General features: G+C 31.3%; 1 long non-coding RNA gene across 2 annotated transcripts; it reads left to right on the forward strand.

The window, feature by feature from the left end:
- Positions 1 to 54,778: 54,778 nt before the first annotated feature.
- On the forward strand, positions 54,779 to 59,280 carry LOC140058691 (uncharacterized). Of its 2 annotated transcripts, none has more exons than XR_011847037.1 (6): positions 54,779 to 55,081; positions 55,892 to 55,953; positions 56,510 to 56,593; positions 57,150 to 57,235; positions 57,802 to 57,882; positions 58,489 to 59,280. It is a non-coding gene; the product is annotated as an uncharacterized lncRNA (long non-coding RNA). The 2 variants fall into 2 exon arrangements; XR_011847038.1 differs by having other exon boundaries at positions 56,510 to 56,589.
- Positions 59,281 to 72,089: the final 12,809 nt, after the last annotated feature.

The raw sequence follows: 72,089 nt of genomic DNA on the forward strand, positions 1-72,089 counted from the left end.
ATGCTCAAAATGGTCTCAAACGTTTTTAAAACGATATTAAGCTATTTTATGCTCTTTGATGTTTTTGTGTAACCAAGTTTTTTCGAAAATCACAAAATTGTCTAAAACGTCTCCGAATGCGATTTGAAGCTCTTCTGTACACTTTGATGTTTTGTGTGAAAAAGTTTTCTCGAAATGCTAAAAATGGTCTAAAACGTTTTCCAATACCATATTAAGCTATTTTGTGCAATTTGATGTTTTTGTGTAACCAAGTTTTTTCGAAAATCACAAAATGGTCTAAAACGTCTCCAAATGCGATTTGAAGATATTCTGAGCACTTTGGTGTTTTTATGTTAAAAAGTTTTTTGGAAAATCACAAAATGGTCTAAAACGACTCCAAATGCGATTTGAAGCTATCCTGTACACTTTGATGTTTTGTGTGAAAAAGTTTTGTCGAAATGCTCAAAATGATCTAAAACGTTTTTAAAACGATATTAAGCTATTTTGTGCTCTTTGATGTTTTTGTGTATCCAAGTTTCATCGAAATGAACAAAATGGTCTAAAACGTCTCCAAATGCGATTTGAAGGTATTCTGAGCACTTTGGTGTTTTTGTGTGAAAAGTTTTAACGAAATGCTCAAAATGGTCTAAAACGGTTTCTAATGTGATTTTAACCACTTTGATGTTTTTGTGTAACCAAGTTCTTTTCGAAAATCACAAAATGGTCTAAAACGTCTCCAAATGCTATTTGAAGCTTTTCTAAGCACTTTGGTGTTTTTATGTTAAAAAGTTTTTTCGAAAATCACAAAATGGTCTAAAACGTCTCCAAATGCGATTTGAAGCTCTTCTGTACACTTTGATGTTTTGTGTGAAAAAGTTTTGTCGAAATGCTCAAAATGGTCTAAAACGTTTTTAAATACGATATTAAGCTGTTTTGTGCACTTTGATGATTTGTGTGAAAAGTTTTAACGAAATGTTCAAAATAGTCTAAAACGGTTTCTAATGTGATTTTAAGCACTTTGATGTTTTTGTGTAACCAAGTTTTTTCGGAAATCACAAAATGGTCTAAAACGTCTCAAAATGCGATTTGAAGCTTTTCTAAGCACTTTGGTGTTTTTATGTTAACAAGTTTTTTCGAAAATCACAAAATGGTCTAAAACGTCTCAAAATGCGATTGAAGGTATTCTGAGCACTTTGGTGTTTTTGTGTGAAAAGTTTTAACGAAATGCTCAAAATGGTCTAAAACGGTTCTAATGTGATTTTAAGCACTTTGATGTTTTTGTATAACCAAGTTTCATCGAAATGCTCAAAATGATGTAAAACGTTTTTAAAACGATATTAAGCTATTTTGTGCTCTTTGATGTTTTTGTGTAACCAAGTTTTTTCGAAAATCACAAAATGGTCTAAAACGTCTCCAAATGCGATTTGAAGCTTTTCTAAGCACTTTGGTGTTTTTATGTTAAGTTTTTTCGAAAATCACAAAATGGTCTAAAACGTCTCAAAATGCGATTTGAAGGTATTCTGAGCACTTTGGTGTTTTTGTGTGAAAAGTTTTAACGAAATGCTCAAAATGGTCTAAAACGGTTTCTAATGTGATTTTAACCACTTTGATGTTTTTGTGTAACCAAGTTTTTTCGAAAATCACAAAATGGTCTAAAACGTCTCCAAATGCGATTTGAAGCTTTTCTAAGCACTTTGGTGTTTTTATGTTAACAAGTTTTTTCGAAAATCACAAAATGGTCTAAAACGTCTCAAATAGCGATTTGAAGCTATTCTGTACACTTTGATGTTTTGTGTGAAAAAAGTTTTGTCGAAATGCTCAAAATGGTCTAAAACGTTTTTAAAACGATATTAAGCTATTTTGTGCTCTTTGATGTTTTTGTGTAACCAAGTTTTATCGAAATGAACAAAATGGTCTAAAACGTCTCCAAATGCGATTTGAAGCTTTTCCAAGCACTTTGCTGTTTTTATGTTAACAAGTTTTTTCGAAAATCACAAAATGGTCTAAAACGTCTCCAAATGCGATTTGAAGATATTCTGAGCACTTTGGTGTTTTTATGTTAAAAAGTTTTTTCGAAAATCACAAAATGGTCTAAAACGTCTCCAAATGCGATTTGAAGCTATTCTATACACTTTGATGTTTTGTGTTAAAAAGTTTTGTCGAAATGCTCAAAATGGTTTAAAACGTTTTTAAAACGATATTAAGCTATTTTGTGCTCTTTGATGTTTTTGTGTAACCAAGTTTCATCGAAATGAACAAAATGGTCTAAAACGTCTCCAAATGCGATTTGAAGCTTTTCCAAGCACTTTGCTGTTTTTATGTTAACAAGTTTTTTCGAAAATCACAAAATTGTCTAAAACGTCTCAAAATGCGATTTGAAGGTATTCTGAGCACTTTGGTGTTTTTGTGTGAAAAGTTTTAACGAAAAGCTCAAAATGGTCTAAAACGGTTCTAATGTGATTTTAAGCACTTTGATGTTTTTGTACAACCAAGTTTCATCGAAATGCTCAAAATGGTCTAAAACGTTTTTAAAACGATATTAAGCTATTTTGTGCTCTTTGATGTTTTTGTGTAACCAAGTTTTTTCGAAAATCACAAAATGGTCTAAAACGTCTCCAAATGCGATTTGAAGCTTTTCTAAGCACTTTGGTGTTTTTATGTTAACAAGTTTTTTCGAAAATCACAAAATGGTCTAAAACGTCTCAAAATGCGATTTGAAGGTATTCTGAGCACTTTGGTGTTTTTGTGTGAAAAGTTTTAACGAAATGCTCAAAATGGTCTAAAACGGTTTCTAATGTGATTTTAACCACTTTGATGTTTTTGTGTAACCAAGTTCTTTTCGAAAATCACAAAATGGTCTAAAACGTCTCCAAATGCGATTTGAAGCTTTTCTAAGCACTTTGGTGTTTTTATGTTAACAAGTTTTTTCGAAAATCACAAAATGGTCTAAAACGTCTCAAAATGCGATTTGAAGGTATTCTGAGCACTTTGGTGTTTTTGTGTGAAAAGTTTTAACGAAATGCTCAAAATGGTCTAAAACGGTTTCTAATGTGATTTTAACAACTTTGATGTTTTTGTGTAACCAAGTTTTTTCGAAAATCACAAAATGGTCTAAAACGTTTCCAAATGCGATTTGAAGCTTTTCTAAGCACTTTGGTGTTTTTATGTTAACAAGTTTTTTCGAAAATCACAAAATGGTCTAAAACGTCTCCAAATGCGATTTGAAGATATTCTGAGCACTTTGGTGTTTTTCTGTTAAAAAGTATTTTCGAAAATCACAAAATGGTCTAAAACGTCTCCAAATGCAATTTGAAGCTATTCTGTACACTTTGATGTTTTGTGTGAAAAAGTTTTGTCAAAATGCTCAAAATGGTCTAAAACGTTTTTAAAACGATATTAAGCTATTTTGTGCTCTTTGATGTTTTTGTATAACCAAGTTTTTTCGAAAATCACAAAATGGTCTAAAACGTCTCCAAATGCGATTTGAAGCTTTTCTAAACACTTTGGTGTTTTTATGTTAACAAGTTTTTTCGAAAATCACAAAATGGTCTAAAACGTCTCCAAATCCGATTTGAAGCTATTCTGTACACTTTGATGTTTTGTGTGAAAAAGTTTTGTCGAAATGCTCAAAATGGTCTAAAACGTTTTTAAAACGATATTAAGCTATTTTGTGCTCTTTGATGTTTTTGTGTAACCAAGTTTCATCGATATGAACAAAATGGTCTAAAACGTCTCAAAATGCGATTTGAAGGTATTCTGAGCACTTTGGTGCTTTTGGGTGAAAAGTTTTAACGAAATGCTCAAAATGGTCTAAAACGGTTTCTAATGTGATTTTAAGCACTTTGAAGTATTTGTAAAAACAAGTTTCATCGAAATGCACAAAATAGTCTAAAACGTCTCCAAATGCGATTTGAAGCTTTTCTAAGCACTTTGGTGTTTTTATGTTAACAAGTTTTTTCGAAAATCACAAAATGGTCTAAAACGTCTCCAAATGCGATTTGAAGATATTCTGAGCACTTTGGTGTTTTTATGTTAAAAAGTATTTTCGAAAATCACAAAATGGTCTAAAACGTCTCCAAATGCGATTTGAAGCTCTTCTGTACACTTTGATGTTTTGTGTGAAAAAGTTTAGTCGAAATGCTCAAAATGGTCTAAAACGTTTTTAAAACGATATTAAGCTATTTTGTGCTCTTTGATGTTTTTGTGTAACCAAGTTTCATCGAAATGAACAAAATGGTCTAAAACGTCTCCAAATGCGATTTGAAGCTTTTCTAAGCACTTTGGTGTTTTTATGTTAACAAGTTTTTTCGAAAATCACAAAATGGTCTAAAACGTCTCCAAATGCGATTTGAAGATATTCTGAGCACTTTGCTGTTTTTATGTTAACAAGTTTTTTCGAAAATCACAAAATGGTCTAAAACGTCTCAAAATGCTATTTGAAGGTATTCTGAGCACTTTGGTGTTTTTGTGTGAAAAGTTTTAACGAAATGCTCAAAATGGTCTAAAACGGTTCTAATGTGATTTTAAACACTTTGATGTTTTGTGTGAAAAAGTTTTGTCAAAATGCTCAAAATGGTCTAAAACGTTTTTAAAACGATATTAAGCTATTTTGTGCTCTTTGATGTTTTTGTATAACCAAGTTTTTTCGAAAATCACAAAATGGTCTAAAACGTCTCCAAATGCGATTTGAAGATATTCTGAGCACTTTGGTGTTTTTATGTTAAAAAGTTTTTTCGAAAATCACAAAATGGTCTAAAACGTCTCCAAATGCGATTTGAAGATATTCTGAGCACTTTGGTGTTTTTATGTTAAAAAGTTTTTTCGAAAATCACAAAATGGTCTAAAACGTCTCCAAATGCGATTTGAAGCTATTCTATACACTTTGATGTTTTGTGTTAAAAAGTTTTGTCGAAATGCTCAAAATGGTTTAAAACGTTTTTAAAACGATATTAAGCTATTTTGTGCTCTTTGATGTTTTTGTGTAACCAAGTTTCATCGAAATTAACAAAATGGTCTAAAACGTCTCCAAATGCGATTTGAAGCTTTTCCAAGCACTTTGCTGTTTTTATGTTAACAAGTTTTTTCGAAAATCACAAAATTGTCTAAAACGTCTCAAAATGCGATTTGAAGGTATTCTGAGCACTTTGGTGTTTTTGTGTGAAAAGTTTTAACGAAAAGCTCAAAATGGTCTAAAACGGTTCTAATGTGATTTTAAGCACTTTGATGTTTTTGTACAACCAAGTTTCATCGAAATGCTCAAAATGGTCTAAAACGTTTTTAAAACGATATTAAGCTATTTTGTGCTCTTTGATGTTTTTGTGTAACCAAGTTTTTTCGAAAATCACAAAATGGTCTAAAACGTCTCCAAATGCGATTTGAAGCTTTTCTAAGCACTTTGGTGTTTTTATGTTAACAAGTTTTTTCGAAAATCACAAAATGGTCTAAAACGTCTCAAAATGCGATTTGAAGGTATTCTGAGCACTTTGGTGTTTTTGTGTGAAAAGTTTTAACGAAATGCTCAAAATGGTCTAAAACGGTTTCTAATGTGATTTTAACCACTTTGATGTTTTTGTGTAACCAAGTTCTTTTCGAAAATCACAAAATGGTCTAAAACGTCTCCAAATGCGATTTGAAGCTTTTCTAAGCACTTTGGTGTTTTTATGTTAACAAGTTTTTTCGAAAATCACAAAATGGTCTAAAACGTCTCAAAATGCGATTTGAAGGTATTCTGAGCACTTTGGTGTTTTTGTGTGAAAAGTTTTAACGAAATGCTCAAAATGGTCTAAAACGGTTTCTAATGTGATTTTAACCACTTTGATGTTTTTGTGTAACCAAGTTTTTTCGAAAATCACAAAATGGTCTAAAACGTCTCCAAATGCGATTTGAAGCTTTTCTAAGCACTTTGGTGTTTTTATGTTAACAAGTTTTTTCGAAAATCACAAAATGGTCTAAAACGTCTCCAAATGCGATTTGAAGCTATTCTGTACACTTTGATGTTTTGTGTGAAAAGTTTTAACGAAATGCTCAAAATTGTCTAAAACGGTTTCTAATGTGATTTTAAGCACTTTGATGTTTTTGTAAAACCAAGTTTCATCGAAATGCACAAAATGGTCTAAAACGTCTCCAAATGCGATTTGAAGCTTTTCCAAGCACTTTGGTGTTTTTATGTTAACAAGGTTTTTCGAAAATCACAAAATGGTCTAAAACGTCTCGAAATGCGATTTGAAGCTTTTCCAAGCACTTTGCTGTTTTTATGTTAACAAGTTTTTTCGAAAATCACAAAATGGTCTAAAACGTCTCAAAATACGATATTAAGCTGTTTTGTGCACTTTGATGATTTGTGTGAAAAGTTTTAACGAAATGCTCAAAATGGTCTAAAACGGTTTCTAATGTGATTTTAAGCACTTTGATGTTTTTATGTAGCCAAGTTTTTTCGAAAATCACAAAATGGTCAAAAACGTCTCCAAATGCGATTTGAAGCTTTTCTAAGCACTTTGGTTTTTTTATGTTAACAAGTTTTTTCGAAAATCACAAAATGGTCTAAAACGTCTTCAAATGCGATTTGAAGATATTCTGAGCACTTTGGTGTTTTTCTGTTAAAAAGTATTTTCGAAAATCACAAAATGGCCTAAAACGTCTCCAAATGCGATTTGAAGCTATTCTGTACACTTTGATGTTTTGTGTGAAAAAGTTTTGTCAAAATGCTCAAAATGGTCTAAAACGTTTTTAAAACGATATTAAGCTATTTTGTGCTCTTTGATGTGTTTGTATAACCAAGTTTTTTCGAAAATCACAAAATGGTCTAAAACGTCTCCAAATGCGATTTGAAGCTTTTCCAAGCACTTTGCTGTTTTTATGTTAACAATTTTTTTCGAAAATCATAAAATGGTCTAAAACGTCTCCAAATGCGATTTGAAGCTATTCTGTACACTTTGATGTTTTGTGTGAAAAGTTTTGTCGAAATGCTCAAAATGGTCTAAAACGTTTTTAAAACGATATTAAGCTATTTTGTGCTCTTTGATGTTTTTGTGTAACCAAGTTTCATCGAAATGAACAAAATGGTCTAAAACGTCTCCAAATGCGATTTGAAGCTTTTCTAAGCACTTTGGTGTTTTTATGTTAACAAGTTTTTTCGAAAATCACAAAATGGTCTAAAACGTCTCCAAATGCGATTTGAAGATATTCTGAGCACTTTGCTGTTTTTATGTTAACAAGTTTTTTCGAAAATCACAAAATGGTCTAAAACGTCTCAAAATGCTATTTGAAGGTATTCTGAGCACTTTGGTGTTTTTGTGTGAAAAGTTTTAACGAAATGCTCAAAATGGTCTAAAACGGTTCTAATGTGATTTTAAGCACTTTGATGTTTTTGTATAACCAAGTTTCATCGAAATGCTCAAAATGGTCTAAAACGTTTTTAAAACGATATTAAGCTATTTTGTGCTCTTTGATGTTTTTGTGTAACGAAGTTTCATCGAAATGAACAAAATGGTCTAAAACGTCTCCAAATGCGATTTGAAGCTTTTCCAAGCACTTTGCTGTTTTTATGTTAACAAGTTTTTTCGAAAATCACAAAATGGCCTAAAACGTCTCAAAATGCGATTTCAAGGTATTCTGAGCACTTTGGTGTTTTTGTGTGAAAGGTTTTAACGAAATGCTCAAAATGGTCTAAAACGGTTTCTAATGTGATTTTAAGCACTTTGATGTTTTTGTATAACCAAGTTTCATCGAAATGCACAAAATGGTCTAAAACGTCTCCAAATGCGATTTGAAGCTTTTCTAAGCACTTTGCTGTTTTTATGTTAACAAGTTTTTTCGAAAATCACAAAATGGTCTAAAACGTCTCCAAATGCGATTTGAAGATATTCTGAGCACTTTGGTGTTTTTATGTTAAAAAGTTTTTTCGAAAATCACAAAATGGTCTAAAACGTCTCCAAATGCGATTTGAAGATATTCTGAGCACTTTGGTGTTTTTATGTTAAAAAGTTTTTTCGAAAATCACAAAATGGTCTAAAACGTCTCCAAATGCGATTTGAAGCTATTCTGTACACTTTGATGTTTTGTGTGAAAAAGTTTTGTCGAAATGCTCAAAATGGTCTAAAACGTTTTTAAAACGATATTAAGCTATTTTGTGCTCTTTGATGTTTTTCTGTAACCAAGTTTTATCGAAATGAACAAAATGGTCTAAAACGTCTCCAAATGCGATTTGAAGCTTTTCCAAGCACTTTGCTGTTTTTATGTTAACAAGTTTTTTCGAAAATCACAAAATGGTCTAAAACGTCTCAAAATGCGATTTGAAGGTATTCTGAGCACTTTGGTGTTTTTGTGTGAAAAGTTTTAACGAAATGCTCAAAATTGTCTAAAACGGTTTCTAATGTGATTTTAAGCACTTTGATGTTTTTGTAAAACCAAGTTTCATCGAAATGAACAAAATGGTCTAAAATGTCTCCAAATGCGATTTGAAGCTTTTCCAAGCACTTTACTGTTTTTATGTTAACAAGCTTTTTCGAAAATCACAAAATGGTCTAAAACGTCTCCAAATGCGATTTGAAGATATTCTGAGCACTTTGGTGTTTTTATGTTAAAAAGTTTTTTCGAAAATCACAAAATGGTCTAAAACGTCTCCAAATGCGATTTGAAGATATTCTGAGCACTTTGGTGTTTTTATGTTAAAAAGTTTTTTCGAAAATCACAAAATGGTCTAAAACGTCTCCAAATGCGATTTGAAGCTATTCTGTACACTTTGATGTTTTGTGTGAAAAAGTTTTGTCGAAATGCTCAAAATGGTTTAAAACGTTTTTAAAACGATATTAAGTTATTTTGTGCTCTTTGATGTTTTTGTGTAACCAAGTTTCATCGAAATGAACAAAATGGTCTAAAACGTCTCCAAATGCGATTTGAAGCTTTTCCAAGCACTTTGCTGTTTTTATGTTAACAAGTTTTTTCGAAAATCACAAAATGGCCTAAAACGTCTCAAAATGCGATTTGAAGGTATTCTGAGCACTTTGGTGTTTTTGTGTGAAAAGTTTTAACGAAATGCTCAAAATGGTCTAAAACGGTTCTAATGTGATTTTAAGCTATTCTAGACACTTTGATGTTTTGTGTGAAAAAGTTTTCTCGAAATGCTCAAAATGGTCTAAAACGTTTTCCAATACCATATTAAGCTATTTTGTGCAATTTGATGTTTTTGTGTAACCAAGTTTTTTGAAATGCGATTTGAAGATATTCTGAGGACTTTGGTGTTTTTATGTTAAAAAGTTTTTTCGAAAATCACAAAATGGTCTAAAACGTCTCCAAATGCGATTTGAAGATATTCTGAGCACTTTGGTGTTTTTATGTTAAAAAGTTTTTTCGAAAATCACAAAATGGTCTAAAACGTCTCCAAATGCGAGTTGAAGCTATTCTGTACACTTTGATGTTTTGTGTGAAAAAGTTTTGTCGAAATGCTCAAAATGGTCTAAAACGTTTTTAAAACGATATTAAGCTATTTTGTGCTCTTTGATGTTTTTGTGTAACCAAGTTTTTTCGAAAATCACAAAATGGTCTAAAACGTCTCCAAATGCGATTTGAAGCTTTTCTAAGCACTTTGGTGTTTTTATGTTAACAAGTTTTTTCGCAAATCACAAAATGGTCTAAAACGTCTCCAAATGCGATTTGAAGATATTCTGAGCACATTGGTGTTTTTATGTTAAAAAGTTTTTTCGAAAATCACAAAATGGTCTAAAACGTTTCCAAATGCGATTTGAAGCTCTTCTGTACACTTTGATGTTTTGTGTGAAAAAGTTTTGTCGAAATGCTCAAAATGGTCTAAAACGTTTTTAAATACGATATTAAGCTGTTTTGTGCACTTTGATGGTTTGTGTGAAAAGTTTTAACGAAATGCTCAAAATGGTCAAAAACGGTTTCTAATGTGATTTTAAGCACTTTGATGTTTTTGTGTAACCAAGTTTTTTCGAAAATCACAAAATGGTCTAAAACGTCTCCAAATGCGATTTGAAGCTTTTCTAAACACTTTGGTGTTTTTATGTTAACAAGTTTTTTCGAAAATCACAAAATGGTCTAAAACGTCTCCAAATGCGATTTGAAGATATTCTGTACACTTTGATGTTTTGTGTGAAAAAGTTTTCTCGAAATGCTCAAAATGGTCTAAAACGTTTTCCAATACCATATTAAGCTATTTTGTGCAATTTGATGTTTTTATGTAACCAAGTTTTTTGAAATGCGACTTGAAGATATTCTGAGCACTTTGGTGTTTTTATGTTAAAAAGTTTTTTCGAAAATCACAAAATGGTCTAAAACGTCTCCAAATGCGATTTGAAGATATTCTGAGCACTTTGGTGTTTTTATGTTAAAAAGTTTTTTCGAAAATCACAAAATGGTCTAAAACGTCTCCAAATGCGATTTGAAGCTATTCTGTACACTTTGATGTTTTGTGTGAAAAAGTTTTGTCGAAATGCTCAAAATGGTCTAAAACGTTTTTAAAACGATATTAAGCTATTTTGTGCTCTTTGATGTTTTTGTGTAACCAAGTTTTTTCGAAAATCACAAAATGGTCTAAAACGTCTCCAAATGCGATTTGAAGCTTTTCTAAGCACTTTGGTGTTTTTATGTTAACAAGTTTTTTCGAAAATCACAAAATGGTCTAAAACGTCTCAAAATGCGATTTGAAGGTATTCTGAGCACTTTGGTGTTTTTGTGTGAAAAGTTTTAACGAAATGCTCAAAATGGTCTAAAACGGTTTCTAATGTGATTTTAAGCACTTTGATGTTTTTGTGTAACCAAGTTTTTTCGAAAATCACAAAATGGTCTAAAACGTCTCCAAATGCGATTTGAAGCTATTCTGTACACTTTGATGTTTTGTGTGAAAAAAGTTTTGTCGAAATGCTCAAAATGGTCTAAAACGTTTTTAAAACGATATTGAGCTATTTTGTGCTCTTTGATGTTTTTGTGTAACCAAGTTTTATCGAAATGAACAAAATGGTCTAAAACGTCTCCAAATGCGATTTGAAGCTTTTCCAAGCACTTTGCTGTTTTTATGTTAACAGGTTTTTTCGAAAATCACAAAATGGTCTAAAACGTCTCAAAATGCGATTTGAAGGTATTCTGAGCACTTTGGTGTTTTTGTGTGAAAAGTTTTAACGAAATGCTCAAAATTGTCTAAAACGGTTTCTAATGTGATTTTAAGCACTTTGATGTTTTTGTAAAACCAAGTTTCATCGAAATGCACAAAATGGTCTAAAATGTCTCCAAATGCGATTTGAAGCTTTTCCAAGCACTTTGCTGTTTTTATGTTAACAAGCTTTTTCGAAAATCACAAAATGGTCTAAAACGTCTCCAAATGCGATTTGAAGATATTCTGAGCACTTTGGTGTTTTTATGTTAAAAAGTTTTTTCGAAAATCACAAAATGGTCTAAAACGTCTCCAAATGCGATTTGAAGATATTCTGAGCACTTTGGTGTTTTTAAGTTAAAAAGTTTTTTCGAAAATCACAAAATGGTCTAAAACGTCTCCAAATGCGATTTGAAGCTATTCTGTACACTTTGATGTTTTGTGTGAAAAAGTTTTGTCGAAATGCTCAAAATGGTTTAAAACGTTTTTAAAACGATATTAAGCTATTTTGTGCTCTTTGATGTTTTTGTATAACCAAGTTTCATCGAAATGCACAAAATGGTCTAAAACGTCTCCAAATGCGATTTGAAGCTTTTCTAAGCACTTTGCTGTTTTTATGTTAACAAGTTTTTTCGAAAATCACAAAATGGTCTAAAACGTCTCCAAATGCGATTTGAAGATATTCTGAGCACTTTGGTGTTTTTATGTTAAAAAGTTTTTTCGAAAATCACAAAATGGTCTAAAACGTCTCCAAATGCGATTTGAAGATATTCTGAGCACTTTGGTGTTTTTATGTTAAAAAGTTTTTTCGAAAATCACAAAATTGTCTAAAACGTCTCCAAATGCGATTTGAAGCTATTCTGTACCCTTTGATGTTTTGTGTGAAAAAGTTTTGTCGAAATGCTCAAAATGGTCTAAAACGTTTTTAAAACGATATAAAGCTATTTTGTGCTCTTTGATGTTTTTGTGTAACCAAGTTTTTTCGAAAATCACAAAATGGTCTAAAACGTCTCCAAATGCGATTTGAAGCTTTTCTAAGCACTTTGGTGTTTTTATGTTAACAAGTTTTTTCGAAAATCACAAAATGGTCTAAAACGTCTTAAAATGCGATTTGAAGGTATTCTGAGCACTTTGGTGTTTTTGTGTGAAAAGTTTTAACGAAATGCTCAAAATGGTCTAAAACGGTTTCTAATGTGATTTTAACCACTTTGATGTTTTTGTGTAACCAAGTTTTTTCGAAAATCACAAAATGGTCTAAAACGTCTCCAAATGCGATTTGAAGCTTTTCTAAGCACTTTGGTGTTTTTATGTTAACAAGTTTTTTCGAAAATCACAAAATGGTCTAAAACGTCTCCAAATGCGATTTGAAGCTATTCTGTACACTTTGATGTTTTGTGTGAAAAAAGTTTTGTCGAAATGCTCAAAATGGTCTAAAACGTTTTTAAAACGATATTAAGCTATTTTGTGCTCTTTGATGTTTTTGTGTAACCAAGTTTTATCGAAATGAACAAAATGGTCTAAAACGTCTCCAAATGCGATTTGAAGCTTTTCTAAGCACTTTGCTGTTTTTATGTTAACAAGTTTTTTCGAAAATCACAAAATGGTCTAAAACGTCTCCAAATGCGATTTGAAGATATTCTGAGCACTTTGGTGTTTTTATGTTAAAAAGTTTTTTCGAAAATCACAAAATGGTCTAAAACGTCTCCAAATGCGATTTGAAGCTATTCTGTACACTTTGATGTTTTGTGTGAAAAAGTTTTGTCGAAATGCTCAAAATGGTCTAAAACGTTTTTAAAACGATATAAAGCTATTTTGTGCTCTTTGATGTTTTTGTGTAACCAAGTTATTTCGAAAATCACAAAATGGTCTAAAACGTCTCCAAATGCGATTTGAAGCTTTTCTAAGCACTTTGCTGTTTTTATGTTAACAAGTTTTTTCGAAAATCACAAAATGGTCTAAAACGTTTTAAAATGCGATTTGAAGGTATTCTGAGCACTTTGGTGTTTTTGTGTGAAAAGTTTTAACGAAATGCTCAAAATGGTCTAAAACGGTTTCTAATGTGATTTTAACCACTTTGATGTTTTTGTGTAACCAAGTTTTTTCGAAAATCACAAAATGGTCTAAAACGTCTCCAAATGCGATTTGAAGCTTTTCTAAACACTTTGGTGTTTTTATGTTAACAAGTTTTTTCGAAAATCACAAAATGGTCTAAAACGTCTCCAAATGCGATTTGAAGCTATTCTGTACACTTTGATGTTTTGTGTGAAAAAGTTTCTCGAAATGCTCAAAATGGTCTAAAACGTTTTCCAATACCATATTAAGCTATTTTGTGCAATTTGATGTTTTTGTGTAACCAAGTTTTTTGAAATGCGATTTGAAGATATTCTGAGCACTTTGGTGTTTTTATGTTAAAAAGTTTTTTCGAAAATCACAAAATGGTCTAAAACGTCTCCAAATGCGATTTGAAGATATTCTGAGCACTTTGGTGTTTTTATGTTAAAAAGTTTTTTCGAAAATCACAAAATGGTCTAAAACGTCTCCAAATGCGATTTGAAGCTATTCTGTACACTTTGATGTTTTGTGTGAAAAAGTTTTGTCGAAATGCTCAAAATGGTCTAAAACGTTTTTAAAACGATATTAAGCTATTTTGTGCTCTTTGATGTTTTTGTGTAACCAAGTTTTTTCGAAAATCACGAAATGGTCTAAAACGTCTTCAAATGCGATTTGAAGCTTTTCTAAGCACTTTGGTGTTTTTATGTTAACAAGTTTTTTCGCAAATCACAAAATGGTCTAAAACGTCTCCAAATGCGATTTGAAGATATTCTGAGCACATTGGTGTTTTTATGTTAAAAAGTTTTGTCGAAATGCTCAAAATGGTCTAAAACGTTTTTAAAACGATATTAAGCTATTTTGTCCTCTTTGATGTTTTTATGTAACCAAGTTTCATCGAAATGAACAAAATGGTCTAAAACGTCTCCAAATGCGATTTGAAGCTTTTCCAAGCACTTTGCTGTTTTTATGTTAACAAGTTTTTTCGAAAATCACAAAATGGTCTAAAACGTCTCAAAATGCGATTTGAAGGTATTCTGAGCACTTTGGTGTTTTTGTGTGAAAAGTTTTAACGAAATGCTCAAAATGGTCTAAAACGGTTTCTAATGTGATTTTAAGCACTTTGATGTTTTTGTATAACCAAGTTTCATCGAAATTCACAAAATGGTCTAAAACGTCTCCAAATGCGATTTTAAGCTTTTCTAAGCACTTTGGTGTTTTTATGTTAACAAGGTTTTTCGAAAATCACAAAATGGTCTAAAACGTCTCCAAATGCGATTTGAAGATATTCTGAGCACTTTGGTGTTTTTATTTTAACAAGTTTTTTCGAAAATCACAAAATGGTCTAAAACGTCTCAAAATACGATATTAAGCTGTTTTGTGCACTTTGATGATTTGTGTGAAAAGTTTTAACGAAATGCTCAAAATGGTCTAAAACGGTTTCTAATGTGATTTTAAGCACTTTGATGTTTTTATGTAGCCAAGTTTTTTCGAAAATCACAAAATGGTCAAAAACGTCTCCAAATGCGATTTGAAGCTTTTCTAAGCACTTTGGTTTTTTTATGTTAACAAGTTTTTTCGAAAATCACAAAATGGTCTAAAACGTCTTCAAATGCGATTTGAAGATATTCTGAGCACTTTGGTGTTTTTCTGTTAAAAAGTATTTTCGAAAATCACAAAATGGTCTAAAACGTCTCCAAATGCGATTTGAAGCTATTCTGTACACTTTGATGTTTTGTGTGAAAAAGTTTTGTCAAAATGCTCAAAATGGTCTAAAACGTTTTTAAAACGATATTAAGCTATTTTGTGCTCTTTGATGTGTTTGTATAACCAAGTTTTTTCGAAAATCACAAAATGGTCTAAAACGTCTCCAAATGCGATTTGAAGCTTTTCCAAGCACTTTGCTGTTTTTATGTTAACAATTTTTTTCGAAAATCATAAAATGGTCTAAAACGTCTCCAAATGCGATTTGAAGCTATTCTGTACACTTTGATGTTTTGTGTGAAAAGTTTTGTCGAAATGCTCAAAATGGTCTAAAACGTTTTTAAAACGATATTAAGCTATTTTGTGCTCTTTGATGTTTTTGTGTAACCAAGTTTCATCGAAATGAACAAAATGGTCTAAAACGTCTCCAAATGCGATTTGAAGCTTTTCTAAGCACTTTGGTGTTTTTATGTTAACACGTTTTTTCGAAAATCACAAAATGGTCTAAAACGTCTCCAAATGCGATTTGAAGCTTTTCTAAGCACTTTGGTGTTTTTATGTTAACAAGTTTTTTCGAAAATCACAAAATGGTCTAAAACGTCTCAAAATGCGATTTGAAGGTATTCTGAGCACTTTGGTGTTTTTGTGTGAAAAGTTTTAACGAAATGCTCAAAATGGTATAAAACGGTTTCTAATGTGATTTTAACCACTTTGATGTTTTTGTGTAACCAAGTTCTTTTCGAAAATCACAAAATGGTCTAAAACGTCTCCAAATGCGATTTGAAGCTCTTCTGTACACTTTGATGTTTTGTGTGAAAAAGTTTTGTCGAAATGCTCAAAATGGTCTAAAACGTTTTTAAATACGATATTAAGCTGTTTTGTGCACTTTGATGATTTGTGTGAAAAGTTTTAACGAAATGCTCAAAATAGTCTATAACGGTTTCTAATGTGATTTTAAGCACTTTGATGTTTTTGTGTAATCAAGTTTTTTAGGAAATCACAAAATGGTCTAAAACGTCTCCAAATGCGATTTGAAGCTTTTCTAAGCACTTTGGTGTTTTTATGTTAACAAGTTTTTTCGAAAATCACAAAATGGTCTAAAACGTCTCAAAATGCGATTTGAAGGTATTCTGAGCACTTTGGTGTTTTTGTGTGAAAAGTTTTAACGAAATGCTCAAAATGGTCTAAAACGGTTTCTAATGTGATTTTAACCACTTTGATGTTTTTGTGTAACCAAGTTTTTTCGAAAATCACAAAATGGTCTAAAACGTCTCCAAATGCGATTTGAAGCTATTCTGTACACTTTGATGTTTTGTGTGAAAAAAGTTTTGTCGAAATGCTCAAAATGGTCTAAAACGTTTTTAAAACGATATTAAGCTATTTTATGCTCTTTGATGTTTTTGTGTAACCAAGTTTTTTCGAAAATCACAAAATTGTCTAAAACGTCTCCGAATGCGATTTGAAGCTCTTCTGTACACTTTGATGTTTTGTGTGAAAAAGTTTTCTCGAAATGCTAAAAATGGTATAAAAACGTTTTCCAATACCATATTAAGCTATTTTGTGCAATTTGATGTTTTTGTGTAACCAAGTTTTTTCGAAAATCACAAAATTGTCTAAAACGTCTCCGAATGCGATTTGAAGCTCTTCTGTACACTTTGATGTTTTGTGTGAAAAAGTTTTCTCGAAATGCTAAAAATGGTCTAAAACGTTTTCCAATACCATATTAAGCTATTTTGTGCAATTTGATGTTTTTGTGTAACAAAGTTTTTTCGAAAATCACAAAATGGTCTAAAACGTCTCCAAATGCGATTTGAAGATATTCTGAGCACTTTGGTGTTTTTATGTTAAAAAGTTTTTTGGAAAATCACAAAATGGTCTAAAACGACTCCAAATGCGATTTGAAGCTATCCTGTACACTTTGATGTTTTGTGTGAAAAAGTTTTGTCGAAATGCTCAAAATGATCTAAAACGTTTTTAAAACGATATTAAGCTATTTTGTGCTCTTTGATGTTTTTGTGTATCCAAGTTTCATCGAAATGAACAAAATGGTCTAAAACGTCTCCAAATGCGATTTGAAGGTATTCTGAGCACTTTGGTGTTTTTGTGTGAAAAGTTTTAACGAAATGCTCAAAATGGTCTAAAACGGTTTCTAATGTGATTTTAACCACTTTGATGTTTTTGTGTAACCAAGTTCTTTTCGAAAATCACAAAATGGTCTAAAACGTCTCCAAATGCGATTTGAAGCTTTTCTAAGCACTTTGGTGTTTTTATGTTAAAAAGTTTTTTCGAAAATCACAAAATGGTCTAAAACGTCTCCAAATGCGATTTGAAGCTCTTCTGTACACTTTGATGTTTTGTGTGAAAAAGTTTTGTCGAAATGCTCAAAATGGTCTAAAACGTTTTTAAATACGATATTAAGCTGTTTTGTGCACTTTGATGATTTGTGTGAAAAGTTTTAACGAAATGTTCAAAATAGTCTAAAACGGTTTCTAATGTGATTTTAAGCACTTTGATGTTTTTGTGTAACCAAGTTTTTTCGGAAATCACAAAATGGTCTAAAACGTCTCAAAATGCGATTTGAAGCTTTTCTAAGCACTTTGGTGTTTTTATGTTAACAAGTTTTTTCGAAAATCACAAAATGGTCTAAAACGTCTCAAAATGCGATTGAAGGTATTCTGAGCACTTTGGTGTTTTTGTGTGAAAAGTTTTAACGAAATGCTCAAAATGGTCTAAAACGGTTCTAATGTGATTTTAAGCACTTTGATGTTTTTGTATAACCAAGTTTCATCGAAATGCTCAAAATGATGTAAAACGTTTTTAAAACGATATTAAGCTATTTTGTGCTCTTTGATGTTTTTGTGTAACCAAGTTTTTTCGAAAATCACAAAATGGTCTAAAACGTCTCCAAATGCGATTTGAAGCTTTTCTAAGCACTTTGGTGTTTTTATGTTAACAAGTTTTTTCGAAAATCACAAAATGGTCTAAAACGTCTCAAAATGCGATTTGAAGCTCTTCTGTACACTTTGATGTTTTGTGTGAAAAAGTTTTGTCGAAATGCTCAAAATGGTCTAAAACGTTTTTAAATACGATATTAAGCTGTTTTTTGCACTTTGATGATTTGTGTGAAAAGTTTTAACGAAATGCTCAAAATAGTCTATAACGGTTTCTAATGTGATTTTAAGCACTTTGATGTTTTTGTGTAATCAAGTTTTTTAGGAAATCACAAAATGGTCTAAAACGTCTCCAAATGCGATTTGAAGCTTTTCTAAGCACTTTGGTGTTTTTATGTTAACAAGTTTTTTCGAAAATCACAAAATGGTCTAAAACGTCTCAAAATGCGATTTGAAGGTATTCTGAGCACTTTGGTGTTTTTGTGTGAAAAGTTTTAACGAAATGCTCAAAATGGTCTAAAACGGTTTCTAATGTGATTTTAACCACTTTGATGTTTTTGTGTAACCAAGTTTTTTCGAAAATCACAAAATGGTCTAAAACGTCTCCAAATGCGATTTGAAGCTATTCTGTACACTTTGATGTTTTGTGTGAAAAAAGTTTTGTCGAAATGCTCAAAATGGTCTAAAACGTTTTTAAAACGATATTAAGCTATTTTATGCTCTTTGATGTTTTTGTGTAACCAAGTTTTTTCGAAAATCACAAAATTGTCTAAAACGTCTCCGAATGCGATTTGAAGCTCTTCTGTACACTTTGATGTTTTGTGTGAAAAAGTTTTCTCGAAATGCTAAAAATGGTATAAAAACGTTTTCCAATACCATATTAAGCTATTTTGTGCAATTTGATGTTTTTGTGTAACCAAGTTTTTTCGAAAATCACAAAATTGTCTAAAACGTCTCCGAATGCGATTTGAAGCTCTTCTGTACACTTTGATGTTTTGTGTGAAAAAGTTTTCTCGAAATGCTAAAAATGGTCTAAAACGTTTTCCAATACCATATTAAGCTATTTTGTGCAATTTGATGTTTTTGTGTAACAAAGTTTTTTCGAAAATCACAAAATGGTCTAAAACGTCTCCAAATGCGATTTGAAGATATTCTGAGCACTTTGGTGTTTTTATGTTAAAAAGTTTTTTGGAAAATCACAAAATGGTCTAAAACGACTCCAAATGCGATTTGAAGCTATCCTGTACACTTTGATGTTTTGTGTGAAAAAGTTTTGTCGAAATGCTCAAAATGATCTAAAACGTTTTTAAAACGATATTAAGCTATTTTGTGCTCTTTGATGTTTTTGTGTATCCAAGTTTCATCGAAATGAACAAAATGGTCTAAAACGTCTCCAAATGCGATTTGAAGGTATTCTGAGCACTTTGGTGTTTTTGTGTGAAAAGTTTTAACGAAATGCTCAAAATGGTCTAAAACGGTTTCTAATGTGATTTTAACCACTTTGATGTTTTTGTGTAACCAAGTTCTTTTCGAAAATCACAAAATGGTCTAAAACGTCTCCAAATGCGATTTGAAGCTTTTCTAAGCACTTTGGTGTTTTTATGTTAAAAAGTTTTTTCGAAAATCACAAAATGGTCTAAAACGTCTCCAAATGCGATTTGAAGCTCTTCTGTACACTTTGATGTTTTGTGTGAAAAAGTTTTGTCGAAATGCTCAAAATGGTCTAAAACGTTTTTAAATACGATATTAAGCTGTTTTGTGCACTTTGATGATTTGTGTGAAAAGTTTTAACGAAATGTTCAAAATAGTCTAAAACGGTTTCTAATGTAATTTTAAGCACTTTGATGTTTTTGTGTAACCAAGTTTTTTCGGAAATCACAAAATGGTCTAAAACGTCTCAAAATGCGATTTGAAGCTTTTCTAAGCACTTTGGTGTTTTTATGTTAACAAGTTTTTTCGAAAATCACAAAATGGTCTAAAACGTCTCAAAATGCGATTGAAGGTATTCTGAGCACTTTGGTGTTTTTGTGTGAAAAGTTTTAACGAAATGCTCAAAATGGTCTAAAACGGTTCTAATGTGATTTTAAGCACTTTGATGTTTTTGTATAACCAAGTTTCATCGAAATGCTCAAAATGATGTAAAACGTTTTTAAAACGATATTAAGCTATTTTGTGCTCTTTGATGTTTTTGTGTAACCAAGTTTTTTCGAAAATCACAAAATGGTCTAAAACGTCTCCAAATGCGATTTGAAGCTTTTCTAAGGACTTTGGTGTTTTTATGTTAACAAGTTTTTTCGAAAATCACAAAATGGTCTAAAACGTCTCAAAATGCGATTTGAAGGTATTCTGAGCACTTTGGTGTTTTTGTGTGAAAAGTTTTAACGAAATGCTCAAAATGGTCTAAAACGGTTTCTAATGTGATTTTAACCACTTTGATGTTTTTGTGTAACCAAGTTTTTTCGAAAATCACAAAATGGTCTAAAACGTCTCCAAATGCGATTTGAAGCTTTTCTAAGCACTTTGGTGTTTTTATGTTAACAAGTTTTTTCGAAAATCACAAAATGGTCTAAAACGTCTCAAATAGCGATTTGAAGCTATTCTGTACACTTTGATGTTTTGTGTGAAAAAAGTTTTGTCGAAATGCTCAAAATGGTCTAAAACGTTTTTAAAACGATATTAAGCTATTTTGTGCTCTTTGATGTTTTTGTGTAACCAAGTTTTTTCGAAAATCACAAAATGGTCTAAAACATCTCCAAATGCGATTTGAAGATATTCTGAGCACTTTGGTGTTTTTATGTTAAAAAGTTTTTTCGAAAATCACAAAATGGTCTAAAACGTCTCCAAATGCGATTTGAAGCTCTTCTGTACACTTTGATGTTTTGTGTGAAAAAGTTTTGTCAAAATGCTCAAAATGGTCTAAAACGTTTTTAAAACGATATTAAGCTATTTTGTGCTCTTTGATGTTTTTGTATAACCAAGTTTTTTCGAAAATCACAAAATGGTCTATAACGTCTCCAAATGCGATTTGAAGATATTCTGAGCACTTTGGTGTTTTTATGTTAAAAAGTTTTTTCGAAAATCACAAAATGGTCTAAAACGTCTCCAAATGCGATTTGAAGATATTCTGAGCACTTTGGTGTTTTTATGTTAAAAAGTTTTTTCGAAAATCACAAAATGGTCTAAAACGTCTCCATATGCGATTTGAAGCTATTCTATACACTTTGATGTTTTGTGTTAAAAAGTTTTGTCGAAATGCTCAAAATGGTTTAAAACGTTTTTAAAACGATATTAAGCTATTTTGTGCTCTTTGATGTTTTTGTGTAACCAAGTTTCATCGAAATGAACAAAATGGTCTAAAACGTCTCCAAATGCGATTTGAAGCTTTTCCAAGCACTTTGCTGTTTTTATGTTAACAAGTTTTTTCGAAAATCACAAAATTGTTTAAAACGTCTCAAAATGCGATTTGAAGGTATTCTGAGCACTTTGGTGTTTTTGTGTGAAAAGTTTTAACGAAAAGCTCAAAATGGTCTAAAACGGTTCTAATGTGATTTTAAGCACTTTGATGTTTTTGTACAACCAAGTTTCATCGAAATGCTCAAAATGGTCTAAAACGTTTTTAAAACGATATTAAGCTATTTTGTGCTCTTTGATGTTTTTGTGTAACCAAGTTTTTTCGAAAATCACAAAATGGTCTAAAACGTCTCCAAATGCGATTTGAAGCTTTTCTAAGCACTTTGGTGTTTTTATGTTAACAAGTTTTTTCGAAAATCACAAAATGGTCTAAAACGTCTCCAAATGCGATTTGAAGCTATTCTGTACACTTTGATGTTTTGTGTGAAAAAAGTTTTGTCGAAATGCTCAAAATGGTCTAAAACGTTTTTAAAACGATATTAAGCTATTTTGTGCTCTTTGATGTTTTTGTGTAACCAAGTTTTATCGAAATGAACAAAATGGTCTAAAACGTCTCCAAATGCGATTTGAAGCTTTTCTAAGCACTTTGCTGTTTTTATGTTAACTAGTTTTTTCGAAAATCACAAAATGGTCTAAAACGTCTCCAAATGCGATTTGAAGATATTCTGAGCACTTTGGTGTTTTTATGTTAAAAAGTTTTTTCGAAAATCACAAAATGGTCTAAAACGTCTCCAAATGCGATTTGAAGATATTCTGAGCACTTTGGTGTTTTTATGTTAAAAAGTTTTTTCGAAAATCACAAAATGGTCTAAAACGTCTCCAAATGCGATTTGAAGCTATTCTGTACACTTTGATGTTTTGTGTGAAAAAGTTTTGTCGAAATGCTCAAAATGGTCTAAAACGTTTTTAAAACGATATAAAGCTATTTTGTGCTCTTTGATGTTTTTGTGTAACCAAGTTTTTTCGAAAATCACAAAATGGTCTAAAACGTCTCCAAATGCGATTTGAAGCTTTTCTAAGCACTTTGGTGTTTTTATGTTAACAAGTTTTTTCGAAAATCACAAAATGGTCTAAAACGTTTTAAAATGCGATTTGAAGGTATTCTGAGCACTTTGGTGTTTTTGTGTGAAAAGTTTTAACGAAATGCTCAAAATGGTCTAAAACGGTTTCTAATGTGATTTTAACCACTTTGATGTTTTTGTGTAACCAAGTTTTTTCGAAAATCACAAAATGGTCTAAAACGTCTCCAAATTCGATTTGAAGCTTTTCTAAACACTTTGGTGTTTTTATGTTAACAAGTTTTTTCGAAAATCACAAAATGGTCTAAAACGTCTCCAAATGCGATTTGAAGCTATTCTGTACACTTTGATGTTTTGTGTGAAAAAGTTTCTCGAAATGCTCAAAATGGTCTAAAACGTTTTCCAATACCATATTAAGCTATTTTGTGCAATTTGATGTTTTTGTGTAACCAAGTTTTTTGAAATGCGATTTGAAGATATTCTGAGCACTTTGGTGTTTTTATGTTAAAAAGTTTTTTCGAAAATCACAAAATGGTCTAAAACGTCTCCAAATGCGATTTGAAGATATTCTGAGCACTTTGGTGTTTTTATGTTAAAAAGTTTTTTCGAAAATCACAAAATGGTCTAAAACGTCTCCAAATGCGATTTGAAGCTATTCTGTACACTTTGATGTTTTGTGTGAAAAAGTTTTGTCGAAATGCTCAAAATGGTCTAAAACGTTTTTAAAACGATATTAAGCTATTTTGTGCTCTTTGATGTTTTTGTGTAACCAAGTTTTTTCGAAAATCACGAAATGGTCTAAAACGTCTTCAAATGCGATTTGAAGCTTTTCTAAGCACTTTGGTGTTTTTATGTTAACAAGTTTTTTCGCAAATCACAAAATGGTCTAAAACGTCTCCAAATGCGATTTGAAGATATTCTGAGCACATTGGTGTTTTTATGTTAAAAAGTTTTGTCGAAATGCTCAAAATGGTCTAAAACGTTTTTAAAACGATATTAAGCTATTTTGTCCTCTTTGATGTTTTTATGTAACCAAGTTTCATCGAAATGAACAAAATGGTCTAAAACGTCTCCAAATGCGATTTGAAGCTTTTCCAAGCACTTTGCTGTTTTTATGTTAACAAGTTTTTTCGAAAATCACAAAATGGTCTAAAACGTCTCCAAATGCGATTTGAAGGTATTCTGAGCACTTTGGTGTTTTTGTGTGAAAAGTTTTAACGAAATGCTCAAAATGGTCTAAAACGGTTTCTAATGTGATTTTAAGCACTTTGATGTTTTTGTATAACCAAGTTTCATCGAAATGCACAAAATGGTCTAAAACGTCTCCAAATGCGATTTTAAGCTTTTCTAAGCACTTTGGTGTTTTTATGTTAACAAGGTTTTTCGAAAATCACAAAATGGTCTAAAACGTCTCCAAATGCGATTTGAAGATATTCTGAGCACTTTGGTGTTTTTATGTTAACAAGTTTTTTCGAAAATCACAAAATGGTCTAAAACGTCTCAAAATACGATATTAAGCTGTTTTGTGCACTTTGATGATTTGTGTGAAAAGTTTTAACGAAATGCTCAAAATGGTCTAAAACGGTTTCTAATGTGATTTTAAGCACTTTGATGTTTTTATGTAGCCAAGTTTTTTCGAAAATCACAAAATGGTCAAAAACGTCTCCAAATGCGATTTGAAGCTTTTCTAAGCACTTTGGTTTTTTTATGTTAACAAGTTTTTTCGAAAATCACAAAATGGTCTAAAACGTCTTCAAATGCGATTTGAAGATATTCTGAGCACTTTGGTGTTTTTCTGTTAAAAAGTATTTTCGAAAATCACAAAATGGTCTAAAACGTCTCCAAATGCGATTTGAAGCTATTCTGTACACTTTGATGTTTTGTGTGAAAAAGTTTTGTCAAAATGCTCAAAATGGTCTAAAACGTTTTTAAAACGATATTAAGCTATTTTGTGCTCTTTGATGTGTTTGTATAACCAAGTTTTTTCGAAAATCACAAAATGGTCTAAAACGTCTCCAAATGCGATTTGAAGCTTTTCTAAGCACTTTGCTGTTTTTATGTTAACAAGTTTTTTCGAAAATCACAAAATGGTCTAAAACGTCTCCAAATGCGATTTGAAGCTTTTCTAAGCACTTTGGTGTTTTTATGTTAACAAGTTTTTTCGAAAATCACAAAATGGTCTAAAACGTCTCAAAATGCGATTTGAAGGTATTCTGATCCCTTTGGTGTTTTTGTGTGAAAAGTTTTAACGAAATGCTCAAAATGGTCTAAAACGGTTTCTAATGTGATTTTAACCACTTTGATGTTTTTGTGTAACCAAGTTCTTTTCGAAAATCACAAAATGGTCTAAAACGTCTCCAAATGCGATTTGAAGCTCTTCTGTACACTTTGGTGTTTTTATGTTAACAAGTTTTTTCGAAAATCACAAAATGGTCTAAAACGTCTCAAAATGCGATTTGAAGGTATTCTGAGCACTTTGGTGTTTTTGTGTGAAAAGTTTTAACGAAATGCTCAAAATGGTCTAAAACGGTTTCTAATGTGATTTTAACCACTTTGATGTTTTTGTGTAACCAAGTTTTTTCGAAAATCACAAAATGGTCTAAAACGTCTCCAAATGCGATTTGAAGCTATTCTGTACACTTTGATGTTTTGTGTGAAAAAAGTTTTGTCGAAATGCTCAAAATGGTCTCAAACGTTTTTAAAACGATATTAAGCTATTTTATGCTCTTTGATGTTTTTGTGTAACCAAGTTTTTTCGAAAATCACAAAATTGTCTAAAACGTCTCCGAATGCGATTTGAAGCTCTTCTGTACACTTTGATGTTTTGTGTGAAAAAGTTTTCTCGAAATGCTAAAAATGGTCTAAAACGTTTTCCAATACCATATTAAGCTATTTTGTGCAATTTGATGTTTTTGTGTAACCAAGTTTTTTCGAAAATCACAAAATGGTCTAAAACGTCTCCAAATGCGATTTGAAGATATTCTGAGCACTTTGGTGTTTTTATGTTAAAAAGTTTTTTGGAAAATCACAAAATGGTCTAAAACGACTCCAAATGCGATTTGAAGCTATCCTGTACACTTTGATGTTTTGTGTGAAAAAGTTTTGTCGAAATGCTCAAAATGATCTAAAACGTTTTTAAAACGATATTAAGCTATTTTGTGCTCTTTGATGTTTTTGTGTATCCAAGTTTCATCGAAATGAACAAAATGGTCTAAAACGTCTCCAAATGCGATTTGAAGGTATTCTGAGCACTTTGGTGTTTTTGTGTGAAAAGTTTTAACGAAATGCTCAAAATGGTCTAAAACGGTTTCTAATGTGATTTTAACCACTTTGATGTTTTTGTGTAACCAAGTTCTTTTCGAAAATCACAAAATGGTCTAAAACGTCTCCAAATGCTATTTGAAGCTTTTCTAAGCACTTTGGTGTTTTTATGTTAAAAAGTTTTTTCGAAAATCACAAAATGGTCTAAAACGTCTCCAAATGCGATTTGAAGCTCTTCTGTACACTTTGATGTTTTGTGTGAAAAAGTTTTGTCGAAATGCTCAAAATGGTCTAAAACGTTTTTAAATACGATATTAAGCTGTTTTGTGCACTTTGATGATTTGTGTGAAAAGTTTTAACGAAATGTTCAAAATAGTCTAAAACGGTTTCTAATGTGATTTTAAGCACTTTGATGTTTTTGTGTAACCAAGTTTTTTCGGAAATCACAAAATGGTCTAAAACGTCTCAAAATGCGATTTGAAGCTTTTCTAAGCACTTTGGTGTTTTTATGTTAACAAGTTTTTTCGAAAATCACAAAATGGTCTAAAACGTCTCAAAATGCGATTGAAGGTATTCTGAGCACTTTGGTGTTTTTGTGTGAAAAGTTTTAACGAAATGCTCAAAATGGTCTAAAACGGTTCTAATGTGATTTTAAGCACTTTGATGTTTTTGTATAACCAAGTTTCATCGAAATGCTCAAAATGATGTAAAACGTTTTTAAAACGATATTAAGCTATTTTGTGCTCTTTGATGTTTTTGTGTAACCAAGTTTTTTCGAAAATCACAAAATGGTCTAAAACGTCTCCAAATGCGATTTGAAGCTTTTCTAAGCACTTTGGTGTTTTTATGTTAAGTTTTTTCGAAAATCACAAAATGGTCTAAAACGTCTCAAAATGCGATTTGAAGGTATTCTGAGCACTTTGGTGTTTTTGTGTGAAAAGTTTTAACGAAATGCTCAAAATGGTCTAAAACGGTTTCTAATGTGATTTTAACCACTTTGATGTTTTTGTGTAACCAAGTTTTTTCGAAAATCACAAAATGGTCTAAAACGTCTCCAAATGCGATTTGAAGCTTTTCTAAGCACTTTGGTGTTTTTATGTTAACAAGTTTTTTCGAAAATCACAAAATGGTCTAAAACGTCTCAAATAGCGATTTGAAGCTATTCTGTACACTTTGATGTTTTGTGTGAAAAAAGTTTTGTCGAAATGCTCAAAATGGTCTAAAACGTTTTTAAAACGATATTAAGCTATTTTGTGCTCTTTGATGTTTTTGTGTAACCAAGTTTTATCGAAATGAACAAAATGGTCTAAAACGTCTCCAAATGCGATTTGAAGCTTTTCCAAGCACTTTGCTGTTTTTATGTTAACAAGTTTTTTCGAAAATCACAAAATGGTCTAAAACGTCTCCAAATGCGATTTGAAGATATTCTGAGCACTTTGGTGTTTTTATGTTAAAAAGTTTTTTCGAAAATCACAAAATGGTCTAAAACGTCTCCAAATGCGATTTGAAGCTATTCTATACACTTTGATGTTTTGTGTTAAAAAGTTTTGTCGAAATGCTCAAAATGGTTTAAAACGTTTTTAAAACGATATTAAGCTATTTTGTGCTCTTTGATGTTTTTGTGTAACCAAGTTTCATCGAAATGAACAAAATGGTCTAAAACGTCTCCAAATGCGATTTGAAGCTTTTCCAAGCACTTTGCTGTTTTTATGTTAACAAGTTTTTTCGAAAATCACAAAATTGTCTAAAACGTCTCAAAATGCGATTTGAAGGTATTCTGAGCACTTTGGTGTTTTTGTGTGAAAAGTTTTAACGAAAAGCTCAAAATGGTCTAAAACGGTTCTAATGTGATTTTAAGCACTTTGATGTTTTTGTACAACCAAGTTTCATCGAAATGCTCAAAATGGTCTAAAACGTTTTTAAAACGATATTAAGCTATTTTGTGCTCTTTGATGTTTTTGTGTAACCAAGTTTTTTCGAAAATCACAAAATGGTCTAAAACGTCTCCAAATGCGATTTGAAGCTTTTCTAAGCACTTTGGTGTTTTTATGTTAACAAGTTTTTTCGAAAATCACAAAATGGTCTAAAACGTCTCAAAATGCGATTTGAAGGTATTCTGAGCACTTTGGTGTTTTTGTGTGAAAAGTTTTAACGAAATGCTCAAAATGGTCTAAAACGGTTTCTAATGTGATTTTAACCACTTTGATGTTTTTGTGTAACCAAGTTCTTTTCGAAAATCACAAAATGGTCTAAAACGTCTCCAAATGCGATTTGAAGCTTTTCTAAGCACTTTGGTGTTTTTATGTTAACAAGTTTTTTCGAAAATCACAAAATGGTCTAAAACGTCTCAAAATGCGATTTGAAGGTATTCTGAGCACTTTGGTGTTTTTGTGTGAAAAGTTTTAACGAAATGCTCAAAATGGTCTAAAACGGTTTCTAATGTGATTTTAACAACTTTGATGTTTTTGTGTAACCAAGTTTTTTCGAAAATCACAAAATGGTCTAAAACGTTTCCAAATGCGATTTGAAGCTTTTCTAAGCACTTTGGTGTTTTTATGTTAACAAGTTTTTTCGAAAATCACAAAATGGTCTAAAACGTCTCCAAATGCGATTTGAAGATATTCTGAGCACTTTGGTGTTTTTCTGTTAAAAAGTATTTTCGAAAATCACAAAATGGTCTAAAACGTCTCCAAATGCAATTTGAAGCTATTCTGTACACTTTGATGTTTTGTGTGAAAAAGTTTTGTCAAAATGCTCAAAATGGTCTAAAACGTTTTTAAAACGATATTAAGCTATTTTGTGCTCTTTGATGTTTTTGTATAACCAAGTTTTTTCGAAAATCACAAAATGGTCTAAAACGTCTCCAAATGCGATTTGAAGCTTTTCTAAACACTTTGGTGTTTTTATGTTAACAAGTTTTTTCGAAAATCACAAAATGGTCTAAAACGTCTCCAAATCCGATTTGAAGCTATTCTGTACACTTTGATGTTTTGTGTGAAAAAGTTTTGTCGAAATGCTCAAAATGGTCTAAAACGTTTTTAAAACGATATTAAGCTATTTTGTGCTCTTTGATGTTTTTGTGCAACCAAGTTTCATCGATATGAACAAAATGGTCTAAAACGTCTCAAAATGCGATTTGAAGGTATTCTGAGCACTTTGGTGTTTTTGGGTGAAAAGTTTTAACGAAATGCTCAAAATGGTCTAAAACGGTTTCTAATGTGATTTTAAGCACTTTGAAGTATTTGTAAAAACAAGTTTCATCGAAATGCACAAAATAGTCTAAAACGTCTCCAAATGCGATTTGAAGCTTTTCTAAGCACTTTGGTGTTTTTATGTTAACAAGTTTTTTCGAAAATCACAAAATGGTCTAAAACGTCTCCAAATGCGATTTGAAGATATTCTGAGCACTTTGGTGTTTTTATGTTAAAAAGTATTTTCGAAAATCACAAAATGGTCTAAAACGTCTCCAAATGCGATTTGAAGCTCTTCTGTACACTTTGATGTTTTGTGTGAAAAAGTTTAGTCGAAATGCTCAAAATGGTCTAAAACGTTTTTAAAACGATATTAAGCTATTTTGTGCTCTTTGATGTTTTTGTGTAACCAAGTTTCATCGAAATGAACAAAATGGTCTAAAACGTCTCCAAATGCGATTTGAAGCTTTTCTAAGCACTTTGGTGTTTTTATGTTAACAAGTTTTTTCGAAAATCACAAAATGGTCTAAAACGTCTCCAAATGCGATTTGAAGATATTCTGAGCACTTTGCTGTTTTTATGTTAACAAGTTTTTTCGAAAATCACAAAATGGTCTAAAACGTCTCAAAATGCTATTTGAAGGTATTCTGAGCACTTTGGTGTTTTTGTGTGAAAAGTTTTAACGAAATGCTCAAAATGGTCTAAAACGGTTCTAATGTGATTTTAAACACTTTGATGTTTTGTGTGAAAATGTTTTGTCAAAATGCTCAAAATGGTCTAAAACGTTTTTAAAACGATATTAAGCTATTTTGTGCTCTTTGATGTTTTTGTATAACCAAGTTTTTTCGAAAATCACAAAATGGTCTAAAACGTCTCCAAATGCGATTTGAAGATATTCTGAGCACTTTGGTGTTTTTATGTTAAAAAGTTTTTTCGAAAATCACAAAATGGTCTAAAACGTCTCCAAATGCGATTTGAAGATATTCTGAGCACTTTGGTGTTTTTATGTTAAAAAGTTTTTTCGAAAATCACAAAATGGTCTAAAACGTCTCCAAATGCGATTTGAAGCTATTCTATACACTTTGATGTTTTGTGTTAAAAAGTTTAGTCGAAATGCTCAAAATGGTTTAAAACGTTTTTAAAACGATATTAAGCTATTTTGTGCTCTTTGATGTTTTTGTGTAACCAAGTTTCATCGAAATGAACAAAATGGTCTAAAACGTCTCCAAATGCGATTTGAAGCTTTTCCAAGCACTTTGCTGTTTTTATGTTAACAAGTTTTTTCGAAAATCACAAAATTGTCTAAAACGTCTCAAAATGCGATTTGAAGGTATTCTGAGCACTTTGGTGTTTTTGTGTGAAAAGTTTTAACGAAAAGCTCAAAATGGTCTAAAACGGTTCTAATGTGATTTTAAGCACTTTGATGTTTTTGTACAACCAAGTTTCATCGAAATGCTCAAAATGGTCTAAAACGTTTTTAAAACGATATTAAGCTATTTTGTGCTCTTTGATGTTTTTGTGTAACCAAGTTTTTTCGAAAATCACAAAATGGTCTAAAACGTCTCAAAATGCGATTTGAAGGTATTCTGAGCACTTTGGTGTTTTTGTGTGAAAAGTTTTAACGAAATGCTCAAAATGGTCTAAAACGGTTTCTAATGTGATTTTAACCACTTTGATGTTTTTGTGTAACCAAGTTCTTTTCGAAAATCACAAAATGGTCTAAAACGTCTCCAAATGCGATTTGAAGCTTTTCTAAGCACTTTGGTGTTTTTATGTTAACAAGTTTTTTCGAAAATCACAAAATGGTCTAAAACGTCTCAAAATGCGATTTGAAGGTATTCTGAGCACTTTGGTGTTTTTGTGTGAAAAGTTTTAACGAAATGCTCAAAATGGTCTAAAACGGTTTCTAATGTGATTTTAACCACTTTGATGTTTTTGTGTAACCAAGTTCTTTTCGAAAATCACAAAATGGTCTAAAACGTCTCCAAATGCGATTTGAAGCTTTTCTAAGCACTTTGGTGTTTTTATGTTAACAAGTTTTTTCGAAAATCACAAAATGGTCTAAAACGTCTCAAAATGCGATTTGAAGGTATTCTGAGCACTTTGGTGTTTTTGTGTGAAAAGTTTTAACGAAATGCTCAAAATGGTCTAAAACGGTTTCTAATGTGATTTTAACCACTTTGATGTTTTTGTGTAACCAAGTTTTTTCGAAAATCACAAAATGGTCTAAAACGTCTCCAAATGCGATTTGAAGCTTTTCTAAGCACTTTGGTGTTTTTATGTTAACAAGTTTTTTCGAAAATCACAAAATGGTCTAAAACGTCTCCAAATGCGATTTGAAGCTATTCTGTACACTTTGATGTTTTGTGTGAAAAGTTTTAACGAAATGCTCAAAATTGTCTAAAACGGTTTCTAATGTGATTTTAAGCACTTTGATGTTTTTGTAAAACCAAGTTTCATCGAAATGCACAAAATGGTCTAAAACGTCTCCAAATGCGATTTGAAGCTTTTCCAAGCACTTTGGTGTTTTTATGTTAACAAGGTTTTTCGAAAATCACAAAATGGTCTAAAACGTCTCGAAATGCGATTTGAAGCTTTTCCAAGCACTTTGCTGTTTTTATGTTAACAAGTTTTTTCGAAAATCACAAAATGGTCTAAAACGTCTCAAAATACGATATTAAGCTGTTTTGTGCACTTTGATGATTTGTGTGAAAAGTTTTAACGAAATGCTCAAAATGGTCTAAAACGGTTTCTAATGTGATTTTAAGCACTTTGATGTTTTTATGTAGCCAAGTTTTTTCGAAAATCACAAAATGGTCAAAAACGTCTCCAAATGCGATTTGAAGCTTTTCTAAGCACTTTGGTTTTTTTATGTTAACAAGTTTTTTCGAAAATCACAAAATGGTCTAAAACGTCTTCAAATGCGATTTGAAGATATTCTGAGCACTTTGGTGTTTTTCTGTTAAAAAGTATTTTCGAAAATCACAAAATGGCCTAAAACGTCTCCAAATGCGATTTGAAGCTATTCTGTACACTTTGATGTTTTGTGTGAAAAAGTTTTGTCAAAATGCTCAAAATGGTCTAAAACGTTTTTAAAACGATATTAAGCTATTTTGTGCTCTTTGATGTGTTTGTATAACCAAGTTTTTTCGAAAATCACAAATTGGTCTAAAACGTCTCCAAATGCGATTTGAAGCTTTTCCAAGCACTTTGCTGTTTTTATGTTAACAATTTTTTTCGAAAATCATAAAATGGTCTAAAACGTCTCCAAATGCGATTTGAAGCTATTCTGTACACTTTGATGTTTTGTGTGAAAAGTTTTGTCGAAATGCTCAAAATGGTCTAAAACGTTTTTAAAACGATATTAAGCTATTTTGTGCTCTTTGATGTTTTTGTGTAACCAAGTTTCATCGAAATGAACAAAATGGTCTAAAACGTCTCCAAATGCGATTTGAAGCTTTTCTAAGCACTTTGGTGTTTTTATGTTAACAAGTTTTTTCGAAAATCACAAAATGGTCTAAAACGTCTCCAAATGCGATTTGAAGATATTCTGAGCACTTTGCTGTTTTTATGTTAACAAGTTTTTTCGAAAATCACAAAATGGTCTAAAACGTCTCAAAATGCTATTTGAAGGTATTCTGAGCACTTTGGTGTTTTTGTGTGAAAAGTTTTAACGAAATGCTCAAAATGGTCTAAAACGGTTCTAATGTGATTTTAAGCACTTTGATGTTTTTGTATAACCAAGTTTCATCGAAATGCTCAAAATGGTCTAAAACGTTTTTAAAACGATATTAAGCTATTTTGTGCTCTTTGATGTTTTTGTGTAACGAAGTTTCATCGAAATGAACAAAATGGTCTAAAACGTCTCCAAATGCGATTTGAAGCTTTTCCAAGCACTTTGCTGTTTTTATGTTAACAAGTTTTTTCGAAAATCACAAAATGGCCTAAAACGTCTCAAAATGCGATTTCAAGGTATTCTGAGCACTTTGGTGTTTTTGTGTGAAAGGTTTTAACGAAATGCTCAAAATGGTCTAAAACGGTTTCTAATGTGATTTTAAGCACTTTGATGTTTTTGTATAACCAAGTTTCATCGAAATGCACAAAATGGTCTAAAACGTCTCCAAATGCGATTTGAAGCTTTTCTAAGCACTTTGCTGTTTTTATGTTAACAAGTTTTTTCGAAAATCACAAAATGGTCTAAAACGTCTCCAAATGCGATTTGAAGATATTCTGAGCACTTTGGTGTTTTTATGTTAAAAAGTTTTTTCGAAAATCACAAAATGGTCTAAAACGTCTCCAAATGCGATTTGAAGATATTCTGAGCACTTTGGTGTTTTTATGTTAAAAAGTTTTTTCGAAAATCACAAAATGGTCTAAAACGTCTCCAAATGCGATTTGAAGCTATTCTGTACACTTTGATGTTTTGTGTGAAAAAGTTTTGTCGAAATGCTCAAAATGGTCTAAAACGTTTTTAAAACGATATTAAGCTATTTTGTGCTCTTTGATGTTTTTCTGTAACCAAGTTTTATCGAAATGAACAAAATGGTCTAAAACGTCTCCAAATGCGATTTGAAGCTTTTCCAAGCACTTTGCTGTTTTTATGTTAACAAGTTTTTTCGAAAATCACAAAATGGTCTAAAACGTCTCAAAATGCGATTTGAAGGTATTCTGAGCACTTTGGTGTTTTTGTGTGAAAAGTTTTAACGAAATGCTCAAAATTGTCTAAAACGGTTTCTAATGTGATTTTAAGCACTTTGATGTTTTTGTAAAACCAAGTTTCATCGAAATGAACAAAATGGTCTAAAATGTCTCCAAATGCGATTTGAAGCTTTTCCAAACACTTTACTGTTTTTATGTTAACAAGCTTTTTCGAAAATCACAAAATGGTCTAAAACGTCTCCAAATGCGATTTGAAGATATTCTGAGCACTTTGGTGTTTTTATGTTAAAAAGTTTTTTCGAAAATCACAAAATGGTCTAAAACGTCTCCAAATGCGATTTGAAGATATTCTGAGCACTTTGGTGTTTTTATGTTAAAAAGTTTTTTCGAAAATCACAAAATGGTCTAAAACGTCTCCAAATGCGATTTGAAGCTATTCTGTACACTTTGATGTTTTGTGTGAAAAAGTTTTGTCGAAATGCTCAAAATGGTTTAAAACGTTTTTAAAACGATATTAAGTTATTTTGTGCTCTTTGATGTTTTTGTGTAACCAAGTTTCATCGAAATGAACAAAATGGTCTAAAACGTCTCCAAATGCGATTTGAAGCTTTTCCAAGCACTTTGCTGTTTTTATGTTAACAAGTTTTTTCGAAAATCACAAAATGGCCTAAAACGTCTCAAAATGCGATTTGAAGGTATTCTGAGCACTTTGGTGTTTTTGTGTGAAAAGTTTTAACGAAATGCTCAAAATGGTCTAAAACGGTTCTAATGTGATTTTAAGCTATTCTAGACACTTTGATGTTTTGTGTGAAAAAGTTTTCTCGAAATGCTCAAAATGGTCTAAAACGTTTTCCAATACCATATTAAGCTATTTTGTGCAATTTGATGTTTTTGTGTAACCAAGTTTTTTGAAATGCGATTTGAAGATATTCTGAGGACTTTGGTGTTTTTATGTTAAAAAGTTTTTTCGAAAATCACAAAATGGTCTAAAACGTCTCCAAATGCGATTTGAAGATATTCTGAGCACTTTGGTGTTTTTATGTTAAAAAGTTTTTTCGAAAATCACAAAATGGTCTAAAACGTCTCCAAATGCGAGTTGAAGCTATTCTGTACACTTTGATGTTTTGTGTGAAAAAGTTTTGTCGAAATGCTCAAAATGGTCTAAAACGTTTTTAAAACGATATTAAGCTATTTTGTGCTCTTTGATGTTTTTGTGTAACCAAGTTTTTTCGAAAATCACAAAATGGTCTAAAACGTCTCCAAATGCGATTTGAAGCTTTTCTAAGCACTTTGGTGTTTTTATGTTAACAAGTTTTTTCGCAAATCACAAAATGGTCTAAAACGTCTCCAAATGCGATTTGAAGATATTCTGAGCACATTGGTGTTTTTATGTTAAAAAGTTTTTTCGAAAATCACAAAATGGTCTAAAACGTTTCCAAATGCGATTTGAAGCTCTTCTGTACACTTTGATGTTTTGTGTGAAAAAGTTTTGTCGAAATGCTCAAAATGGTCTAAAACGTTTTTAAATACGATATTAAGCTGTTTTGTGCACTTTGATGGTTTGTGTGAAAAGTTTTAACGAAATGCTCAAAATGGTCAAAAACGGTTTCTAATGTGATTTTAAGCACTTTGATGTTTTTGTGTAACCAAGTTTTTTCGAAAATCACAAAATGGTCTAAAACGTCTCCAAATGCGATTTGAAGCTTTTCTAAACACTTTGGTGTTTTTATGTTAACAAGTTTTTTCGAAAATCACAAAATGGTCTAAAACGTCTCCAAATGCGATTTGAAGATATTCTGTACACTTTGATGTTTTGTGTGAAAAAGTTTTCTCGAAATGCTCAAAATGGTCTAAAACGTTTTCCAATACCATATTAAGCTATTTTGTGCAATTTGATGTTTTTATGTAACCAAGTTTTTTGAAATGCGATTTGAAGATATTCTGAGCACTTTGGTGTTTTTATGTTAAAAAGTTTTTTCGAAAATCACAAAATGGTCTAAAACGTCTCCAAATGCGATTTGAAGATATTCTGAGCACTTTGGTGTTTTTATGTTAAAAAGTTTTTTCGAAAATCACAAAATGGTCTAAAACGTCTCCAAATGCGATTTGAAGCTATTCTGTACACTTTGATGTTTTGTGTGAAAAAGTTTTGTCGAAATGCTCAAAATGGTCTAAAACGTTTTTAAAACGATATTAAGCTATTTTGTGCTCTTTGATGTTTTTGTGTAACCAAGTTTTTTCGAAAATCACAAAATGGTCTAAAACGTCTCCAAATGCGATTTGAAGCTTTTCTAAGCACTTTGGTGTTTTTATGTTAACAAGTTTTTTCGAAAATCACAAAATGGTCTAAAACGTCTCAAAATGCGATTTGAAGGTATTCTGAGCACTTTGGTGTTTTTGTGTGAAAAGTTTTAACGAAATGCTCAAAATGGTCTAAAACGGTTTCTAATGTGATTTTAACCACTTTGATGTTTTTGTGTAACCAAGTTCTTTTCGAAAATCACAAAATGGTCTAAAACGTCTCCAAATGCGATTTGAAGCTTTTCTAAGCACTTTGGTGTTTTTATGTTAACAAGTTTTTTCGAAAATCACAAAATGGTCTAAAACGTCTCAAAATGCGATTTGAAGGTATTCTGAGCACTTTGGTGTTTTTGTGTGAAAAGTTTTAACGAAATGCTCAAAATGGTCTAAAACGGTTTCTAATGTGATTTTAACAACTTTGATGTTTTTGTGTAACCAAGTTTTTTCGAAAATCACAAAATGGTCTAAAACGTTTCCAAATGCGATTTGAAGCTTTTCTAAGCACTTTGGTGTTTTTATGTTAACAAGTTTTTTCGAAAATCACAAAATGGTCTAAAACGTCTCCAAATGCGATTTGAAGATATTCTGAGCACTTTGGTGTTTTTCTGTTAAAAAGTATTTTCGAAAATCACAAAATGGTCTAAAACGTCTCCAAATGCAATTTGAAGCTATTCTGTACACTTTGATGTTTTGTGTGAAAAAGTTTTGTCAAAATGCTCAAAATGGTCTAAAACGTTTTTAAAACGATATTAAGCTATTTTGTGCTCTTTGATGTTTTTGTATAACCAAGTTTTTTCGAAAATCACAAAATGGTCTAAAACGTCTCCAAATGCGATTTGAAGCTTTTCTAAACACTTTGGTGTTTTTATGTTAACAAGTTTTTTCGAAAATCACAAAATGGTCTAAAACGTCTCCAAATCCGATTTGAAGCTATTCTGTACACTTTGATGTTTTGTGTGAAAAAGTTTTGTCGAAATGCTCAAAATGGTCTAAAACGTTTTTAAAACGATATTAAGCTATTTTGTGCTCTTTGATGTTTTTGTGTAACCAAGTTTCATCGATATGAACAAAATGGTCTAAAACGTCTCAAAATGCGATTTGAAGGTATTCTGAGCACTTTGGTGTTTTTGTGTGAAAAGTTTTAACGAAATGCTCAAAATGGTCTAAAACGGTTTCTAATGTGATTTTAACCACTTTGATGTTTTTGTGTAACCAAGTTCTTTTCGAAAATCACAAAATGGTCTAAAACGTCTCCAAATGCGATTTGAAGCTTTTCTAAGCACTTTGGTGTTTTTATGTTAACAAGTTTTTTCGAAAATCACAAAATGGTCTAAAACGTCTCAAAATGCGATTTGAAGGTATTCTGAGCACTTTGGTGTTTTTGTGTGAAAAGTTTTAACGAAATGCTCAAAATGGTCTAAAACGGTTTCTAATGTGATTTTAACAACTTTGATGTTTTTGTGTAACCAAGTTTTTTCGAAAATCACAAAATGGTCTAAAACGTTTCCAAATGCGATTTGAAGCTTTTCTAAGCACTTTGGTGTTTTTATGTTAACAAGTTTTTTCGAAAATCACAAAATGGTCTAAAACGTCTCCAAATGCGATTTGAAGATATTCTGAGCACTTTGGTGTTTTTCTGTTAAAAAGTATTTTCGAAAATCACAAAATGGTCTAAAACGTCTCCAAATGCAATTTGAAGCTATTCTGTACACTTTGATGTTTTGTGTGAAAAAGTTTTGTCAAAATGCTCAAAATGGTCTAAAACGTTTTTAAAACGATATTAAGCTATTTTGTGCTCTTTGATGTTTTTGTATAACCAAGTTTTTTCGAAAATCACAAAATGGTCTAAAACGTCTCCAAATGCGATTTGAAGCTTTTCTAAACACTTTGGTGTTTTTATGTTAACAAGTTTTTTCGAAAATCACAAAATGGTCTAAAACGTCTCCAAATCCGATTTGAAGCTATTCTGTACACTTTGATGTTTTGTGTGAAAAAGTTTTGTCGAAATGCTCAAAATGGTCTAAAACGTTTTTAAAACGATATTAAGCTATTTTGTGCTCTTTGATGTTTTTGTGTAACCAAGTTTCATCGATATGAACAAAATGGTCTAAAACGTCTCAAAATGCGATTTGAAGGTATTCTGAGCACTTTGGTGTTTTTGGGTGAAAAGTTTTAACGAAATGCTCAAAATGGTCTAAAACGGTTTCTAATGTGATTTTAAGCACTTTGAAGTATTTGTAAAAACAAGTTTCATCGAAATGCACAAAATAGTCTAAAACGTCTCCAAATGCGATTTGAAGCTTTTCTAAGCACTTTGGTGTTTTTATGTTAACAAGTTTTTTCGAAAATCACAAAATGGTCTAAAACGTCTCCAAATGCGATTTGAAGATATTCTGAGCACTTTGGTGTTTTTATGTTAAAAAGTATTTTCGAAAATCACAAAATGGTCTAAAACGTCTCCAAATGCGATTTGAAGCTCTTCTGTACACTTTGATGTTTTGTGTGAAAAAGTTTAGTCGAAATGCTCAAAATGGTCTAAAACGTTTTTAAAACGATATTAAGCTATTTTGTGCTCTTTGATGTTTTTGTGTAACCAAGTTTCATCGAAATGAACAAAATGGTCTAAAACGTCTCCAAATGCGATTTGAAGCTTTTCTAAGCACTTTGGTGTTTTTATGTTAACAAGTTTTTTCGAAAATCACAAAATGGTCTAAAACGTCTCCAAATGCGATTTGAAGATATTCTGAGCACTTTGCTGTTTTTATGTTAACAAGTTTTTTCGAAAATCACAAAATGGTCTAAAACGTCTCAAAATGCTATTTGAAGGTATTCTGAGCACTTTGGTGTTTTTGTGTGAAAAGTTTTAACGAAATGCTCAAAATGGTCTAAAACGGTTCTAATGTGATTTTAAACACTTTGATGTTTTGTGTGAAAAAGTTTTGTCAAAATGCTCAAAATGGTCTAAAACGTTTTTAAAACGATATTAAGCTATTTTGTGCTCTTTGATGTTTTTGTATAACCAAGTTTTTTCGAAAATCACAAAATGGTCTAAAACGTCTCCAAATGCGATTTGAAGATATTCTGAGCACTTTGGTGTTTTTATGTTAAAAAGTTTTTTCGAAAATCACAAAATGGTCTAAAACGTCTCCAAATGCGATTTGAAGATATTCTGAGCACTTTGGTGTTTTTATGTTAAAAAGTTTTTTCGAAAATCACAAAATGGTCTAAAACGTCTCCAAATGCGATTTGAAGATATTCTGAGCACTTTGGTGTTTTTATGTTAAAAAGTTTTTTCGAAAATCACAAAATGGTCTAAAACGTCTCCAAATGCGATTTGAAGCTATTCTATACACTTTGATGTTTTGTGTTAAAAAGTTTAGTCGAAATGCTCAAAATGGTTTAAAACGTTTTTAAAACGATATTAAGCTATTTTGTGCTCTTTGATGTTTTTGTGTAACCAAGTTTCATCGAAATGAACAAAATGGTCTAAAACGTCTCCAAATGCGATTTGAAGCTTTTCCAAGCACTTTGCTGTTTTTATGTTAACAAGTTTTTTCGAAAATCACAAAATTGTCTAAAACGTCTCAAAATGCGATTTGAAGGTATTCTGAGCACTTTGGTGTTTTTGTGTGAAAAGTTTTAACGAAAAGCTCAAAATGGTCTAAAACGGTTCTAATGTGATTTTAAGCACTTTGATGTTTTTGTACAACCAAGTTTCATCGAAATGCTCAAAATGGTCTAAAACGTTTTTAAAACGATATTAAGCTATTTTGTGCTCTTTGATGTTTTTGTGTAACCAAGTTTTTTCGAAAATCACAAAATGGTCTAAAACGTCTCAAAATGCGATTTGAAGGTATTCTGAGCACTTTGGTGTTTTTGTGTGAAAAGTTTTAACGAAATGCTCAAAATGGTCTAAAACGGTTTCTAATGTGATTTTAACCACTTTGATGTTTTTGTGTAACCAAGTTCTTTTCGAAAATCACAAAATGGTCTAAAACGTCTCCAAATGCGATTTGAAGCTTTTCTAAGCACTTTGGTGTTTTTATGTTAACAAGTTTTTTCGAAAATCACAAAATGGTCTAAAACGTCTCAAAATGCGATTTGAAGGTATTCTGAGCACTTTGGTGTTTTTGTGTGAAAAGTTTTAACGAAATGCTCAAAATGGTCTAAAACGGTTTCTAATGTGATTTTAACCACTTTGATGTTTTTGTGTAACCAAGTTCTTTTCGAAAATCACAAAATGGTCTAAAACGTCTCCAAATGCGATTTGAAGCTTTTCTAAGCACTTTGGTGTTTTTATGTTAACAAGTTTTTTCGAAAATCACAAAATGGTCTAAAACGTCTCAAAATGCGATTTGAAGGTATTCTGAGCACTTTGGTGTTTTTGTGTGAAAAGTTTTAACGAAATGCTCAAAATGGTCTAAAACGGTTTCTAATGTGATTTTAACCACTTTGATGTTTTTGTGTAACCAAGTTTTTTCGAAAATCACAAAATGGTCTAAAACGTCTCCAAATGCGATTTGAAGCTTTTCTAAGCACTTTGGTGTTTTTATGTTAACAAGTTTTTTCGAAAATCACAAAATGGTCTAAAACGTCTCCAAATGCGATTTGAAGCTATTCTGTACACTTTGATGTTTTGTGTGAAAAAAGTTTTGTCGAAATGCTCAAAATGGTCTAAAACGTTTTTAAAACGATATTAAGCTATTTTGTGCTCTTTGATGTTTTTGTGTAACCAAGTTTTATCGAAATGAACAAAATGGTCTAAAACGTCTCCAAATGCGATTTGAAGCTTTTCTAAGCACTTTGCTGTTTTTATGTTAACAAGTTTTTTCGAAAATCACAAAATGGTCTAAAACGTCTCCAAATGCGATTTGAAGATATTCTGAGCACTTTGGTGTTTTTATGTTAAAAAGTTTTTTCGAAAATCACAAAATGGTCTAAAACGTCTCCAAATGCGATTTGAAGCTATTCTGTACACTTTGATGTTTTGTGTGAAAAAGTTTTGTCGAAATGCTCAAAATGGTCTAAAACGTTTTTAAAACGATATAAAGCTATTTTGTGCTCTTTGATGTTTTTGTGTAACCAAGTTATTTCGAAAATCACAAAATGGTCTAAAACGTCTCCAAATGCGATTTGAAGCTTTTCTAAGCACTTTGCTGTTTTTATGTTAACAAGTTTTTTCGAAAATCACAAAATGGTCTAAAACGTTTTAAAATGCGATTTGAAGGTATTCTGAGCACTTTGGTGTTTTTGTGTGAAAAGTTTTAACGAAATGCTCAAAATGGTCTAAAACGGTTTCTAATGTGATTTTAACCACTTTGATGTTTTTGTGTAACCAAGTTTTTTCGAAAATCACAAAATGGTCTAAAACGTCTCCAAATGCGATTTGAAGCTTTTCTAAACACTTTGGTGTTTTTATGTTAACAAGTTTTTTCGAAAATCACAAAATGGTCTAAAACGTCTCCAAATGCGATTTGAAGCTATTCTGTACACTTTGATGTTTTGTGTGAAAAAGTTTCTCGAAATGCTCAAAATGGTCTAAAACGTTTTCCAATACCATATTAAGCTATTTTGTGCAATTTGATGTTTTTGTGTAACCAAGTTTTTTGAAATGCGATTTGAAGATATTCTGAGCACTTTGGTGTTTTTATGTTAAAAAGTTTTTTCGAAAATCACAAAATGGTCTAAAACGTCTCCAAATGCGATTTGAAGATATTCTGAGCACTTTGGTGTTTTTATGTTAAAAAGTTTTTTCGAAAATCACAAAATGGTCTAAAACGTCTCCAAATGCGATTTGAAGCTATTCTGTACACTTTGATGTTTTGTGTGAAAAAGTTTTGTCGAAATGCTCAAAATGGTCTAAAACGTTTTTAAAACGATATTAAGCTATTTTGTGCTCTTTGATGTTTTTGTGTAACCAAGTTTTTTCGAAAATCACGAAATGGTCTAAAACGTCTTCAAATGCGATTTGAAGCTTTTCTAAGCACTTTGGTGTTTTTATGTTAACAAGTTTTTTCGCAAATCACAAAATGGTCTAAAACGTCTCCAAATGCGATTTGAAGATATTCTGAGCACATTGGTGTTTTTATGTTAAAAAGTTTTGTCGAAATGCTCAAAATGGTCTAAAACGTTTTTAAAACGATATTAAGCTATTTTGTCCTCTTTGATGTTTTTATGTAACCAAGTTTCATCGAAATGAACAAAATGGTCTAAAACGTCTCCAAATGCGATTTGAAGCTTTTCCAAGCACTTTGCTGTTTTTATGTTAACAAGTTTTTTCGAAAATCACAAAATGGTCTAAAACGTCTCAAAATGCGATTTGAAGGTATTCTGAGCACTTTGGTGTTTTTGTGTGAAAAGTTTTAACGAAATGCTCAAAATGGTCTAAAACGGTTTCTAATGTGATTTTAAGCACTTTGATGTTTTTGTATAACCAAGTTTCATCGAAATTCACAAAATGGTCTAAAACGTCTCCAAATGCGATTTTAAGCTTTTCTAAGCACTTTGGTGTTTTTATGTTAACAAGGTTTTTCGAAAATCACAAAATGGTCTAAAACGTCTCCAAATGCGATTTGAAGATATTCTGAGCACTTTGGTGTTTTTATTTTAACAAGTTTTTTCGAAAATCACAAAATGGTCTAAAACGTCTCAAAATACGATATTAAGCTGTTTTGTGCACTTTGATGATTTGTGTGAAAAGTTTTAACGAAATGCTCAAAATGGTCTAAAACGGTTTCTAATGTGATTTTAAGCACTTTGATGTTTTTATGTAGCCAAGTTTTTTCGAAAATCACAAAATGGTCAAAAACGTCTCCAAATGCGATTTGAAGCTTTTCTAAGCACTTTGGTTTTTTTATGTTAACAAGTTTTTTCGAAAATCACAAAATGGTCTAAAACGTCTTCAAATGCGATTTGAAGATATTCTGAGCACTTTGGTGTTTTTCTGTTAAAAAGTATTTTCGAAAATCACAAAATGGTCTAAAACGTCTCCAAATGCGATTTGAAGCTATTCTGTACACTTTGATGTTTTGTGTGAAAAAGTTTTGTCAAAATGCTCAAAATGGTCTAAAACGTTTTTAAAACGATATTAAGCTATTTTGTGCTCTTTGATGTGTTTGTATAACCAAGTTTTTTCGAAAATCACAAAATGGTCTAAAACGTCTCCAAATGCGATTTGAAGCTTTTCCAAGCACTTTGCTGTTTTTATGTTAACAATTTTTTTCGAAAATCATAAAATGGTCTAAAACGTCTCCAAATGCGATTTGAAGCTATTCTGTACACTTTGATGTTTTGTGTGAAAAGTTTTGTCGAAATGCTCAAAATGGTCTAAAACGTTTTTAAAACGATATTAAGCTATTTTGTGCTCTTTGATGTTTTTGTGTAACCAAGTTTCATCGAAATGAACAAAATGGTCTAAAACGTCTCCAAATGCGATTTGAAGCTTTTCTAAGCACTTTGGTGTTTTTATGTTAACACGTTTTTTCGAAAATCACAAAATGGTCTAAAACGTCTCCAAATGCGATTTGAAGCTTTTCTAAGCACTTTGGTGTTTTTATGTTAACAAGTTTTTTCGAAAATCACAAAATGGTCTAAAACGTCTCAAAATGCGATTTGAAGGTATTCTGAGCACTTTGGTGTTTTTGTGTGAAAAGTTTTAACGAAATGCTCAAAATGGTCTAAAACGGTTTCTAATGTGATTTTAACCACTTTGATGTTTTTGTGTAACCAAGTTCTTTTCGAAAATCACAAAATGGTCTAAAACGTCTCCAAATGCGATTTGAAGCTCTTCTGTACACTTTGATGTTTTGTGTGAAAAAGTTTTGTCGAAATGCTCAAAATGGTCTAAAACGTTTTTAAATACGATATTAAGCTGTTTTGTGCACTTTGATGATTTGTGTGAAAAGTTTTAACGAAATGCTCAAAATAGTCTATAACGGTTTCTAATGTGATTTTAAGCACTTTGATGTTTTTGTGTAATCAAGTTTTTTAGGAAATCACAAAATGGTCTAAAACGTCTCCAAATGCGATTTGAAGCTTTTCTAAGCACTTTGGTGTTTTTATGTTAACAAGTTTTTTCGAAAATCACAAAATGGTCTAAAACGTCTCAAAATGCGATTTGAAGGTATTCTGAGCACTTTGGTGTTTTTGTGTGAAAAGTTTTAACGAAATGCTCAAAATGGTCTAAAACGGTTTCTAATGTGATTTTAACCACTTTGATGTTTTTGTGTAACCAAGTTTTTTCGAAAATCACAAAATGGTCTAAAACGTCTCCAAATGCGATTTGAAGCTATTCTGTACACTTTGATGTTTTGTGTGAAAAAAGTTTTGTCGAAATGCTCAAAATGGTCTAAAACGTTTTTAAAACGATATTAAGCTATTTTATGCTCTTTGATGTTTTTGTGTAACCAAGTTTTTTCGAAAATCACAAAATTGTCTAAAACGTCTCCGAATGCGATTTGAAGCTCTTCTGTACACTTTGATGTTTTGTGTGAAAAAGTTTTCTCGAAATGCTAAAAATGGTATAAAAACGTTTTCCAATACCATATTAAGCTATTTTGTGTAATTTGATGTTTTTGTGTAACCAAGTTTTTTCGAAAATCACAAAATTGTCTAAAACGTCTCCGAATGCGATTTGAAGCTCTTCTGTACACTTTGATGTTTTGTGTGAAAAAGTTTTCTCGAAATGCTAAAAATGGTTTAAAACGTTTTCCAATACCATATTAAGCTATTTTGTGCAATTTGATGTTTTTGTGTAACAAAGTTTTTTCGAAAATCACAAAATGGTCTAAAACGTCTCCAAATGCGATTTGAAGATATTCTGAGCACTTTGGTGTTTTTATGTTAAAAAGTTTTTTGGAAAATCACAAAATGGTCTAAAACGACTCCAAATGCGATTTGAAGCTATCCTGTACACTTTGATGTTTTGTGTGAAAAAGTTTTGTCGAAATGCTCAAAATGATCTAAAACGTTTTTAAAACGATATTAAGCTATTTTGTGCTCTTTGATGTTTTTGTGTATCCAAGTTTCATCGAAATGAACAAAATGGTCTAAAACGTCTCCAAATGCGATTTGAAGGTATTCTGAGCACTTTGGTGTTTTTGTGTGAAAAGTTTTAACGAAATGCTCAAAATGGTCTAAAACGGTTTCTAATGTGATTTTAACCACTTTGATGTTTTTGTGTAACCAAGTTCTTTTCGAAAATCACAAAATGGTCTAAAACGTCTCCAAATGCGATTTGAAGCTTTTCTAAGCACTTTGGTGTTTTTATGTTAAAAAGTTTTTTCGAAAATCACAAAATGGTCTAAAACGTCTCCAAATGCGATTTGAAGCTCTTCTGTACACTTTGATGTTTTGTGTGAAAAAGTTTTGTCGAAATGCTCAAAATGGTCTAAAACGTTTTTAAATACGATATTAAGCTGTTTTGTGCACTTTGATGATTTGTGTGAAAAGTTTTAACGAAATGTTCAAAATAGTCTAAAACGGTTTCTAATGTGATTTTAAGCACTTTGATGTTTTTGTGTAACCAAGTTTTTTCGGAAATCACAAAATGGTCTAAAACGTCTCAAAATGCGATTTGAAGCTTTTCTAAGCACTTTGGTGTTTTTATGTTAACAAGTTTTTTCGAAAATCACAAAATGGTCTAAAACGTCTCAAAATGCGATTGAAGGTATTCTGAGCACTTTGGTGTTTTTGTGTGAAAAGTTTTAACGAAATGCTCAAAATGGTCTAAAACGGTTCTAATGTGATTTTAAGCACTTTGATGTTTTTGTATAACCAAGTTTCATCGAAATGCTCAAAATGATGTAAAACGTTTTTAAAACGATATTAAGCTATTTTGTGCTCTTTGATGTTTTTGTGTAACCAAGTTTTTTCGAAAATCACAAAATGGTCTAAAACGTCTCCAAATGCGATTTGAAGCTTTTCTAAGCACTTTGGTGTTTTTATGTTAACAAGTTTTTTCGAAAATCACAAAATGGTCTAAAACGTCTCAAAATGCGATTTGAAGCTCTTCTGTACACTTTGATGTTTTGTGTGAAAAAGTTTTGTCGAAATGCTCAAAATGGTCTAAAACGTTTTTAAATAAGATATTAAGCTGTTTTGTGCACTTTGATGATTTGTGTGAAAAGTTTTAACGAAATGCTCAAAATAGTCTATAACGGTTTCTAATGTGATTTTAAGCACTTTGATGTTTTTGTGTAATCAAGTTTTTTAGGAAATCACAAAATGGTCTAAAACGTCTCCAAATGCGATTTGAAGCTTTTCTAAGCACTTTGGTGTTTTTATGTTAACAAGTTTTTTCGAAAATCACAAAATGGTCTAAAACGTCTCAAAATGCGATTTGAAGGTATTCTGAGCACTTTGGTGTTTTTGTGTGAAAAGTTTTAACGAAATGCTCAAAATGGTCTAAAACGGTTTCTAATGTGATTTTAACCACTTTGATGTTTTTGTGTAACCAAGTTTTTTCGAAAATCACAAAATGGTCTAAAACGTCTCCAAATGCGATTTGAAGCTATTCTGTACACTTTGATGTTTTGTGTGAAAAAAGTTTTGTCGAAATGCTCAAAATGGTCTAAAACGTTTTTAAAACGATATTAAGCTATTTTATGCTCTTTGATGTTTTTGTGTAACCAAGTTTTTTCGAAAATCACAAAATTGTCTAAAACGTCTCCGAATGCGATTTGAAGCTCTTCTGTACACTTTGATGTTTTGTGTGAAAAAGTTTTCTCGAAATGCTAAAAATGGTATAAAAACGTTTTCCAATACCATATTAAGCTATTTTGTGCAATTTGATGTTTTTGTGTAACCAAGTTTTTTCGAAAATCACAAAATTGTCTAAAACGTCTCCGAATGCGATTTGAAGCTCTTCTGTACACTTTGATGTTTTGTGTGAAAAAGTTTTCTCGAAATGCTAAAAATGGTCTAAAACGTTTTCCAATACCATATTAAGCTATTTTGTGCAATTTGATGTTTTTGTGTAACAAAGTTTTTTCGAAAATCACAAAATGGTCTAAAACGTCTCCAAATGCGATTTGAAGATATTCTGAGCACTTTGGTGTTTTTATGTTAAAAAGTTTTTTGGAAAATCACAAAATGGTCTAAAACGACTCCAAATGCGATTTGAAGCTATCCTGTACACTTTGATGTTTTGTGTGAAAAAGTTTTGTCGAAATGCTCAAAATGATCTAAAACGTTTTTAAAACGATATTAAGCTATTTTGTGCTCTTTGATGTTTTTGTGTATCCAAGTTTCATCGAAATGAACAAAATGGTCTAAAACGTCTCCAAATGCGATTTGAAGGTATTCTGAGCACTTTGGTGTTTTTGTGTGAAAAGTTTTAACGAAATGCTCAAAATGGTCTAAAACGGTTTCTAATGTGATTTTAACCACTTTGATGTTTTTGTGTAACCAAGTTCTTTTCGAAAATCACAAAATGGTCTAAAACGTCTCCAAATGCGATTTGAAGCTTTTCTAAGCACTTTGGTGTTTTTATGTTAAAAAGTTTTTTCGAAAATCACAAAATGGTCTAAAACGTCTCCAAATGCGATTTGAAGCTCTTCTGTACACTTTGATGTTTTGTGTGAAAAAGTTTTGTCGAAATGCTCAAAATGGTCTAAAACGTTTTTAAATACGATATTAAGCTGTTTTGTGCACTTTGATGATTTGTGTGAAAAGTTTTAACGAAATGTTCAAAATAGTCTAAAACGGTTTCTAATGTGATTTTAAGCACTTTGATGTTTTTGTGTAACCAAGTTTTTTCGGAAATCACAAAATGGTCTAAAACGTCTCAAAATGCGATTTGAAGCTTTTCTAAGCACTTTGGTGTTTTTATGTTAACAAGTTTTTTCGAAAATCACAAAATGGTCTAAAACGTCTCAAAATGCGATTGAAGGTATTCTGAGCACTTTGGTGTTTTTGTGTGAAAAGTTTTAACGAAATGCTCAAAATGGTCTAAAACGGTTCTAATGTGATTTTAAGCACTTTGATGTTTTTGTATAACCAAGTTTCATCGAAATGCTCAAAATGATGTAAAACGTTTTAAAAACGATATTAAGCTATTTTGTGCTCTTTGATGTTTTTGTGTAACCAAGTTTTTTCGAAAATCACAAAATGGTCTAAAACGTCTCCAAATGCGATTTGAAGCTTTTCTAAGCACTTTGGTGTTTTTATGTTAACAAGTTTTTTCGAAAATCACAAAATGGTCTAAAACGTCTCAAAATGCGATTTGAAGGTATTCTGAGCACTTTGGTGTTTTTGTGTGAAAAGTTTTAACGAAATGCTCAAAATGGTCTAAAACGGTTTCTAATGTGATTTTAACCACTTTGATGTTTTTGTGTAACCAAGTTTTTTCGAAAATCACAAAATGGTCTAAAACGTCTCCAAATGCGATTTGAAGCTTTTCTAAGCACTTTGGTGTTTTTATGTTAACAAGTTTTTTCGAAAATCACAAAATGGTCTAAAACGTCTCAAATAGCGATTTGAAGCTATTCTGTACACTTTGATGTTTTGTGTGAAAAAAGTTTTATCGAAATGAACAAAATGGTCTAAAACGTCTCCAAATGCGATTTGAAGCTTTTCCAAGCACTTTGCTGTTTTTATGTTAACAAGTTTTTTCGAAAATCACAAAATGGTCTAAAACATCTCCAAATGCGATTTGAAGATATTCTGAGCACTTTGGTGTTTTTATGTTAAAAAGTTTTTTCGAAAATCACAAAATGGTCTAAAACGTCTCCAAATGCGATTTGAAGCTCTTCTGTACACTTTGATGTTTTGTGTGAAAAAGTTTTGTCAAAATGCTCAAAATGGTCTAAAACGTTTTTAAAACGATATTAAGCTATTTTGTGCTCTTTGATGTTTTTGTATAACCAAGTTTTTTCGAAAATCACAAAATGGTCTAAAACGTCTCCAAATGCGATTTGAAGATATTCTGAGCACTTTGGTGTTTTTATGTTAAAAAGTTTTTTCGAAAATCACAAAATGGTCTAAAACGTCTCCAAATGCGATTTGAAGATATTCTGAGCACTTTGGTGTTTTTATGTTAAAAAGTTTTTTCGAAAATCACAAAATGGTCTAAAACGTCTCCAAATGCGATTTGAAGCTATTCTATACACTTTGATGTTTTGTGTTAAAAAGTTTTGTCGAAATGCTCAAAATGGTTTAAAACGTTTTTAAAACGATATTAAGCTATTTTGTGCTCTTTGATGTTTTTGTGTAACCAAGTTTCATCGAAATGAACAAAATGGTCTAAAACGTCTCCAAATGCGATTTGAAGCTTTTCCAAGCACTTTGCTGTTTTTATGTTAACAAGTTTTTTCGAAAATCACAAAATTGTCTAAAACGTCTCAAAATGCGATTTGAAGGTATTCTGAGCACTTTGGTGTTTTTGTGTGAAAAGTTTTAACGAAAAGCTCAAAATGGTCTAAAACGGTTCTAATGTGATTTTAAGCACTTTGATGTTTTTGTACAACCAAGTTTCATCGAAATGCTCAAAATGGTCTAAAACGTTTTTAAAACGATATTAAGCTATTTTGTGCTCTTTGATGTTTTTGTGTAACCAAGTTTTTTCGAAAATCACAAAATGGTCTAAAACGTCTCCAAATGCGATTTGAAGCTTTTCTAAGCACTTTGGTGTTTTTATGTTAACAAGTTTTTTCGAAAATCACAAAATGGTCTAAAACGTCTCAAAATGCGATTTGAAGGTATTCTGAGCACTTTGGTGTTTTTGTGTGAAAAGTTTTAACGAAATGCTCAAAATGGTCTAAAACGGTTTCTAATGTGATTTTAACCACTTTGATGTTTTTGTGTAACCAAGTTCTTTTCGAAAATCACAAAATGGTCTAAAACGTCTCCAAATGCGATTTGAAGCTTTTCTAAGCACTTTGGTGTTTTTATGTTAACAAGTTTTTTCGAAAATCACAAAATGGTCTAAAACGTCTCAAAATGCGATTTGAAGGTATTCTAAGCACTTTGGTGTTTTTGTGTGAAAAGTTTTAACGAAATGCTCAAAATGGTCTAAAACGGTTTCTAATGTGATTTTAAGCACTTTGAAGTATTTGTAAAAACAAGTATCATCGAAATGCACAAAATAGTCTAAAACGTCTCCAAATGCGATTTGAAGCTTTTCTAAGCACTTTGGTGTTTTTATGTTAACAAGTTTTTTCGAAAATCACAAAATGGTCTAAAACGTCTCCAAATGCGATTTGAAGATATTCTGAGCACTTTGGTGTTTTTATGTTAAAAAGTATTTTCGAAAATCACAAAATGGTCTAAAACGTCTCCAAATGCGATTTGAGGCTCTTCTGTACACTTTGATGTTTTGTGTGAAAAAGTTTAGTCGAAATGCTCAAAATGGTCTAAAACGTTTTTAAAACGATATTAAGCTATTTTGTGCTCTTTGATGTTTTTGTGTAACCAAGTTTCATCGAAAATCACAAAATGGTCTAAAACATCTCCAAATGCGATTTGAAGATATTCTGAGCACTTTGGTGTTTTTATGTTAACAAGTTTTTTCGAAAATCACAAAATGGTCTAAAACGTCTCCAAATGCGATTTGAAGATATTCTGAGCACTTTGGTGTTTTTATGTTAAAAAGTTTTTTCGAAAATCACAAAATGGTCTAAAACGTCTCCAAATGCGATTTGAAGCTATTCTATACACTTTGATGTTTTGTGTTAAAAAGTTTTGTCGAAATGCTCAAAATGGTTTAAAACGTTTTTAAAACGATATTAAGCTATTTTGTGCTCTTTGATGTTTTTGTGTAACCAAGTTTCATCGAAATGAACAAAATGGTCTAAAACGTCTCCAAATGCGATTTGAAGCTTTTCCAAGCACTTTGCTGTTTTTATGTTAACAAGTTTTTTCGAAAATCACAAAATTGTCTAAAACGTCTCAAAATGCGATTTGAAGGTATTCTGAGCACTTTGGTGTTTTTGTGTGAAAAGTTTTAACGAAAAGCTCAAAATGGTCTAAAACGGTTCTAATGTGATTTTAAGCACTTTGATGTTTTTGTACAACCAAGTTTCATCGAAATGCTCAAAATGGTCTAAAACGTTTTTAAAACGATATTAAGCTATTTTGTGCTCTTTGATGTTTTTGTGTAACCAAGTTTTTTCGAAAATCACAAAATGGTCTAAAACGTCTCCAAATGCGATTTGAAGCTTTTCTAAGCACTTTGGTGTTTTTATGTTAACAAGTTTTTTCGAAAATCACAAAATGGTCTAAAACGTCTCAAAATGCGATTTGAAGGTATTCTGAGCACTTTGGTGTTTTTGTGTGAAAAGTTTTAACGAAATGCTCAAAATGGTCTAAAACGGTTTCTAATGTGATTTTAACCACTTTGATGTTTTTGTGTAACCAAGTTCTTTTCGAAAATCACAAAATGGTCTAAAACGTCTCCAAATGCGATTTGAAGCTTTTCTAAGCACTTTGGTGTTTTTATGTTAACAATTTTTTCGAAAATCACAAAATGGTCTAAAACGTCTCAAAATGCGATTTGAAGGTATTCTGAGCACTTTGGTGTTTTTGTGTGAAAAGTTTTAACGAAATGCTCAAAATGGTCTAAAACGGTTTCTAATGTGATTTTAACAACTTTGATGTTTTTGTGTAACCAAGTTTTTTCGAAAATCACAAAATGGTCTAAAACGTCTCCAAATGCGATTTGAAGCTTTTCTAAGCACTTTGGTGTTTTTATGTTAACAAGTTTTTTCGAAAATCACAAAATGGTCTAAAACGTCTCCAAATGCGATTTGAAGATATTCTGAGCACTTTGGTGTTTTTCTGTTAAAAAGTATTTTCGAAAATCACAAAATGGTCTAAAACGTCTCCAAATGCAATTTGAAGCTATTCTGTACACTTTGATGTTTTGTGTGAAAAAGTTTTGTCAAAATGCTCAAAATGGTCTAAAACGTTTTTAAAACGATATTAAGCTATTTTGTGCTCTTTGATGTTTTTGTATAACCAAGTTTTTTCGAAAATCACAAAATGGTCTAAAACGTCTCCAAATGCGATTTGAAGCTTTTCTAAACACTTTGGTGTTTTTATGTTAACAAGTTTTTTCGAAAATCACAAAATGGTCTAAAACGTCTCCAAATCCGATTTGAAGCTATTCTGTACACTTTGATGTTTTGTGTGAAAAAGTTTTGTCGAAATGCTCAAAATGGTCTAAAACGTTTTTAAAACGATATTAAGCTATTTTGTGCTCTTTGATGTTTTTGTGTAACCAAGTTTCATCGATATGAACAAAATGGTCTAAAACGTCTCAAAATGCGATTTGAAGGTATTCTGAGCACTTTGGTGTTTTTGGGTGAAAAGTTTTAACGAAATGCTCAAAATGGTCTAAAACGGTTTCTAATGTGATTTTAAGCACTTTGAAGTATTTGTAAAAACAAGTTTCATCGAAATGCACAAAATAGTCTAAAACGTCTCCAAATGCGATTTGAAGCTTTTCTAAGCACTTTGGTGTTTTTATGTTAACAAGTTTTTTCGAAAATCACAAAATGGTCTAAAACGTCTCCAAATGCGATTTGAAGATATTCTGAGCACTTTGGTGTTTTTATGTTAAAAAGTATTTTCGAAAATCACAAAATGGTCTAAAACGTCTCCAAATGCGATTTGAAGCTCTTCTGTACACTTTGATGTTTTGTGTGAAAAAGTTTAGTCGAAATGCTCAAAATGGTCTAAAACGTTTTTAAAACGATATTAAGCTATTTTGTGCTCTTTGATGTTTTTGTGTAACCAAGTTTCATCGAAATGAACAAAATGGTCTAAAACGTCTCCAAATGCGATTTGAAGCTTTTCTAAGCACTTTGGTGTTTTTATGTTAACAAGTTTTTTCGAAAATCAAAAAATGGTCTAAAACGTCTCCAAATGCGATTTGAAGATATTCTGAGCACTTTGCTGTTTTTATGTTAACAAGTTTTTTCGAAAATCACAAAATGGTCTAAAACGTCTCAAAATGCTATTTGAAGGTATTCTGAGCACTTTGGTGTTTTTGTGTGAAAAGTTTTAACGAAATGCTCAAAATGGTCTAAAACGGTTCTAATGTGATTTTAAACACTTTGATGTTTTGTGTGAAAAAGTTTTGTCAAAATGCTCAAAATGGTCTAAAACGTTTTTAAAACGATATTAAGCTATTTTGTGCTCTTTGATGTTTTTGTATAACCAAGTTTTTTCGAAAATCACAAAATGGTCTAAAACGTCTCCAAATGCGATTTGAAGATATTCTGAGCACTTTGGTGTTTTTATGTTAAAAAGTTTTTTCGAAAATCACAAAATGGTCTAAAACGTCTCCAAATGCGATTTGAAGATATTCTGAGCACTTTGGTGTTTTTATGTTAAAAAGTTTTTTCGAAAATCACAAAATGGTCTAAAACGTCTCCAAATGCGATTTGAAGCTATTCTATACACTTTGATGTTTTGTGTTAAAAAGTTTTGTCGAAATGCTCAAAATGGTTTAAAACGTTTTTAAAACGATATTAAGCTATTTTGTGCTCTTTGATGTTTTTGTGTAACCAAGTTTCATCGAAATGAACAAAATGGTCTAAAACGTCTCCAAATGCGATTTGAAGCTTTTCCAAGCACTTTGCTGTTTTTATGTTAACAAGTTTTTTCGAAAATCACAAAATTGTCTAAGACGTCTCAAAATGCGATTTGAAGGTATTCTGAGCACTTTGGTGTTTTTGTGTGAAAAGTTTTAACGAAAAGCTCAAAATGGTCTAAAACGGTTCTAATGTGATTTTAAGCACTTTGATGTTTTTGTACAACCAAGTTTCATCGAAATGCTCAAAATGGTCTAAAACGTTTTTAAAACGATATTAAGCTATTTTGTGCTCTTTGATGTTTTTGTGTAACCAAGTTTTTTCGAAAATCACAAAATGGTCTAAAACGTCTCCAAATGCGATTTGAAGCTTTTCTAAGCACTTTGGTGTTTTTATGTTAACAAGTTTTTTCGAAAATCACAAAATGGTCTAAAACGTCTCAAAATGCGATTTGAAGGTATTCTGAGCACTTTGGTGTTTTTGTGTGAAAAGTTTTAACGAAATGCTCAAAATGGTCTAAAACGGTTTCTAATGTGATTTTAACCACTTTGATGTTTTTGTGTAACCAAGTTCTTTTCGAAAATCACAAAATGGTCTAAAACGTCTCCAAATGCGATTTGAAGCTTTTCTAAGCACTTTGGTGTTTTTATGTTAACAAGTTTTTTCGAAAATCACAAAATGGTCTAAAACGTCTCAAAATGCGATTTGAAGGTATTCTGAGCACTTTGGTGTTTTTGTGTGAAAAGTTTTAACGAAATGCTCAAAATGGTCTAAAACGGTTTCTAATATGATTTTAACCACTTTGATGTTTTTGTGTAACCAAGTTTTTTCGAAAATCACAAAATGGTCTAAAACGTCTCCAAATGCGATTTGAAGCTTTTCTAAGCACTTTGGTGTTTTTATGTTAACAAGTTTTTTCGAAAATCACAAAATGGTCTAAAACGTCTCCAAATGCGATTTGAAGCTATTCTGTACACTTTGATGTTTTGTGTGAAAAGTTTTAACGAAATGCTCAAAATTGTCTAAAACGGTTTCTAATGTGATTTTAAGCACTTTGATGTTTTTGTAAAACCAAGTTTCATCGAAATGCACAAAATGGTCTAAAACGTCTCCAAATGCGATTTGAAGCTTTTCCAAGCACTTTGGTGTTTTTATGTTAACAAGGTTTTTCGAAAATCACAAAATGGTCTAAAACGTCTCCAAATGCGATTTGAAGCTTTTCCAAGCACTTTGCTGTTTTTATGTTAACAAGTTTTTTCGAAAATCACAAAATGGTCTAAAACGTCTCAAAATACGATATTAAGCTGTTTTGTGCACTTTGATGATTTGTGTGAAAAGTTTTAACGAAATGCTCAAAATGGTCTAAAACGGTTTCTAATGTGATTTTAAGCACTTTGATGTATTTATGTAGCCAAGTTTTTTCGAAAATCACAAAATGGTCAAAAACGTCTCCAAATGCGATTTGAAGCTTTTCTAAGCACTTTGGTTTTTTTATGTTAACAAGTTTTTTCGAAAATCACAAAATGGTCTAAAACGTCTTCAAATGCGATTTGAAGATATTCTGAGCACTTTGGTGTTTTTCTGTTAAAAAGTATTTTCGAAAATCACAAAATGGCCTAAAACGTCTCCAAATGCGATTTGAAGCTATTCTGTACACTTTGCACAGCTGTTTCAAACATACGAATTAAGTCATGCGCCCTCAACGTTACAAGTCGTATCGCTGGAGTAACAATACATAAACAATTACTTACAAATCCACGTGTGCAGAGTGGAGTCAAACGTCATTTAAAGACATGTTTTAAACAGCCAATGAGAATGAGATAAAAAAATAAAGGGTCGCTAAAAATATGAATATTCATTAAAGAGTCCCTGGATGAAACAAGCACGTTGTCGTTTTGTTTTTTACAAGGAATGTAACGCTGAAAATTAATGGAAGGGTGGACCATAAAATACAAGCATATACCAATTTACGCACGTGAGTGACATTTCCAAATTTGGTACATGTTTGTTTGTCCGTATCTTTAAAAAATCTAATTTTCACTCTAATTCTTTGGTACTGCATGATAATTTAGTTATCTGTGAATGTTATAACATAGTATATGGTCGAGAGGTGATGGTTGAATTTTTGAGCTATGGCCGTTTCAAATTGTGTCATTTTTAGGCTTAGGCTTGTGTCTACTCTAGTTGCAACACTGCCTTTCATGTGACAGCTGACCCAAATGAGTTTGGAAATGTTACATTATATTAATTATTTAGGCCTGGCTGGGTAGGGTAGGCATATACCAATATTATAGGCCCTATTTTTATTTTAATACTAGGCCTAGGCCCTTGCTAGACCTGTGTTCTCTAGCAGCCTACTACAGAGAAGCAGCTTTCCGGCTTAGTTAGCCTGGCCTTGAGTAGGCTAGCCTACTAGCCTAATAGGTATTAGTAGGCTACCTAATTAAAATTAGGCCCAGGATCTACGCCTAGGCCTATATATTTTTAATATTATTTAATCATTATAATTAATTTTAGTTTTATTAAATTTACAGTATTCATTACAAAAACTGTAAATTTAATATTATGAGGATTATATATACCCTATGTAACATGTATGCAATAGGGAATATTATAGGCCTATATGTATGTAATGATTACAATATAAATAATGACAAGCATCATATTAACATTCGGTTTTGCTCATCACTGCATATTCAAATTAGTATGCAATCATATTAAAATTAATAAGTTAAGTTAATTTTATAAAATTGTTATAATAATTATTAATGTTATACTATTGTAGATATATAGAGCAGTAACCTGAAGTGGCTAAGCAGATTTGGACCATACCTACCATCTATATAGGTAAGATTATTTTGCTGTTCAAGAAGTAGCAAATATTAAATTGTGTACCATGCTATTAATTTGTAATATTAACAATCAATCACTACCACTGGCTGGGTAGGCTAGGCCTATATCATAGGCCCTATTTTTATTTTAATATACTAGCTAGACCTGTGCTCTCTATCACTAGCAGCAGCCTACAGAGAAGCAGCTTTCCAGCTTATTTAGCCTAGCCTAGAGCAATTAGGCTAGGTATAAGTAGGCTACCTAATTAGGCTAGGCTCTACGCCTATATAGGCCTATTATTATTTAATTATTATTAATTTTTGTTTAATATATTTACAGTATTTATTTAAATAATGTTTCTTATGAGAATACCTGGTTATATATACCCTATGCAATGACATAAGGCATATATGCCTACCCTGTATGTAATAATTACAATTATTATAAATAATGAATTTTAACATTCGTTTTTGCTCATCACTGCATATTCAAATTAGTATGTATGCAACCATATTAAATTTAATAAGCTAATTTTAAGTAATTCTTATAATAATGTTTTACTATTTTTTAGGTACATAGCGGCAACCCGAAGTGGCAAAAACATTTTAAACAGATTTGGACCAATACCTAGCAGCCTACCATCTATATACAGTAGGTAAGTTTATTTTATTGCTCAAGAACTAGTAAATTTTAAATTGTGTTTACCATGCTATTAATTTTCAATATTAACAATCAATCACTACCACTGGCTGGGTAGGCTAGGCCTATATTATAGGCCCTATTTTTATTTTAATATACTAGCTAGACCTGTGCTCTCTAACACTAGCAGCCTACAGAGAAGCAGCTTTCCAGCTTATTTAGCCTAGCCTAGAGCAATAGGCTAGGTATAAGTAGACTACCTAATTAGGTCTAGGATCTACGCCTATATATTATTATTTAATTATTATTATTTTTAGTTTTAATATATTTACAGTATTTTATTTAAATAATGTTTATTATGAGAATACCTGGTTATATATACCCTATGCAATGACATAAGGCATATATGCCTACCCTGTATGTAATAATTACAATTACAATATTATAAATAATGAATTTAAACATTCGTTTTTGCTTATCACTGCATATTCAAATTAGTATGTATGCAACCATATTAAATTTAATAAGCTAATTTTAATTAATTCTTATAGTAATGTTTTACTATTTTTTAGGTACATAGCGGCAACCCGAAGTGGAAAAATCATTTTAAACAGATTTTGACCAATACCTATACCTATACCTACCATCTATATTATAGGTAAGTTTATTTTACTGTTCAAGAACTAGTAAATTTTAAATTGTGTTTACCATGCTATTAATTTTCAATATAAACAACCAATCACTACCACTGGCTGGGTAGGCTAGGCCTATATTATAGGCCCTATTTTTATTTTAATATACTAGCTAGACCTGTTTTCTCTTGCACTAGCAGCCTACAGAGAAGCAGCTTTCCAGCTTATTTAGCCTAGCCTAGAGCAATAGGCTAGGTATTAGTAGGCTACCTAATTAGGCCTAGAGGCTCTATGCCTATATATTATTATTTAATTATTATTAATTTTTATTTTTAATATATTTACAGTATTTATTACAAATAATGTTTATTATGAGGATACCTGGTTATATATACCCTATGCAATGACATAAGGCATATATGCCTACCCTGTATGTAATAATTACAATTATTATAAATAATGAATTTTAACATTTGTTTTTGCTCATCACTGCATATTCAAATTAGTATGTATGCAACCATAGTAAATTTAATAAGTTAATTTTAATTAATTCTTATTATAATGTTATACTATTACTATTACTATTTTTTAGGTACATATATAGCGGCAACCCAAAATGGCTAAAACATTTTAAACAGATTTGGACCAATACCTATACCTACCATCTATATAGGTAAGTTTATTTTACTGTTCAAGAACTAGTAAATTTTAAATTGTGTTTACCATGCTATGAATGTGTAACTTTAACAATCAATCACTAACACATGTACAGTACAGCAGTAGTACTATCAATCAATAGTAATTAGTTAGTAATTGAAATATAGACATACTATAGTATTACTTTTACATATTCATTATCATTAGGCATTGTTAAAAGGAAATCAATACAATGCAATATTCCTTTAACATTTAAAAATGTACAATATTTTATGATCATTAATGTTAATGAATCATTCTTTGTTGGCTTTCTTGCATTTGTTGGGTTTTATTATTTCATTTTGTATCATTGGAGATGTGAAAATCAGATGAGTCTAAGTTTGACTCTAATCCACACTGCTGTTTTGTGACGGTTGAGTTTGGCATGTATTAGCTCCCCGCCTTGCTCAGAGACCCCCTTCCATTCTCTCATGAATGCAATAGCATGGTGCTCAAGCATATGTAGCTTAGGCTGTATTACACCTGGTGCAATATGCCTGTATTCTGCTAAAAATACTTGTATGATATTTTTATGGAATTAAAAAATACTTAATTTACACATTAATACATTTTATAATTTCAGAAATTTTGTGATGAAAAAGTCAATCTGTGGTGACTGTAGAATGGACCCAAGATCTGACTATCTTAGACATTTAAATAATAGAAAGTTCTGACAATTTTGTTGAATAGAAATATACAATGTATGATGTAATCTTAATTGAAAATTGGCGCTTTTTAAACTATGTATATAAATTAGGATGAGAAAACAGTTATTTGATTATGAGGTATGTTCATTTAATTAAATTTGTTAGTATAAACTTTCAAAAAGAGTGAAGATATAAAGAAGAAAAGCAGATTATGGAGCAGCTGTACCAGACAAAAAACTGTTCCCTTAAACGCCAGTGTGTTCTTTCACTTGTGAATGTAGTTTTGGCCCAGGTCATAGTTGTTGTTGAAGTGTAGCATGCCAAGCAATTTGGTCCATGCCCTGTTAATTTAAATGTTAGCGTGGTAGTATACAGTATCCATTGAAAATTCGCGAATGGCAGGTTGTATAAATGTATATAGGTTGTAATTTTACATTTGTTAGATTTAGTGCAAATTTGTGATGGTTTTCATATTTTTTAAGTTGTATTTTTTATCCTTTTCTTTAAATTTTGTTCCACAACAGAAGCAAGTAGAACGTAAAGCCTTTTCGTGAAACTGTGTTGCCTACAAAAAAGAAAAGAAATTTTAATTTTACCAACCTTTAATGTTATATTATATTTATCATACAGTAGTTTGAGTATTTTTGTATAGGCTTTAATTTTAAGGGCCTAGCTAGGCCTGGTAGTTAGTAGTTTTACTAAATTTTTACATTTATGATGAATTATATTCAGTTGAAAAAAATACAATGATAATAATTAAGCTTATTATTTATTCTATTGTAAATTAAAATGATGTATAGTATGATTACACTACTTATACGTACCAACTAGGCCTAGCTACAACCTAGGCCTAGTTGCGTACAGCCTAGCGAGCGGTTATCAGCCGCGTTCATCGACCTCTCGCCAAATACGCTGTTTCGCATTTAACAAAACAGTCGAGTTTTTACATGAAAATTTCTTGAGATTTTCACCGTCACCTCCTAACAATTCAATGTCTCATGTAAGCATATATAATCAAACTTTTACCTAGATTTTCCAAGTATTTATGAAAATTACGAATAAAAACAAAAAGTGTACAATTTGACAAGCATTTTTTCAAACTTTCCATTGTTTACATTTGCTAGGCCGATCGATGTTAATTTTTAAAACTTCCGGGTGTAAATAATTTCGTAAACTTTTTGTTATGCTTAATTACTTACTATTTCCAAAAAATCGGTAATTAAGAATCTTATTTTCTAACAAATAGTATAAAAATGGTTTTATAATATTTATGACGAAATTGATTAAATTAATTTAAAGTGTAGTTATAAAAGTTGCAAATGTCGCGAAAGTTGAACGAGATTCAACCACTCGCGCGGCGTCACGCTCAGGCACATATCGCCGTCTGACAATATTGAGGGCGCTTGACTTTTTCTATTTATTTTACATTGGTTGAAACAGCTGTGTTTGATGTTTTGTGTGAAAAAGTTTTGTCAAAATGCTCAAAATGGTCTAAAACGTTTTTAAAACGATATTAAGCTATTTTGTGCTCTTTGATGTGTTTGTATAACCAAGTTTTTTCGAAAATCACAAAATAGTCTAAAACGTCTCCAAATGCGATTTGAAGCTTTTCCAAGCACTTTGCTGTTTTTATGTTAACAATTTTTTTCGAAAATCATAAAATGGTCTAAAACGTCTCCAAATGCGATTTGAAGCTATTCTGTACACTTTGATGTTTTGTGTGAAAAGTTTTGTCGAAATGCTCAAAATGGTCTAAAACGTTTTTAAAACGATATTAAGCTATTTTGTGCTCTTTGATGTTTTTGTGTAACCAAGTTTCATCGAAATGAACAAAATGGTCTAAAACGTCTCCAAATGCGATTTGAAGCTTTTCTAAGCACTTTGGTGTTTTTATGTTAACAAGTTTTTTCGAAAATCACAAAATGGTCTAAAACGTCTCCAAATGCGATTTGAAGATATTCTGAGCACTTTGCTGTTTTTATGTTAACAAGTTTTTTCGAAAATCACAAAATGGTCTAAAACGTCTCAAAATGCTATTTGAAGGTATTCTGAGCACTTTGGTGTTTTTGTGTGAAAAGTTTTAACGAAATGCTCAAAATGGTCTAAAACGGTTCTAATGTGATTTTAAGCACTTTGATGTTTTTGTATAACCAAGTTTCATCGAAATGCTCAAAATGGTCTAAAACGTTTTTAAAACGATATTAAGCTATTTTGTGCTCTTTGATGTTTTTGTGTAACGAAGTTTCATCGAAATGAACAAAATGGTCTAAAACGTCTCCAAATGCGATTTGAAGCTTTTCCAAGCACTTTGCTGTTTTTATGTTAACAAGTTTTTTCGAAAATCACAAAATGGCCTAAAACGTCTCAAAATGCGATTTCAAGGTATTCTGAGCACTTTGGTGTTTTTGTGTGAAAGGTTTTAACGAAATGCTCAAAATGGTCTAAAACGGTTTCTAATGTGATTTTAAGCACTTTGATGTTTTTGTATAACCAAGTTTCATCGAAATGCACAAAATGGTCTAAAACGTCTCCAAATGCGATTTGAAGCTTTTCTAAGCACTTTGCTGTTTTTATGTTAACAAGTTTTTTCGAAAATCACAAAATGGTCTAAAACGTCTCCAAATGCGATTTGAAGATATTCTGAGCACTTTGGTGTTTTTATGTTAAAAAGTTTTTTCGAAAATCACAAAATGGTCTAAAACGTCTCCAAATGCGATTTGAAGATATTCTGAGCACTTTGGTGTTTTTATGTTAAAAAGTTTTTTCGAAAATCACAAAATGGTCTAAAACGTCTCCAAATGCGATTTGAAGCTATTCTGTACACTTTGATGTTTTGTGTGAAAAAGTTTTGTCGAAATGCTCAAAATGGTCTAAAACGTTTTTAAAACGATATTAAGCTATTTTGTGCTCTTTGATGTTTTTGTGTAACCAAGTTTTATCGAAATGAACAAAATGGTCTAAAACGTCTCCAAATGCGATTTGAAGCTTTTCTAAGCACTTTGCTGTTTTTATGTTAACAAGTTTTTTCGAAAATCACAAAATGGTCTAAAACGTCTCCAAATGCGATTTGAAGATATTCTGAGCACTTTGGTGTTTTTATGTTAAAAAGTTTTTTCGAAAATCACAAAATGGTCTAAAACGTCTCCAAATGCGATTTGAAGATATTCTGAGCACTTTGGTGTTTTTATGTTAAAAAGTTTTTTCGAAAATCACAAAATGGTCTAAAACGTCTCCAAATGCGATTTGAAGCTATTCTGTACACTTTGATGTTTTGTGTGAAAAAGTTTTGTCGAAATGCTCAAAATGGTCTAAAACGTTTTTAAAACGATATTAAGCTATTTTGTGCTCTTTGATGTTTTTGTGTAACCAAGTTTTATCGAAATGAACAAAATGGTCTAAAACGTCTCCAAATGCGATTTGAAGCTTTTCCAAGCACTTTGCTGTTTTTATGTTAACAAGTTTTTTCGAAAATCACAAAATGGTCTAAAACGTCTCAAAATGCGATTTGAAGGTATTCTGAGCACTTTGGTGTTTTTGTGTGAAAAGTTTTAACGAAATGCTCAAAATTGTCTAAAACGGTTTCTAATGTGATTTTAAGCACTTTGATGTTTTTGTAAAACCAAGTTTCATCGAAATGAACAAAATGGTCTAAAATGTCTCCAAATGCGATTTGAAGCTTTTCCAAGCACTTTGCTGTTTTTATGTTAACAAGCTTTTTCGAAAATCACAAAATGGTCTAAAACGTCTCCAAATGCGATTTGAAGATATTCTGAGCACTTTGGTGTTTTTATGTTAAAAAGTTTTTTCGAAAATCACAAAATGGTCTAAAACGTCTCCAAATGCGATTTGAAGATATTCTAAGCACTTTGGTGTTTTTATGTTAACAAGTTTTTTCGAAAATCACAAAATGGTCTAAAACGTCTCCAAATGCGATTTGAAGATATTCTGAGCACTTTGGTGTTTTTCTGTTAAAAAGTATTTTCGAAAATCACAAAATGGTCTAAAACGTCTCCAAATGCAATTTGAAGCTATTCTGTACACTTTGATGTTTTGTGTGAAAAAGTTTTGTCAAAATGCTCAAAATGGTCTAAAACGTTTTTAAAACGATATTAAGCTATTTTGTGCTCTTTGATGTTTTTGTATAACCAAGTTTTTTCGAAAATCACAAAATGGTCTAAAACGTCTCCAAATGCGATTTGAAGCTTTTCTAAACACTTTGGTGTTTTTATGTTAACAAGTTTTTTCGAAAATCACAAAATGGTCTAAAACGTCTCCAAATCCGATTTGAAGCTATTCTGTACACTTTGATGTTTTGTGTGAAAAAGTTTTGTCGAAATGCTCAAAATGGTCTAAAACGTTTTTAAAACGATATTAAGCTATTTTGTGCTCTTTGATGTTTTTGTGTAACCAAGTTTCATCGATATGAACAAAATGTTCTAAAACGTCTCAAAATGCGATTTGAAGGTATTCTGAGCACTTTGGTGTTTTTGGGTGAAAAGTTTTAACGAAATGCTCAAAATGGTCTAAAACGGTTTCTAATGTGATTTTAAGCACTTTGAAGTATTTGTAAAAACAAGTTTCATCGAAATGCACAAAATAGTCTAAAACGTCTCCAAATGCGATTTGAAGCTTTTCTAAGCACTTTGGTGTTTTTATGTTAACAAGTTTTTTCGAAAATCACAAAATGGTCTAAAACGTCTCCAAATGCGATTTGAAGATATTCTGAGCACTTTGGTGTTTTTATGTTAAAAAGTATTTTCGAAAATCACAAAATGGTCTAAAACGTCTCCAAATGCGATTTGAAGCTCTTCTGTACACTTTGATGTTTTGTGTGAAAAAGTTTAGTAGAAATGCTCAAAATGGTCTAAAACGTTTTTAAAACGATATTAAGCTATTTTGTGCTCTTTGATGTTTTTGTGTAACCAAGTTTCATCGAAAATCACAAAATGGTCTAAAACGTCTCCAAATGCGATTTGAAGATATTCTGAGCACTTTGGTGTTTTTATGTTAACAAGTTTTTTCGAAAATCACAAAATGGTCTAAAACGTCTCCAAATGCGATTTGAAGATATTCTGAGCACTATGGTGTTTTTATGTTAACAAGTTTTTTCGAAAATCACAAAATGGTCTAAAACGTCTCCAAATGCGATTTGAAGCTATTCTATACACTTTGATGTTTTGTGTTAAAAAGTTTTGTCGAAATGCTCAAAATGGTTTAAAACGTTTTTAAAACGATATTAAGCTATTTTGTGCTCTTTGATGTTTTTGTGTAACCAAGTTTCATCGAAATGAACAAAATGGTCTAAAACGTCTCCAAATGCGATTTGAAGCTTTTCCAAGCACTTTGCTGTTTTTATGTTAACAAGTTTTTTCGAAAATCACAAAATTGTCTAAAACGTCTCAAAATGCGATTTGAAGGTATTCTGAGCACTTTGGTGTTTTTGTGTGAAAAGTTTTTTAACGAAAAGCTTAAAATGGTCTAAAACGGTTCTAATGTGATTTTAAGCACTTTGATGTTTTTGTACAACCAAGTTTCATCGAAATGCTCAAAATGGTCTAAAACGTTTTTAAAACGATATTAAGCTATTTTGTGCTCTTTGATGTTTTTGTGTAACCAAGTTTTTTCGAAAATCACAAAATGGTCTAAAACGTCTCCAAATGCGATTTGAAGCTTTTCTAAGCACTTTGGTGTTTTGTGTGAAAAAGTTTTGTCGAAATGCTCAAAATGGTCTAAAACGTTTTTAAATACGATATTAAGCTGTTTTGTGCACTTTGATGATTTGTGTGAAAAGTTTTAACGAAATGCTCAAAATAGTCTATAACGGTTTCTAATGTGATTTTAAGCACTTTGATGTTTTTGTGTAATCAAGTTTTTTTGGAAATCACAAAATGGTCTAAAACGTCTCCAAATGCGATTTGAAGCTTTTCTAAGCACTTTGGTGTTTTTATGTTAACAAGTTTTTTCGAAAATCACAAAATGGTCTAAAACGTCTCAAAATGCGATTTGAAGGTATTCTGAGCACTTTGGTGTTTTTGTGTGAAAAGTTTTAACGAAATGCTCAAAATGGTCTAAAACGGTTTCTAATGTGATTTTAACCACTTTGATGTTTTTGTGTAACCAAGTTTTTTCGAAAATCACAAAATGGTCTAAAACGTCTCCAAATGCGATTTGAAGCTATTCTGTACACTTTGATGTTTTGTGTGAAAAAAGTTTTGTCGAAATGCTCAAAATGGTCTAAAACGTTTTTAAAACGATATTAAGCTATTTTATGCTCTTTGATGTTTTTGTGTAACCAAGTTTTTTCGAAAATCACAAAATTGTCTAAAACGTCTCCGAATGCGATTTGAAGCTCTTCTGTACACTTTGATGTTTTGTGTGAAAAAGTTTTCTCGAAATGCTAAAAATGGTATAAAAACGTTTTCCAATACCATATTAAGCTATTTTGTGCAATTTGATGTTTTTGTGTAACCAAGTTTTTTCGAAAATCACAAAATTGTCTAAAACGTCTCCGAATGCGATTTGAAGCTCTTCTGTACACTTTGATGTTTTGTGTGAAAAAGTTTTCTCGAAATGCTAAAAATGGTCTAAAACGTTTTCCAATACCATATTAAGCTATTTTGTGCAATTTGATGTTTTTGTGTAACAAAGTTTTTTCGAAAATCACAAAATGGTCTAAAACGTCTCCAAATGCGATTTGAAGATATTCTGAGCACTTTGGTGTTTTTATGTTAAAAAGTTTTTTGGAAAATCACAAAATGGTCTAAAACGACTCCAAATGCGATTTGAAGCTATCCTGTACACTTTGATGTTTTGTGTGAAAAAGTTTTGTCGAAATGCTCAAAATGATCTAAAACGTTTTTAAAACGATATTAAGCTATTTTGTGCTCTTTGATGTTTTTGTGTATCCAAGTTTCATCGAAATGAACAAAATGGTCTAAAACGTCTCCAAATGCGATTTGAAGGTATTCTGAGCACTTTGGTGTTTTTGTGTGAAAAGTTTTAACGAAATGCTCAAAATGGTCTAAAACGGTTTCTAATGTGATTTTAACAACTTTGATGTTTTTGTGTAACCAAGTTCTTTTCGAAAATCACAAAATGGTCTAAAACGTCTCCAAATGCGATTTGAAGCTTTTCTAAGCACTTTGGTGTTTTTATGTTAAAAAGTTTTTTCGAAAATCACAAAATGGTCTAAAACGTCTCCAAATGCGATTTGAAGCTCTTCTGTACACTTTGATGTTTTGTGTGAAAAAGTTTTGTCGAAATGCTCAAAATGGTCTAAAACGTTTTTAAATACGATATTAAGCTGTTTTGTGCACTTTGATGATTTGTGTGAAAAGTTTTAACGAAATGTTCAAAATAGTCTAAAACGGTTTCTAATGTGATTTTAAGCACTTTGATGTTTTTGTGTAACCAAGTTTTTTCGGAAATCACAAAATGGTCTAAAACGTCTCAAAATGCGATTTGAAGCTTTTCTAAGCACTTTGGTGTTTTTATGTTAACAAGTTTTTTCGAAAATCACAAAATGGTCTAAAACGTCTCAAAATGCGATTGAAGGTATTCTGAGCACTTTGGTGTTTTTGTGTGAAAAGTTTTAACGAAATGCTCAAAATGGTCTAAAACGGTTCTAATGTGATTTTAAGCACTTTGATGTTTTTGTATAACCAAGTTTCATCGAAATGCTCAAAATGATGTAAAACGTTTTAAAAACGATATTAAGCTATTTTGTGCTCTTTGATGTTTTTGTGTAACCAAGTTTTTTCGAAAATCACAAAATGGTCTAAAACGTCTCCAAATGCGATTTGAAGCTTTTCTAAGCACTTTGGTGTTTTTATGTTAACAAGTTTTTTCGAAAATCACAAAATGGTCTAAAACGTCTCAAAATGCGATTTGAAGGTATTCTGAGCACTTTGGTGTTTTTGTGTGAAAAGTTTTAACGAAATGCTCAAAATGGTCTAAAATGGTTTCTAATGTGATTTTAACCACTTTGATGTTTTTGTGTAACCAAGTTCTTTTCGAAAATCACAAAATGGTCTAAAACGTCTCCAAATGCGATTTGAAGCTTTTCTAAGCACTTTGGTGTTTTTATGTTAACAAGTTTTTTCGAAAATCACAAAATGGTCTAAAACGTCTCAAAATGCGATTTGAAGGTATTCTGAGCACTTTGGTGTTTTTGTGTGAAAAGTTTTAACGAAATGCTCAAAATGGTCTAAAACGGTTTCTAATGTGATTTTAACCACTTTGATGTTTTTGTGTAACCAAGTTTTTTCGAAAATCACAAAATGGTCTAAAACGTCTCCAAATGCGATTTGAAGCTTTTCTAAGCACTTTGGTGTTTTTATGTTAACAAGTTTTTTCGAAAATCACAAAATGGTCTAAAACGTCTCCAAATGCGATTTGAAGATATTCTGAGCACTTTGGTGTTTTTCTGTTAAAAAGTATTTTCGAAAATCACAAAATGGTCTAAAACGTCTCCAAATGCAATTTGAAGCTATTCTGTACACTTTGATGTTTTGTGTGAAAAAGTTTTGTCAAAATGCTCAAAATGGTCTAAAACGTTTTTAAAACGATATTAAGCTATTTTGTGCTCTTTGATGTTTTTGTATAACCAAGTTTTTTCGAAAATCACAAAATGGTCTAAAACGTCTCCAAATGCGATTTGAAGCTTTTCTAAACACTTTGGTGTTTTTATGTTAACAAGTTTTTTCGAAAATCACAAAATGGTCTAAAACGTCTCCAAATCCGATTTGAAGCTATTCTGTACACTTTGATGTTTTGTGTGAAAAAGTTTTGTCGAAATGCTCAAAATGGTCTAAAACGTTTTTAAAACGATATTAAGCTATTTTGTGCTCTTTGATGTTTTTGTGTAACCAAGTTTCATCGAAAAGAACAAAATGGTCTAAAACGTCTCCAAATGCGATTTGAAGATATTCTGAGCACTTTGGTGTTTTTATGTTAACAAGTTTTTTCGAAAATCACAAAATGGTCTAAAACGTCTCCAAATGCGATTTGAAGATATTCTGAGCACTTTGCTGTTTTTATGTTAAGTTTTTTCGAAAATCACAAAATGGTCTAAAACGTCTCAAAATGCTATTTGAAGGTATTCTGAGCACTTTGGTGTTTTTGTGTGAAAAGTTTTAACGAAATGCTCAAAATGGTCTAAAACGGTTCTAATGTGATTTTAAGCACTTTGAGGTTTTTGTATAACCAAGTTTCATCGAAATGCTCAAAATGGTCTAAAACGTTTTTAAAACGATATTAAGCTATTTTGTGCTCTTTGATGTTTTTGTGTAACGAAGTTTCATCGAAATGAACAAAATGGTCTAAAACGTCTCCAAATGCGATTTGAAGCTTTTCCAAGCACTTTGCTGTTTTTATGTTAACAAGTTTTTTCGAAAATCACAAAATGGCCTAAAACGTCTCAAAATGCGATTTCAAGGTATTCTGAGCACTTTGGTGTTTTTGTGTGAAAGGTTTTAACGAAATGCTCAAAATGGTCTAAAACGGTTTCTAATGTGATTTTAAGCACTTTGATGTTTTTGTATAACCAAGTTTCATCGAAATGCACAAAATGGTCTAAAACGTCTCCAAATGCGATTTGAAGCTTTTCTAAGCACTTTGCTGTTTTTATGTTAACAAGTTTTTTCGAAAATCACAAAATGGTCTAAAACGTCTCCAAATGCGATTTGAAGATATTCTGAGCACTTTGGTGTTTTTATGTTAAAAAGTTTTTTCGAAAATCACAAAATGGTCTAAAACGTCTCCAAATGCGATTTGAAGATATTCTGAGCACTTTGGTGTTTTTATGTTAAAAAGTTTTTTCGAAAATCACAAAATGGTCTAAAACGTCTCCAAATGCGATTTGAAGCTATTCTGTACACTTTGATGTTTTGTGTGAAAAAGTTTTGTCGAAATGCTCAAAATGGTCTAAAACGTTTTTAAAACGATATTAAGCTATTTTGTCCTCTTTGATGTTTTTATGTAACCAAGTTTCATCGAAATGAACAAAATGGTCTAAAACGTCTCCAAATGCGATTTGAAGCTTTTCCAAGCACTTTGCTGTTTTTATGTTAACAAGTTTTTTCGAAAATCACAAAATGGTCTAAAACGTCTCAAAATGCGATTTGAAGGTATTCTGAGCACTTTGGTGTTTTTGTGTGAAAAGTTTTAACGAAATGCTCAAAATGGTCTAAAACGGTTTCTAATGTGATTTTAAGCACTTTGATGTTTTTGTATAACCAAGTTTCATCGAAATGCACAAAATGGTCTAAAACGTCTCCAAATGCGATTTTAAGCTTTTCTAAGCACTTTGGTGTTTTTATGTTAACAAGGTTTTTCGAAAATCACCAAATGGTCTAAAACGTCTCCAAATGCGATTTGAAGATATTCTGAGCACTTTGGTGTTTTTATGTTAACAAGTTTTTTCGAAAATCACAAAATGGTCTAAAACGTCTCAAAATACGATATTAAGCTGTTTTGTGCACTTTGATGATTTGTGTGAAAAGTTTTAACGAAATGCTCAAAATGGTCTAAAACGGTTTCTAATGTGATTTTAAGCACTTTGATGTTTTTATGTAGCCAAGTTTTTTCGAAAATCACAAAATGGTCAAAAACGTCTCCAAATGCGATTTGAAGCTTTTCTAAGCACTTTGGTTTTTTTATGTTAACAAGTTTTTTCGAAAATCACAAAATGGTCTAAAACGTCTTCAAATGCGATTTGAAGATATTCTGAGCACTTTGGTGTTTTTCTGTTAAAAAGTATTTTCGAAAATCACAAAATGGTCTAAAACGTCTCCAAATGCGATTTGAAGCTATTCTGTACACTTTGATGTTTTGTGTGAAAAAGTTTTGTGAAAATGCTCAAAATGGTCTAAAACGTTTTTAAAACGATATTAAGCTATTTTGTGCTCTTTGATGTGTTTGTATAACCAAGTTTTTTCGAAAATCACAAAATGGTCTAAAACGTCTCCAAATGCGATTTGAAGCTTTTCCAAGCACTTTGCTGTTTTTATGTTAACAATTTTTTTCGAAAATCATAAAATGGTCTAAAACGTCTCCAAATGCGATTTGAAGCTATTCTGTACACTTTGATGTTTTGTGTGAAAAGTTTTGTCGAAATGCTCAAAATGGTCTAAAACGTTTTTAAAACGATATTAAGCTATTTTGTGCTCTTTGATGTTTTTGTGTAACCAAGTTTCATCGAAATGAACAAAATGGTCTAAAACGTCTCCAAATGCGATTTGAAGCTTTTCTAAGCACTTTGGTGTTTTTATGTTAACAAGTTTTTTCGAAAATCACAAAATGGTCTAAAACGTCTCCAAATGCGATTTGAAGCTTTTCTAAGCACTTTGGTGTTTTTATGTTAACAAGTTTTTTCGAAAATCACAAAATGGTCTAAAACGTCTCAAAATGCGATTTGAAGGTATTCTGAGCACTTTGGTGTTTTTGTGTGAAAAGTTTTAACGAAATGCTCAAAATGGTCTAAAACGGTTTCTAATGTGATTTTAACCACTTTGATGTTTTTGTGTAACCAAGTTCTTTTCGAAAATCACAAAATGGTCTAAAACGTCTCCAAATGCGATTTGAAGCTCTTCTGTACACTTTGATGTTTTGTGTGAAAAAGTTTTGTCGAAATGCTCAAAATGGTCTAAAACGTTTTTAAATACGATATTAAGCTGTTTTGTGCACTTTGATGATTTGTGTGAAAAGTTTTAACGAAATGCTCAAAATAGTCTATAACGGTTTCTAATGTGATTTTAAGCACTTTGATGTTTTTGTGTAATCAAGTTTTTTTGGAAATCACAAAATGGTCTAAAACGTCTCCAAATGCGATTTGAAGCTTTTCTAAGCACTTTGGTGTTTTTATGTTAACAAGTTTTTTCGAAAATCACAAAATGGTCTAAAACGTCTCAAAATGCGATTTGAAGGTATTCTGAGCACTTTGGTGTTTTTGTGTGAAAAGTTTTAACGAAATGCTCAAAATGGTCTAAAACGGTTTCTAATGTGATTTTAACCACTTTGATGTTTTTGTGTAACCAAGTTTTTTCGAAAATCACAAAATGGTCTAAAACGTCTCCAAATGCGATTTGAAGCTATTCTGTACACTTTGATGTTTTGTGTGAAAAAAGTTTTGTCGAAATGCTCAAAATGGTCTAAAACGTTTTTAAAACGATATTAAGCTATTTTATGCTCTTTGATGTTTTTGTGTAACCAAGTTTTTTCGAAAATCACAAAATTGTCTAAAACGTCTCCGAATGCGATTTGAAGCTCTTCTGTACACTTTGATGTTTTGTGTGAAAAAGTTTTCTCGAAATGCTAAAAATGGTATAAAAACGTTTTCCAATACCATATTAAGCTATTTTGTGCAATTTGATGTTTTTGTGTAACCAAGTTTTTTCGAAAATCACAAAATTGTCTAAAACGTCTCCGAATGCGATTTGAAGCTCTTCTGTACACTTTGATGTTTTGTGTGAAAAAGTTTTCTCGAAATGCTAAAAATGGTCTAAAACGTTTTCCAATACCATATTAAGCTATTTTGTGCAATTTGATGTTTTTGTGTAACAAAGTTTTTTCGAAAATCACAAAATGGTCTAAAACGTCTCCAAATGCGATTTGAAGATATTCTGAGCACTTTGGTGTTTTTATGTTAAAAAGTTTTTTGGAAAATCACAAAATGGTCTAAAACGACTCCAAATGCGATTTGAAGCTATCCTGTACACTTTGATGTTTTGTGTGAAAAAGTTTTGTCGAAATGCTCAAAATGATCTAAAACGTTTTTAAAACGATATTAAGCTATTTTGTGCTCTTTGATGTTTTTGTGTATCCAAGTTTCATCGAAATGAACAAAATGGTCTAAAACGTCTCCAAATGCGATTTGAAGGTATTCTGAGCACTTTGGTGTTTTTGTGTGAAAAGTTTTAACGAAATGCTCAAAATGGTCTAAAACGGTTTCTAATGTGATTTTAACAACTTTGATGTTTTTGTGTAACCAAGTTCTTTTCGAAAATCACAAAATGGTCTAAAACGTCTCCAAATGCGATTTGAAGCTTTTCTAAGCACTTTGGTGTTTTTATGTTAAAAAGTTTTTTCGAAAATCACAAAATGGTCTAAAACGTCTCCAAATGCGATTTGAAGCTCTTCTGTACACTTTGATGTTTTGTGTGAAAAAGTTTTGTCGAAATGCTCAAAATGGTCTAAAACGTTTTTAAATACGATATTAAGCTGTTTTGTGCACTTTGATGATTTGTGTGAAAAGTTTTAACGAAATGTTCAAAATAGTCTAAAACGGTTTCTAATGTGATTTTAAGCACTTTGATGTTTTTGTGTAACCAAGTTTTTTCGGAAATCACAAAATGGTCTAAAACGTCTCAAAATGCGATTTGAAGCTTTTCTAAGCACTTTGGTGTTTTTATGTTAACAAGTTTTTTCGAAAATCACAAAATGGTCTAAAACGTCTCAAAATGCGATTGAAGGTATTCTGAGCACTTTGGTGTTTTTGTGTGAAAAGTTTTAACGAAATGCTCAAAATGGTCTAAAACGG

This window comes from Antedon mediterranea, chromosome 9 (assembly GCF_964355755.1).
Source record: "Antedon mediterranea chromosome 9, ecAntMedi1.1, whole genome shotgun sequence".
NCBI classification, from domain to species: domain Eukaryota; kingdom Metazoa; phylum Echinodermata; class Crinoidea; order Comatulida; family Antedonidae; genus Antedon; species Antedon mediterranea.